This window comes from Halichoerus grypus, chromosome 3, assembly GCF_964656455.1.
Source record: "Halichoerus grypus chromosome 3, mHalGry1.hap1.1, whole genome shotgun sequence".
Taxonomy (NCBI): Eukaryota; Metazoa; Chordata; class Mammalia; order Carnivora; family Phocidae; genus Halichoerus; species Halichoerus grypus.
The window spans coordinates 175,480,893-175,552,981 of NC_135714.1; positions in this window are offsets into that span (position 1 = coordinate 175,480,893).

Genomic DNA, 72,089 nt, shown 5'->3' on the forward strand with positions numbered 1-72,089 from the left:
TCCCCACTGAGCAGGGAGCCCAATGCGGGACTCGATTCCAAGACCCTGAGATTATGACCCAAGCTGAAGGCAGACGCTTCACTGACTGAACCACCCTGGTGTCGCAACTGGATAGAGAATTTTAGAATCAAATTCTTTTTTTACTCCAAACTTTGAAGACTTTATTCCATTTATTTCCTCACATTGAGTGCTCTGAGGAAAAGTATAATGCAGTCCAATTCCCTTTCCTTTCTAAATAATTTCTTTTAAATGCATTTCCCCCTGGATAATTGGTATTTTCAAATAGTTTTAGTTGTGAATATTAATTTTTTAAATTAGTTTTGTGATATGGATTCACAAGCAAATCAGGAATCTTTTTTTTCCACATTGGTTAATTTTATATTGGATGATGAAAATCTGGGAAGGAGAATTTTTTTATGAGTTCAATATTCAGAAAATTTTGTAATTTTGTATTTAATTAGATGGTTATAATATTTTTTAAACAATTTCAGGATTATTCAGAAATTATTGCAAATATATTATAAAAGAATGCTTCCCTTATAATTTTTTTTTTAAAATCAGTTTCATTTAGTAATTCCTGTTTGACCAGAACTTGGATTCAAGTTTTCATTTCATGAAGTCATCTGCGTTATGAAACCCTGGAAACCCGGCTCAGCTCATGGTATGGGCTGAGAAGTGTCTGCTCACAGTGATGAGACCACGTACACTGGGGATCCTGACCCCAAGAGTCTACTTCATGCAGGATTATTATTCAGGAGAACATGGTACAATCCTTTGCGGAGGATACGATTTTTCTGATGTTGCTTCCAAGAGATTCAGTTTCTGAAAAAGAGCTGGCACCAGCTGCTGATAATAAGGTTGAACAATTCTGGTTAATTTATTGTAGTAACCAATAATATGGAAATAAGAGAGAAGGGACTCCCCTCCTAGAGTATAACAGCTATTTCAACATTATTTACTACAATGTGTTTATCCCAATAGTAAAAACATATCATGGACAGTAATGGCATCGATGAACTCCTAGTCCCTCCCATCGAACCTGATGTCCATCACCACCAGAAAACTGGTGTAGAATTCCTACAAAAAAAAAAAGGACATTCTTCATAACCATAGTGCAACCACCAAGATAGGCAGTTAGCATTAATACACTACTATCAACTAATCTTCAGAATGCATTCAAGTTTTGCCAAAAGAAAGGATTAAGTTTAAAATTGTATATCTGTCCTATTACTGATGATGTTAACTTTGAGTACGTGGTAAAGGCATTTTCTGCCAGACTTCTCCACTACATTTTTCAAATAATAGGTATTTTGGGAGGAGGTACTTTGAAAATATATAAATATTCTGCTCTTCATAAACTTTCATTTAAACAATTTATCATGAATTCATGCTTTCCTATTTTAATCAAGGTGTTATCTACTATGATTTTTATTTGTTTTGATGCTTCAACTGTTCTCACGTGACCAATGAGAGCCTCTTCAAGGTGATTTCTCTATCCTATTGGCATGTCCTAGTCATTTTTTTGTTTTTTTTTTGGAGCACTATTGTACTTTCTGGCACAAGATGTTTCAAGCTTATATGTTTCCTGTATAAACCCCAGAATCAGCCAATTTTCCAGGGAACACTAGTTCTATTCATTGGAGAATAGCACTTAAATAACACCACCTAGGTGCAAAGTGTGCTTATTGCTTTGTACAGTTATATGGATATGCATATATATTAGAAGTGTGCATATATGGTGTATACATACCTGTTTTCATCTATATTTATGACTTTACCTGTATATGCATTGATACCATGAATTCATACCCAACCTCTAATTTCTACTTAATATCACAGGTTTATTCCAGTTTTTTTTTTTTTTTTTTTAGCTTTCCAGACTAGTAACTCCTTTCTTCCAGTATATGAAACCTGGCTCTCATTATCCTTAATGTATTTGATGTACCTCCTTATGCATAAACACTCTCTGGTGGCCACAGCAACCTTCCCTGATTCCAAGATGACCTCTTCACTCCTCCTGAGCTCTGACACCTCTTGCAGGCCACTGTCCAGGTGGTACATCGTCCAGGAATCCTTCCCATGCTGTTTAGTCTCCAGCACCCTCCCTGTTTGGCACCACCCACTCCCCATGTGAGCTCGTTCCTACCTCTCTCATCTGACACACAGTCCCTCCAGATCACCTCCCATCCCATGACCCCACAGTCCACTCACCCTTCCTTGTAGAGCCGCCATCCCCCTTGGCCGTCACCTTCCTCACCTCCTCATTTTCCTTGGGCTCCAGACATCCCATACTCTCTGTCCCTTCTGGGGGGTTATTCTTACCCTGTTCAGGGTTCTACAACTTGTGCTTGGCTATCTTTTAAAACAGACACCCTCCACTCCACACACAGACTCTGACACCCCCTCTGGTCCATCACGGCTCCTGGCTCCCTGACTCAGAGTAAACAACTTGAAGAGGGAATTGTGTACAGAGAGGAGGCATGGTAGGCGGAATAATGGTCCCTCAAAGATGTCCACGTCCTAATCCCTGGAATGTGTGAGCTTGTTTCCACACCTCCCAAAAGAGACTTTACAGATGTGATTAAGATGAAGGGCCTTGAAATGAGAGAGTGGCTTGGATTATCTGTGGGTCCAATCTAATCACAGGAGTACTTAAAATCAGAGAACCTTTCTCAGCTGAGATCAGAGCCCCCAAAACTGTAACTACAGAAGAACAGGTAGAGAGATGCAACATTGCTGGTTTAGAAGCGGGAAGAAAGGACCACAAACCAAGGAATGTGGATAGCCTCTAGAAGGTAGAAAAGGCAAGGAAACAGATTCTGCTCTAAGTCTTCAAAAAGGAATGCAAAACACAGTCCTGCTAACACCTGCAAGAACAGTGTTGGACTTCTACCCTTCAGAACACGAAGATTATCAATTCAGGTTGTTTTATGCCACTAAGTTTTTGTTAATTCATTACGGTAGCAATCAGAAACTAATACAGAAGGGGAAGAGAAGATGAGGGGACAGAAAGAACTAAATCTACTTCTTTTATTGTGGTAATTACATAGAACGTAAAATTTACCATTTTAACTATTCTTTTTTTAAAGATTTATTTATTATTTATTTGAGAGCGAGAGATACAGAACATGTGAGCTAGGGGAGAGGCAGAGGGAGAAGGAGAGAGAGAATTCTCAAGCAGACTCCCTGCTGAGTGCGGAGCCTGATACAGGGCTTGATCTCATCACCCTGAGATCATGACCTGAGCCAAAATCAAGAATCGGTCCTCAACTGTCTGAGCCACCCAGGTGCCCCCCATTTTAACTATTCTTAAGTGTGTAGTTCAGTGGCATTAAGTACATTGATACTGTTGTGCAATCTTTTCTTTTTAATTTTATTATGTTATGTTAGTCACCATACATTACATCATTAGTTTTTGATGTAGTGTTCCATGATTCATTGTTGGCATATAACACCCAATGCTCCACTCAATACGTGCCCTCTTTAATACCCATCACCAGGCTAACCCATCCCCTCACCCCCCCTCCCCTCTAGAACCCTCAGTTTGTTTCTCAGAGTCCACAGTCTCTCATGGTTCGTCTCGCAATCTTCATTACTACTCCTCTCTAAGATGTTTTCATCATCTCAAACTGAAACTCTGTACCCATTAAACAAAAGCTCCCCATTCCTTCATCCCTCCAGCCCCTGGCAACTATTCTATTTTCTGTCTCTATGAATTGGATTACTTTAGGAAACTCACATTAGTGGAATCTTACAGTATCTGTCCTGTTGTGTGTAGCTTATTGTACTTTACATGATGTTTTCTAGGTCCATCCACATAATAGCATATAATGCAATTTTGTTCCTTTTTTGGCTGAATAGTATTCTATTGTATGCATAGACCACATTTTGTTTTTCCATTCATCTGTTAATGGACATTTCGGTTATTTTCACCTTTTATTCACATTATTGTGAACAGTACTGATATGGGCATGGTTTACAAATTATTCGAGTCTCTGCTTTCACTTATTTTGTGTATGTACCCACAAGTGAAATTACTGGATCATATGGTAATTCTATTTTTATTTTTTTGAGGAAACACCATCGTGTTTTCCACAGCAGCTGCACCATACATTTACTTTTTATTCTATCCAGTAAATTGTAGATGAGTAAATAAAGCAAAGCCTAGATGGTTTATAGTAAAAACTAGCCACCATCTGAGCCATGTTTTCATCACCTTTTGGTAAGTTTCTTCCTGGAATTTGATTATATATTCCTAAATACTATGCTTATGCTGCAATTTCTTGGTGTTTTAGGTTTATATATTATTCATTGAGTTCCTTGTATGGAAAATAGGAAATTTTGCTCTTACAGTTTCCCCAAACAGTACACATGCATAAACACAATGTTCTGATGCTTCCTGTATAGATTTATCACCAATTCCTGTTAACTCTAAATTCAGTATTTTTTTTTTTTAAAGATTTTATTTATTTATTTGACAGAGAGAGAGTTAGCGAGAGCCAGAACACAAGCAGGGGGAGTGGGAGAGGGAGAAGCAGGCTTCCCGCGGAGCAGGGAGCCCGATGCGGGGCTCGATCCCAGGACCCCGGGATCATGACCTGAGCCGAAGGCAGACGCTTAACGACTGAGCCACCCAGGCGCCCCTAAATTCAGTATTTTTATTAATATAGACTATATCAATATTATCCACAGCTAAGCTAAACAGTATTATATGATGATATTTCCCTTATTGTAGAACTTCCTCTCCTCCACCCCATTCAATCCTTCACTCATCCTTTGGCTTGCTTAGTTATGCACATACCTACCTCCAGTTCAATCCTTGAAAATTTGTAAACCTTTTGGAAATTTAGGCAAACACACCAAGAATGTCTACTATTTTCATTGCCCACCCCTACCCATCACCCCCTCATCCCTCATAGGGTTATCCCTGTTCATCTGATCCACCTGGACATGCATTCCACAGCGACTGGATAGCTAGTACCCTGGGATCCCCTTGTACCAGTTTTCCAGGAAATCCTTCTTTCTCCACTTGATTGGCATTTCTCTTTCCTTGATTTGCTTCATCTTTCTTGGTTTACTTTTCTGTTATAGCCTAGGAAAATCTCCAGTAGTTCCTATAAAATGATACATGAGAGGTTCATTTTTTTTTTTTGGACAACTTAAATATTTAAAAATGTCTTTATTTTCCCATCACATTTAAATTACCTTTTCTTTTCTTTTCTTTTTGGACTAGGTATCATTCCCCTGAGAATTTCAAAGACACTTCTTCACTGTCTTCCAGCTTGTAATGTTGCTTGTGGGAGGGCAAATGCTATTCAGATTCTGGCTTTTCTCTTTTTAAATAGGAACTGTTTATTCTCTGTGTGTGTGTGTGTGTGTGTGAATGTTCGTGTGCTTGTGTGTGTGTGTGTTTGTACTATTTTTTGTGGGCTTTTCAGTTCTGAGGTACATTCTTGGATTTTTTTCTTTGATAACTTCCCCTCTTCATTTCCTCTCTTCCCTGTATCTGAAGCTCTTACTATTTGATTGTAGACTTCCTGGATTAAAACTCTAATTTTCTTTACGTGTTCTATCTTGTACGGGAGATTTTAAGAGCTTCACTTTCCAGTGGTTCTAGTGCACTTGTCATGTCTGCTATTGTAATTTTAATTTCAAGAGTTTTTAAAAATTTTTTTAAAACACATGACAGTTTTTTTGTTTCATGAATGCATTTCCTCTCCAAAATTTTACAGGATATTAGTGGTTTTTGTTTGTATTTATTACTATGGCTACTAATAGCAGTGGTGGTAATATCACTTTCTCTTGTTCCCTGCAATACCCCCGCCATGACACGAAGTTTCCGCATTATCTTATATACCATGTCAGTCACTGCCCAGCTCACAGCTTCTCATATTTTTTCTTTGGCCCCTTCTCCCTGTGCTTTTCAACCTTTTACTGTCATTTTAGAGGGTTTTAGAAGGAAGTAGAGATCAGAATATGCTTTCAATTCTCCATTTTTAACTTGAAGACAGAAAAAATGGTACCTTGTAATTTTACTCCTGAAATGTATAGGGCTCTCTGTCCATCTTGTGGTTATGAGAATTCACTGGTATGTGTCTACTCATAAATGAGTTTCATTACATTTGGCGGGGGTGGGGGGGGCTGGCCAGGAAGGGACTCTATTCTGAATTTTGTTTCTTTCTTCAGTTCAGGAAAAAAGTTCCTGCATTCCTCCATTTTCATTATTTTTTCTTCTTTCCATTGTGTCTATTCTCTCCTAGATTTCTCGTTAGATGAATGATTAACATCATTTCTGTAATAATTTCTTTTTTTTCCTAACCCTGAAAGTTTCCCTGAATTTATCTTTCATATCATTAACTTGATCTTTAATTATGTCCATTTTATTATGGATAGATATTTGTATTTCTTATTTGAATTTTGGACTTACATTAAATTCCTGTTAACAAAAGAAACACATTCTCATTGTGAAGAAGTTGGAGAACGTACTGAAAAGAATTTTAATTAATGAAAGCACTCATGCATTTTATTTATTTTATACTTTTACAAAATGGAAATACACAAGCTAGTCTCTTTAACCTTATTTTTCACTTAGCTATGTAACATTGTCATTCTTCCTCATAAATAAACGCATTGTTACTTACATTGCAATTTTTAATAGCTATGTATCATATTTTTGCTTAAATGCACCCTAATGTATTTTTCCTTTCCTATTAATAAGCATTAAGATTGCTTTAATTTTGTCTTTATCGCTAATATGTGATAATGCATATACTCATAAATAACTTTTCAGCGCTTCCCAAATGCTTTCCTTAAAATCTTTTGATATATATTGCTAGATCACCCTCCAGAAAGGTTAGACCAATTTACATTCTTATCTACAGTGCCTTCTCCTCCATATCCTTTTTGATTTCTCCGATCACTTGAGGTGAGGGGCATGAGCAATTCATTCTTGTTTCAATTTGAATTTTTTAACTATGAGCATTAGCATTCTTTTCAAATATTTATAAGTCATTTATATTGCTTCTGTTGTGAATTACCTCTTCATGCTCTTCATGTTATTTGCTCCTTTTTCATCCAATTTTCTTAATTAAATTCTTCAATTACTAAACCTAGACATTTTCTTTGCCACTGATGAAACAATGCATATGCAAATATGTATAAATTATAGAGTTCTTCCTTTCTCCTTTCATCTACACATTCCTCTCCCAAACCAGGGTGTTACCTTCCACAGCCTCCTTCCTATGGTGTACCCAGCAAGTTTGCGGAGAGGTGTTTGTTCTCACCAAATGTGACTCTTCAACTTGCTTCATTTTCAGTTAGGAAAAAACAAGCAAACAGAGCAGTCTAAAGTAGTAAAATAATAGATACCATCTAAACATTACCTCCCATCATTTACAAATATTAACATTTGGTTTGTTTTCCTGTTTTAAAGAAACAATGTTGAAGATACAGCTAGTATCTGAGTTAGTCCCGTTACCCAGCTGCTGTCCTGGCTCTGGTGTGAATGCTTCCTGGGTAAGTTCTTACACTTTACGTATATGTCGAGAGCAAATAAAAAATACACATAAAACCTCTCCTACATATGTATGTATCTATAAAAGTATACTGGGTTGTTTGGGTTTTTTTTAAAAACACATTATTTGCCAGATTGTATTTTTATTCAACATTATTATTTTTGAGATCTGTACAGAGACACAGACAAACCCACACTCACACTCGTACTCACTTTAACTTGCCTTTATGGCTCCAGATAGTATTTGATTATGCAAATATAACAAAATGTATTTATTCAACTATTGATGGTAATTTAGAGTGCTAGATGCCACTATTATTAACAAACCAGTAGTGAGAATCTTTGTACGTCTTTCCATACATACATGAAAACACTTTATAGAGTATGTTCCTAGAGGTGAAATGCTGAGCCATAGATGTGGGTATCTATTATTTTACCAGATAATGCCAAATTAACCTCATAAGCAGGTCCTTTCTTTTTTCTAACTAGATCCAAATATTGTCAAATCTTGGCATTGTCATTGTTAATTTCTATTAGCTGAGCATAAAGTAATAATGATAATATTTATTTGCTTTGTCTAATTAAAACATTGAATAGTTTTCATGTTTGCTCCACCTTGCTTTTATCACTTAACATTATAAAACAATAATAACTAAGCACATGCTAATTTAAATAGCTATTATAAGATTTATTTAATAGAGTTTGGACTGATTGAAACCTCCATCCTCAAAGATAATTTCTTCTGCATCCTTGTCAAAACTGGGTATTAAATCTCCTCTTAATAATTGCCAATTTGATGACTGAAACTTCAGTGGGCATTTTTTAATATGCATATTAATAAGCTGAGCACATTTTCATAAATTTCCTAGCTATTTCAATTCTATCTTCTGTGAATTGCCTAAATTGTGTTATTTTTCTGACTTTCTATGGGCTGTTTGCCTCTCTGATAAAATTATAGGAGTTCCTTTTATTATTATTAATTCTTAGTCACTTAATGTAATGAAAATTGTTCATGTTATCTTCTGTTTATTCTGAATATGTATCCTTCCCATTCCAAAAACATGATGGACATTAAATATGTCCATATTTTTTTGTTTATAATGGCTGCATCTTCTATGTTGCATAGAAATGTGTTTTCCACCCGAGATTATTTATATAGAATTTTTCTTTAACAGATACACCTTATTTAAAATTAACAATAACTGATAGAGCTAGAATTTGTCTTATTATGATAGAAGGTAGAGGCTTAGATTTTTTTTCTTCTATATGGCTAGATGGTTATTACAATACTATTTATTAAATAGATACATAATTTAATTTCCATTATTTTCACATTTCATGGAAATGTCACTTTTAACACAAGTTAAGTTCCCACATATGTACACACACAAACACTTTATACATATATAATATATATAGTATGTATAATATAAACATAAATATAATATGTAATAATATATTGTATATATAATGGAATATTACTCAGTCATAAAAAAGAATCAGATCTTGCCATTTGCAACAACATGGATAGACCTAGAGGGTATAATGCTAAGTGAAATAAGTCAGACAGAGAAAGACAAATACCATATGACATGATTTCACTCATATGTGGAATTTAGGGCACAAAACAAACGAACAAGGAAAGAAAAAAAGAGACAAAGAAATGGACTCAAATATAGGGAGCAAACTGGTGGTTGCCAGAGGGGATTGGGAGGATGGGTGAAATAGGCGATGAGGATTAAATGAAACAAGATGAAACCAGAGAGGGAGACAAACCATTAGAGATTCTTAATGTCAGGAAACAAACTGAGGGTTGCTGGAGTGGAGGGGGTGGGAGGGATGAGGTGGCTGGATGATGGCATTAGGGAGGGTATGTGCTATGGTGAGTGTTGTGCATTGTGTAAGACTGATGAATCACAGACCTGTACCTCTGAAACAAATAATACATTATATGTTAATTTTAAAAAAAAAGTGCACTTACGGTGATGAGCCTGAGTAACGTACAGAATTGTTGAATCATTATAGTGTATACCTTAAACTAATATAACACTGTATGTTAATTATACTTCAATAAAATAACTACTAAATTAAGATAGTCCTTGCTCCAGAGGCAATAAGCACCCTGTACTACAAGGCTGGGCATAGCTATCGTGTCTTTTTCTGTCTCTACATTTCCAGTGTGAGATTTGGAATCAGCTCCACTTTCCTTCCAGGCTCATTGCCTTCACCAGGGGCCTGTCACAAGGATAGATGATGGTTTTTTTAGAAAGGAAGATAAAAGCAGCAACAAAGATGACTGGGGGAACAGAGGTGGTGGGGTCTCACCCTCCTAGAAGATTGAATATAGTTCTGTAGTGTATTTGTAACAGAACCTGGACTGGATCGCCCAATGGAAGAACCAAGAGGCACCTGGAGATCTTGGAGGTTAGGAGGTTTATTTAATGCCGGCAGGCTCAGAGGAGAGTGATCTCCAAAGGTCTGAGCCCCGAGCACAAACAAAGGGGGTAATTTATACACTTCTACTTCCGCATACTGGGCACTCTAGGCACGTGCGCGAAGCAGGGCAGGGAGAGGAACCCAGATTGGCGTGTGCAGGAAGCAGAGCAGAGAGAAGAACCCAGAAGAGGCCCAGGGCAAGGATTGGGATTCTCTCGCTGGCTCGGTCGGCCATCTTAGGACACAGATTTCCTTTATCATTCCCCCCTTTGATGCCCCTTTAAACACCTAGTTTAGAGGGCATCATTTTCATCTTCTAAGGGGCGATAGTGAGTAAGGAGCAACTAGAGTCTGATTTTAGCAATTTGAGTAGTGATAAACCTAGTAAGGGCATTAAGAATACAAGGACCAAATGCTACTATGAGGAGAAGCGATAGGAGGGGTCTGAGAAGGGGGGTGAACCAAGCGAACCATTGTGAGAGGGATCCCACCAAGTTGTTCACTGGAGTACTTCCCACCGGCGATGTACTTGTTCCTGTAATGGGGTCAGAGTTTCTTGGACCACCCCTGACTCATTAACATAGAAACCACATTCCTCCTGTAAGAAGAGGCAGAGCCCCCCTTGTGCGGCCATGAGCAAGTCGAGCCCACGCCTGTTTTGGAGGACCACTGAGGCCTGTGAATCAAGTTGGTGCTGCAGGGCCAGGGCCGACTGAGTGAGGGTGGAAAAACCTGCCGTGGGTTGTTGAGTTAACCCCTGGTACTGAACCTGAGACATCTGGATGCCAGTGGCGCCAAGGGCAACACTTGACATGGCCAATAGGCTCACGATAAGAGGGATGGCCATGGGGGAACATCGAGGGCGGCTAGGAGGTCTCCATATGAGTGGGGCATTGCTCCTGGGGAGGACTGAAAGATCAGGTAAGAGACTGACAAGTGTGCATGATCGATTGTGCGGGTGATGCAGATGTATACACCTTGATCCCAAGCCAGAAAAGTGTTGTTAGGCGCACAGACCCGACTGTGGCCCGTGATGGGAGAGGAAGAGTTGCCATACAGTGGTACCAGAGCCAGAAAGGGATAATCTGAGGTCCCCGGTGCCGAGGTGGGAGGTCACACGGTAGATTGGTTGAGGATGACACCTAGGTAATGAATGGGACCGGGATTTATACAGATCCAGCAGTCAGACACTAGGGGTGGGTTCGAGTGGTTAAGCGCTTGGTGGGAGGTATTAATCATACCTAACAGTTGCGCTATAGATGCTTGCTACGTGTGGATGTGGGCCTCAGGGATGCGCCAGGGCGAGTTATTTTCTGTCTGACTCTGGGGGTCGCCTGTAAGGCTTGGAGTGAACATGGACTTAATCATAAATTTGGCCATGGGGTCGGTCCCCATAGGGTAATATTGACCCAACAGGAGAATGATTCCTGTAGCCCATGGTGTGGCATTGGGTTCTAAGACTGAGAGGGTGAGCGGTATACTGTGATTGTTAGGGCAAGAGGGTGGGGTGGCATTGCATGACAAGGAAATCTGGGTGTCACTGCTCTGTTTGAGGCGCCACCTGGTGGACCATTGTTCCATTTCTGGCCAAGTTGCCACCCATGACTCCCATCCCCAGGCTTGCGAGCAGAACTGAGGGCAGGTGTTTGGCTATTGAGGGGTAGGGCCCCCACAGATGTAGACATCTACCAGCCAGTAACCTGAGTGAAGGCCATGGTAGGAACACCATCTATGAGGCTCCCAGGAGGTATTAAGAATGGAGGTTAACCTTTTGTATGTGCCCATCCCAGGTGGAAGAAGTCAGTGGGGGCACCAGTGTGGGATTGAGGGGGATAAGCTGTGAAGTCCATTTGCCAGTGATGGTGATATGAGAGTTTGCCCCCTTGCCGGGCGGGGCAAGCTAGAGGCATGAGGAGGAACAGCACACCAGTTAGCAGAAGACCAGGACTGATTGGGGCCAGGAAAACCATGGTGACATGCGCTCAGGAGTAGACAGCAGAGGGCCAGTAAAAGTGGGGTCTATGACCTTAGGTAGAAGGAGCCATCATGGCTAACCTGTCAGCAGATGAAACCTGTGGATAAGTAAGTGCAGTAATACACCCTAGGGACACCCAATAAGCAATGGCAATAGCAAGCCTCTAGGGGAAAGTCCAGTCAGGAGGGGCAACAGTGTAGAGCTGGTTTCCCAAGATGAGGGAAATCACGCCGATGAGAGCCAGGGACCACGGTGAGCAAGTGTCCATCAGTCGGTGGGGTCTCGTCGAAGGTGTAGCTGGAGTGGATTCGTGAAGTCTGGCTGGACTCTCCACTGGCACGGCTCCTCGTCCGAATGATGAGCTTTCTTCACTCTGGAGTGGTGGTCCCATGGGGTGACACCTGAGACCTTGAGGGCAGTAGGGGTGGTTAGAACAACAGTGGGCCCTGTCCACTGTGGTTTGAGGGGTTCTTTCTTCCAATCTTTGACCCAAACTGAGTCCCCTATCTGGAAGGAGTGTACCTGAGACCCTAAGGAGATCGGGGCCCTCTCAATGGTGTACTTTTGTAATTTATTTAGGGTGGCCCCCAGGGCCTGAAGCTGCTCCTTTATCCCTTTATCTTCAATCTGATGTAAGTTTCCTGGAAGGCTTCCCAAGCATGGGGGAGGCTGTCCATATATTAATTCAAATGGGGAGAAACCTGATGTCCCGGGTGTGCAGCAAGCACGCAGGAGAGCTGGGGTTAGCAGATCTGGCCATGGAAGGTTAGTCTCCTGACAAAACTTCGCTAAGGTTCCCTTGAGGGTGTGATTCATTGGCTCTACTTTCCCTGAACTTTGGGGCCGGTAAGCGGTGTGGAGTCTCCAGGTGATGTTGAGAGATCTGGTCAAGACCTGTACAATGTCTGTCACAAATGTGGGTCCATTGTCACTATGGATTGTTAATGGCAGGCCGAACTGGGGCACGATCTCCCGCAAGAGGACTTTAGCTACCTCCTGGCTTTTCTCCATCCTGGTCGGGAAGGCTTCGACCCACCTAGAGTATGTGCATTCTGTTACTAGGAGATATCTGAACCCCCTGCTTGGCGGCACATCTGTGAAGTCTACCTCTAGATCTCCAAAGGGGGTTGCTCCTGTCCTCTGGACACCTGGTGGGGGCCGTGGTGCAGACTGAGCATTATTTTTAGCACATGTCATGCATTGTTCACTCGTTGCTTGGCATGGTGCTGGCAGCTGACTGATGTAGTAGTGCTTCTTGAGAAGGACTCTAATGCAGTTTGTCCCAGGAGTGAGTTGGTGGTGTTCCTTGACTAGATGCCCTCCGGTTGCTGTTGGAACGAAGATGCACCCATCTGGCATCATCCACCATCCCTTTTCATTCAGGGTGGCTCCCTCAGCCATGGCCCATTCTTTTTCCTTTTTAGTGTAACTGGGCGGAGGGACTTCTTACAGGGGTGTTAGGGTCATGGTGAGGGAAGGGGCTCTGTCCATGTCCTCACTGGCTGTGGTCTTGGCTGCCTCATCTGCCAAACGATTCCCCTGTGCTATGGGGTCGTCTCCTTCCTGGTGTCCCTTACAGTGTAGGATTGCTACTTCCTTTGGAAGCCAGACAGCTTCAAGGAGTCTCAGTATCTCCTCCTTGTTCTTGATAGCTTTTCTTGCTGTGGTTAGGAGCCCCCTTTCCTTGTAGATGACTCTGTAGATATGTACAGTAGCAAAGGCGTACCGAGAGTCAGTATAGATGTTGACTCGCTTGCCTTCACCGAGGGTGAGGACTTGGACTAAGGCATATAATTCAGCCCGTTGAGCTGACCATCCAGTTGGTAATGCCTTAGCTTCTAGGACTTCAGTGGTTGTGGTTATTGCATAAGCTACTTTCCAGGCACCCTCTTGTAGGTAACTGCTGCCATCACTGAACAGCGTGAGCTCTGGATTCTTTATGGCTCGATCCCGCAGATCTGGACGGCTTGTGTAGACTTCATCAGTCACCTCGGAGCAGTCATGGTGTGGTTCCCCCTCTTCCGTGGGGAGAAAGGTTGCTGGATTTAATGTCCTTACTGTTTTGAGGGTGACCTGTGGGTTTTCGCAGAAGAGCCCTTGGTATTGTGCTAGCCGAGAGTTGGAAAGGAAGCGGTGCCCCTGTGCGTTCATGAGGGATACAACTGCATGAGGGACCTTGACGTTAAGTTCTTGCCCCAGGGTAAGTTTGTCCACCTCCTTGATGAGTAGGACTGTGGCTGCCAGCGTCCTGAGGCATGGTGGCCATCCTGCTGCCACGGGGTCCAGCTTCTTTGACAGATAAACAACTGGCCATTGCCAGGGTCCAACAGTCTGGGTGAGTACCCCGAGTGCTACTGTTTCCTTTTTATGCACAAAGAGATTGAAGGGTTTTTCTACATCTGGTAGGCCCAGGGCTGGAGCCTGCCCCAGGGTGGTCTTTATCTCTGTGAAAGCGGCTTCTGCTTCCTCAGTCCAGGTAGGGGGTTCTCGATCGGGTTCCCCTAAGAGATCATAGAGGGGTCTTGCTATTGCCGAGAACGCACGTATCCAGATGCGGCAGAATCCTGCAGCCCCCAGGAATTCTCTCAGAGGCCCCTTTTTGTCTGGGGCTGTGGCAGGGAGATGATGACTCTTTTCCTCTCCGGCCCTAGCTCTCTTTTCCCTTGGGTGAGGAGGAAACCAAGGTATCGAACCTGTTGTTGGCAGATTTGTGCCTTCTTCCATGAGGCTCAGTATCCCGAGTCTGACAGGAGCTGTAGGAGGGCCTCTGTGCCTTTTGTGCAGTTTTCTTGTGTGTCACTGGTGAGGAGGAGGTCATCCACATACTGGAGGAGGGTGCATCGTGTGGCCTCTCTTAGGAAACTGGTGAGGTCTGAAGCCAGCGCTTCCCCAAAGAGGGTTGGTGAGTTTTTAAACCCCGGTGGGAGGCGCGTCCAAGTCAGTGCATCTGGCGGCCTGTATCAGGTTCAGACCCCTCAAAGGCAAACTGTGGCTGGCTCTGGGGAGATAAGCGGAGGCAGAAGAAGGCATCCTTCAAATCTAGGCAAGTGAACCATCTTGCTGATCCTGGGATTTGGCCGAGGAGGGTGTATGGATTCGGGACCACTGGATGCAGAGAGATAGTCACCTTGCTGATGGCCTGCAAGTCCTGAACTGCTCGGTATCCCCCTCCTGGCTTCTTGACTGACAGGAGTGGGGTGTTCCAGGCCGACTAGCACTGGACTAGAATACCTGCTTCTTTGAGTTTGGCCAGATGTTCTTAGATGCCTATCTTAGCTTCTTGTGGAAGGGGGTATTGCCTTTGCCTCGGAGGTTGGGCTCCTGGGATCAGTTCGCCAATGATAGGGGCCTGATTCCGGGCTAGTCCAGGTGGGTTGTCTTCAGCCTATACTGAAGGGAAGGAGGGTCTGAACTCTGGTGGGCTGCTTGGTTGGACCTGGGCACAGAATAGCCTTCATTCTTCTTCCCTCAGCATGGTAATTGCTAGTACCAGAGACCCTGTCTCTTCTTGCATTGGGTTCAGTCAGAGGCTAGTGTGTCCGGTGGGCTCAAAGGTTATCTGAGCCCTAAGCTTGGAGAGTATATCTCGGCCCAGCAGAGGGATGGGGCAATCAGGCAGATAAAAGAATTCATGTCGGACCTGTGACCCCCGAGTTCACACTGGCGAGCCTGGCAAAAGGGCTGTTGTATCACCCATGTGCCAGTGGCCCCAAGGATGGTCGCAGTCCTTTTGCTGAAATGGGCCACTGGGGAGGTGGCAACAGAGTGCTCGGTCCCCAGTATCAACCATAAAAGTCACAGGTTGGTCCCCCACCTTCATTCTGACTGTGGGCTCATGGGGGCCAAGGAGGAAAGAGCCTGGTCCCCCTCAGTCTGAGTCCATTCCCACAAGGCCTATGAGGTCCTCCTCTCGGGGTTCTTCCTTGTAGTGGCTGGGCTTCTGAGCCTTTCCCCAGTTGGGACATTCATTTTTCCAATGCCCTTTCTCCTTACAGTAGGCACATTGATCCCTTGCCAAGGGGGTTCTGGGTGTCCGCCTTTCGGTGTTTGGGGTCTCCCCACCTTTGTGTTGTCCTTTTCTTTCAGGGCAGCGGCGAGGAGGCTGACTTTCTTTTTCATCTTTTTGTCGGCTTCCCATTTGGCTGCGACCTCCCTGTTCACGTAGACCTTATTGGCAATCTCTGTTAGTTCGGTAATGTTCATCCCGGCGAAAGCCTCCAGTTTCTGAAGTTTTTTTCTGATGTCTGGGGTGGCCTGAGCCATGGAGGAGGTGTTTACCATCTGTTGGCTTTCCTGAGCCTCGGGGTCAAATGGAGTGTATATCCTGTAGGCTTCACATATTCTTTCGTAGTAGTCCCCGGGGGACCTCCCTGGTTGTTGAGTGACTGAGGATACCTTAGTCATGTTCATGGGTTTCTTAGCTCCTGCCCAGATTCCCCAGAGGAGGGCCTCTTGGTACCAGCAGATGTGCGCTTGTCCCTCGGTTGTGGTGAAGTCCCATGCTGGGCGCTCTTCGGGTTCGGCTGTATTAGCCCAGGCAGCAGGGTTCATGACTCCCGCTGGTGCGTGCTCTTCTAGGTACTGCTGTGCAGCTTTTATTATTCTCCTCCTTTCCTCTGTGTTAAACAGGGTGTGGAGTAAACTGTTGGCAGTCTTCCCAGGTTGGCCGATGAGTCTGGAAGAGGGATTCTATGAAGCCTACCACAGCCTGCGGTTTCTCAGAGTAGAATGGGGTGTTATGTTTCCAGTTGAGGAAGTTGGTGGTGGAGAAGGGCTGATAATACATCATGAAATGGCCAGGTTGCACCGTCCCATCTTCATCATGCTTCTCGGGTTCCTGCGTCTCTTGTACGGGCATTTGGAGGGCACTTGCACCTGGCCTGGGGCACAGCCTGGCTGCTAGTCCTTGAGAAAGTGGATCCTTTGGGCCTGGGGGCGCCGGTGGATCCTCTGGGCCTGGGGGCGCTGGTGAAACCTTTGGCGGCGGAGTGTCTGGAGCTGAAGGGACAGGTGTAGGTGGTCTTGGGGGTATACACGGTGGGGGCAGGGTCAGTTCATCCTCGGGATCTCTGGCTAGGATTTGTGGAGACTGGGGCTTTTGCTGATTTTCTTTAGGTCGCTTGGATGAGGTGATTAAGACCCTGGCCTGTCCCTGCCTATTGCAAGCGAATCGCACCCAGGGGGGAAGGGTCTGAGCAATTTCTAGCCAGGAGTCAATGTACGGAAACTGGTCAGGGTGTCCTGGTTCTCCTGTTAAGACTCGCCATACTTGATGAATCATTGGGACATCCAATGTCCCTTCTGAAGGCCACCAGACATCAAAGGTGAGCCATTCCAATTCACATAGGGTTCTCAACTTGCCAGGGTTCATCCTGACTCCATAGTCTCCCGAAAACCCCTTCTTGAAATTTTTGATTATGGTCTCTAGAACCATAGGTTTACTCTGCCCTGACCCCATGGTGATGTCCCCATGTGCGGTGGTGCAGAGACAGACAAAGGGGGGGTGCCTCCTGAGATGAGGAGACCAATCAGATGCCCGTCTGGCTGTGTCACAGAGGAGCTTAGGTGAGGCTTAGCCATAGCGGTCTCAGCGTTGTGACTTATGATCAGAAACTATTCCAATGCCGCCATAGACTCTATGCCGTTTACCACGGAATTGCAGACGGGCCCACTCAGACTCCATAGGCTTCTGGGGACCTTAAGGGTGCCTGCCCGTGGAGTCACAGAATTAGTCCACTTGAACAAGCCAGGTCGGACTGCACATTCACTCACACATTCACATTCCAGAAGTTATTACATTTCCTCCCTGGGAATCCCTACCTGTGAGACCTCTGAGAGGTCTCTGGGAGGTGATCAGGCTCCCCTTCCACCCTGACGGGTGGGCCTATCTGGGTCCTGGGGCCCCAGGCCTTACTGTAATCTGACGTCGGGACCAGATCCTCACCTGCCAAGTCTCCTCGAGTCCGACGGAAACAGCGGAGCGGGGCCGGCCCGAGGCGACCAGGGTAGGAGACTGCTGAAAATTAGGCAGGGCACGCCTTCTCTGTTACGATCTCTCATTCCGTCACCGCCCCGCCATTGCCCCCAAACCGGTGGCAACAATGGGCCAGCGTGGTTGGGTTTCCCGGTCAGGGAACCAAATGTTATGAAACCTGGACTGGATCGCCCAAGGGAAGAACCAAGCAGCATTCTGAGATCTTGGAGGATAGGAGGTTTATTAACGCCAACAGGCTCAGAGGAGAGTGATCTCCAAAGGTCTGAGCTCTGAGCACAAACAAAGGGGGTAATCTATACACTTCTACTTCCGCATACTTGGCACTTTTGGCGCATGTGTGAAGAGGGGCAGGGAGAAGGACCCGGATTGGCACGTGCAGGAAGCAGAACAGAGAGAAGAACCCAGAAGAGCCCTGGGACAGGGGCTGGGACTCCCTTGCCGGCTCAGTTGGCCATCTTAGGATACAGATTTCCCATATCATATTCACCTTATTTTCTCTTTTACTTTGTATAGGATAACTCAAGATGTTGAAGATTTGAGTTTTCCCTGTCCTTTTTCCCCATCATTGATCTGATATTTTAGAATAAGATTTTTTAATTTTTTACCAAACCAGTCCAAGTCATTATATATAGCTATTTTTTCCCCCAAAATTCAAAGCCCAGTTATTTTACCCAGGTTAGAAACTACTGACTGGCTCTCCTCCATCATCTGCCTCCTCTTTGCTTATATATATATGTGTGTGTGTGTGTGTGTGTGTGTGTGTGTGTGTGTGTGTAAGATTATAATCTTAAGAGTTTTGTTACAAGGATTTGACCTTACATGAATTATGGGAGCCAATTAAGCAGTCTCTGTAAGGTTGCTGTCTTTGTGGCTGATGCTGGAGCTTGAAGTCCATGGGACAGTTGAATATAAAGATCAGGAGCAAGCTGGAAACCACAAGCATAAGCTGGAGCCTATAAGAAAGAACTGAAACCTGAGTCCGTTTCTGTTTCCTTTGTGGTGAATAGCCTGTGGAAGCCAGAGCCCTTCATCAGGGAGCTACAAATCTCTCAGGAATCTCTCCTGTGGCTCACTCTAACAAGAAACATATAGGGAAGGGGCGCCTGGGTGGCTCAGTCGTTAAGCGTCTGCCTTAGGCTCAGGTCATGATCCCAGAGTCCTGGGATCGAGCCCCGCATCAGGCTCCCTGCTCCGCGGGAAGTCTGCTTCTCCCTCTCCCACTCCCCCTGCTTGTGTTCCCTCTCTCGCTGTGCTTCTCTCTGTCAAATAAATAAATAAAATCTTTAAAAAAAAAAAAAGAAAAGAAACATATAGGGAAGAGAATTTGGGGAAGTGTAGTTCAGCCTAGCCAAGCTGACACATCACAAAGCCACCGCAAATCAAGACAGATGAAGTCACACTGCCATTTGAATCAGAAATCCTTTTCATTCCCTCTGCAAAGATCCAGGATATATGTTAGATTGGGGAAAAGATTTTAATCAAATATATATATATGTCTGTTTCTTAGGTGAGGTTCTCTCAAAAGCAGACCCTGAATGAATGAAGCAAAGATTCATTTGCAAGTAATTTATTAAAGAATTGCTGCGGGGTGCCTGGGTGGCTCAGTCATTAATCGTCTGCCTTCGGCTCAGGTCATGATCCCAGGGTCCGGGATGGAGCCCTGCATCGGGCTCCCTGCTCCGCGGGAAGCCTGTTTCTCCCTCTCCCACTCCCCCTGCTTGTGTTCCCTCTCTCGCTGTCTCTCTCTCTGTCAAATAAATAAAATAAAATCTTTAAAAAAAATCTTTAAAAAATGTTAAAGAATTGCTGCTAGGAGGAAAAAAAAAAAAAAAAAAAAACATGACTAGAGTGAGGAGAGGGTTCAGGAACTGAAGAGGGCAAGCCGGAGTGCAGTCTAATTGGTCGGCGGTGTGGGTGGCCTCTGAAGCGTAAGGTTACACCCCGGAATTATTTGTCCTGGCCAGAGGCAAAGGCTTTGGCCTTTCATACACACTATGGAACAAGGAAGGGACACATCCTCACAGCTTCTTCTTTATCTCCATTCATGTACAGCACCTAGGTATCTCATTGAGCAATCATCAGCACAGTAAACAGAACCTGGGAGATGGGGTCTACAGAGTCCGTAAAATGATCCAGGAGTATCTGGGCAGGACACTACGCTACAGATTCTATTTCATGTAAATTACCACTCTCTTATTTGACTTCAAAGCCAACATCCTGTTTACTCTCTACAGTTCCTGGCTAGAAGTTTAAGTTAATGAATGCAAGAAAATCTAAAACCTTTCACTTCAACAAGACCAGCACTTTATAAAAAAAGACAATTACCCACATAGTCACAGACACGTGTATAACAGACTTCCTTGAATACTTTAGCGTTTAATAAATACTCTGCTTGCTTTCCTATTTTTTTTTAAAAAAATATCAATTTCATGGAGGCATAAAAATACTTTGAGCAGTTTTTATTAATATTGTGTCATGATTCATGCCCTGTAGAGTGCTAGTCCCTTTAGTTGTCCATGGCAAATTAATTTATGGTGAAGTAGTGAGAAAATGCTCCTGCCGTAGATAATAGTCTATTTTAGATCACATAACCAGTGCTGAGTTATAAAAGATTCTTATGTAATGTTGCAGAAGACTAAACATACCTAAACTTTGACCAGGTTTTAAAATTTCCAATCACTAAGATGAGACAGGGGAGGAATCTAGAAAATACCTCAGGGTTGCAAAAGAAGCAACAAAGCACCTGTGGTATATTTTCCAGGAAACTAAAAAAGTCATAAGATCCTTGAAATTAGGTCCTAGAAAATGTACCAAGCTTAGCCCTCAGCAAAATTCATCCAAAAAAATGGTTTGCAAATGAAAAAAGAATTGGGTGTTTATCATATTGACTTCTAAGGAATAAGTTTTATGATACTAACACCATCTTTTCTACAAGAATGATCATCTAGCAGAGTTGGTCTCAAAGCCTGCAAATGTTTTACACTAAAAGCATTAAATCCATGGGGGTGCTGAGGGTTAGGGGATAGACATGGCTTCTGCAGGCAAAGCCATCCTTTGTGTAGGAAGGGTGGAAGTCTGGGAGAGGGATGAATTTTCACACCATGAGCTTGCTCAGCGTCTAAAATTCCCACCACTGAGGTTACCCACATGGGCTTACATTAAGCCTTAGCAGATAAATACTGTCTCTTATCAAAATACAAATGTGTGTATTTGGAAATTTCAACACATAGACATATTAAGCCTCTGAAGAAGGATGGAACCCATAGCAGAAAACACTTTGATGGAAGCAGGGGAATGAGAAAATCTAGAGGCTCAAGAACCAGCAGAAAAGAATGGACTCAGGCAGTGCTTTGAAGTTTGTGTGTCTAGACAGAAATGGATCTCATGAAGGTGTTAGGTGGTTGTTAGGTGGTTCGGCACCTAAACTGGAGAGAGGGAATCTGAGAGCAAAGGTGAGCGAAGTTCAGTAGAGCTCAGACATGAGGACTATAGGCTTACATCCTACCTCTTTCACCTACCTAATTTAGTCTCTTTTAGCCTCCATATTTTTATCTTAACACCAGTGTAATAATATATCCTCTCAAGATCGTTGTAAAAATTAAATAAGATAATATGCAAAATGTTTAACATAGTGTCATGTTGAGTGCATACTGTGCCCTAAAGAATAATATACAATTTCGTCTGTCATTGGTTCTCACCCGCCCCTTCACAAACATCACTGGCTTCTGCTGCCAAGGGTAGCAGCTTTTCCAGCGTTTCTAGGTTTCAGGTGGGCTCTCCAGACTGAGCTGGCCTGAGCTCATCTCTGGAGAATGAAGCATGTCATAGATAAGTGACATGATGTCTATCTAGACAGACCTGCGGATTAGAAATGGACAGTTGGAAAGACATTTTTAAGTACGAATTTCATTGGAGGGAGAGTGGGAAAGATGAAAGGAGAGAACTCCTTTTACAACATTTTACTATGTGTTGGGCACCACAGCTGGCACTTTACATGTCATTGGATTTGATATTCATCACAACCTTGCAGTATAGGTACTATTACCTTCCTCTTACAGGTCAAAAATTAAGGCTCTGAGTTTATAAACTTATAGGTGGCAGATCCAGAAAAATAACTATGAAAATGTACACCAGCAAAACCAATGCAAATACAAAGCACAGTTTTCCAAAGAAAGCACTCAGAGATGCCCAGCGAATGTTGCTGTGACTTTCTTTGTATAAGCAATTCTGTATCCTTTGGAGTTTACAGAAAAAGTAACATAACATTGTTGCCAGATTCCTGGGTTGCAGGAGTTTGACAGGACAGGATGGTAAATTCTGTGCTGCCATAAAGGGAGCTCTGCACTTGCTTGGAAAGTTGCATTTGTAACCTTCCCCCTGGTGATGCTGATAGGAGCACCATCTTGAGGAGAGTGTTTGTTACAGATACTCTACTGAGCATTGGGGTTGCAGCAAGCCACTGCAGATAACAACTAATTATATTGTTCATGATGGCTGGGGGGTGGGGAGGGGGAAAGCTAAACATCCGTTCCCTGGGACAGAGGATACTTCACTCTGAGCAAGTCTTATATTGGGCTGCAGCAAGAGGAAACATCAGGAAGAAAGTACAATTTCATATACTGAACCTTCTTTAATCCTATCCTAAGAAGGGTTGAATACATTTCCTAAGAAAGCTATGTAGCACTCGAAGGTCTGATGAGCTCTGCTTGAAAAGTCCATTGGAAATGATCCTGGGAGAATAAAATTGGGCTTCCCAACTGCTGAGGGACCTGATAATGTTTTCCTAGCTGTATGGAGTCTGATGCATGAGAAATGAAGTGACCGCAGGAGAACTACCCTGTAGGAATTTGGTGATGCTGGATGTCATTACTTCGGGGGAACAATCATCACTGCAGACAGAAAAGCTACTGCTTCTGTTGCCACTGGCTTTTCTGTACATCAGAAAATCCTCTGAGCAACCCACTCATGAACACATTAAACATAGTTCAGATTCACTTATTTATTCAATTATAATTGATCAAGCATTTTTTTTTTTTTTCTCATTGGCACTGTGCTACCTAGGAGCTGGACCTACCTTCAAACAGCTGGTAGTCAAAAGACGGTAAGATGACAAAGGTAAACTGTTATATAAACTTCTATAAATCTTATGATAAAATAAGCAGGGGCTATGAGAACAAATATCAATCTAGTGTTAAGAAAAATTATTTAAAACTTAGACATAAGACAAAAAGATGAGTGGTTTGCTCCCCTGGGATGTTTCAGTGCCTCTCTGGAATGCAGTTGAACAAGGATTATATGTGATTTTCTTTGGAGATGTACCTTTGTTTGACTTTTCTATTTCCTCCTGGGGGCTCAAACTCTATGAAGTTACATGTGAACTTGTAGGTTTCCGTGTGGAAGAGATGGTAACCCTGAAGTTTGATGGCTCCGTGGGACCCTAACCAAGTTTGTCTCTAGCTCAGCAAAGTTATTTCAAAATGAGCTTTTCTTGATGGACTACAAATACTTTCTTGAAATGCTCTTCGAACTACCTTTGCTACTTCCCAGTTTCCTCATTAGTGAAGAAATTGAATAAAATCTTTAATGCATGCTCAGTCTATATTGGTATGAAAGTCATGTTTTTTAACATTTGAAAACTATTCGACAGCAATAGGAAACACTTCTGGGAGGATGGGAGTATTAGTCAACTCAGGCTGCTCTAACAAAACACCAGACTGGGGCTTAAACGGTAAGCATTCTGTTTATCACAGTTCTGCGGACTAGGAATTCCCAGATCAAGGTGCCAGCATATTTGGTTTCTAGTGATGGCTCCCTTCCGGGCTTGCCAATGGTCATCTTCTCATGGTCTGGTATCCTCACAGTGCAGAGACAGAGAGCTCTGATTTGTCTTCGTATAAAGGCACTAGTCCCATCATAGGGACCCTACCCTCATGACTTCATGTAAACCCAATTGCCTCCCGAAGGCCATACCTCCAAATATCATCACCATCAAATATCATCATGGGGTTAAGGCTCCAACATGTAAATTTGGGGAGGCTCACAAACATTTGGCGCATAACAATGGGATTGGGATTGATCAGACAAGGTTTACAGGAGGATGGAGCAGCTGATAAAAATGACCTGGTATAGGGGTGGCATAATGCAGTTGAAAGAGCTTTGGAGTCAGGCAGATGTGAATTTGAATCCTGTGTTCAGTACTTACTAGCTGTTAATTCAGCTGCTCAGTGCTTTAATTTCCTCATTAGTTACATAGAGCTGATACTAGTGACAATATCAGGGGGGATTTGTGATTATTATAAAATAACATTGAAACACCTAGCACAGTACCTGGTGCTCAATGCTTAGTGCTTACTTCCCTTCCTGGTCATTAATTGCTACTACTTTGGGAATTCCCAAAGAAAATCAAATCTGGAAGCTTAATTCCACACTCTCAGTTCCTAGATCTCTCATCCCTCACATTCTAGATGGTAAGATTTAATAATCTCTTCTTTACAAATTATATACAATTTTCCATCAAAACACTTAATGGTACAAAACACTTAAGAGGTATAGCAGCCCAGGAACTTGGAGCTTAAGGCAGCTATAGAGATCCTGAACTTCATCTCCTGTTTCTATGTTCAGGAAATGGTGAGGCCTCAGGAAAAGGAGTACATGAATAGATTTCTATCTCATTAACTCAAGCTTGATTCAGTATTTGTGACAATTCTGATAAAGATCAGCATCGTGTTTACCTTTGCTCAGCAAAACCTACTTCAAAGATTAACAATGAGGTGGAAATTTGAGGAAGAATTTTTAATATATTTGAGAAATTAAACACTATTTATGCACCTACCTTAATTGAATTTAAAATATACACCAAATTATATGTAAAAACAAAATGTTCTGATCTAGTCTTTAAAGCTGGTCCCCAAGGGCTATTTACTAAGCAATACTTCATCACTTTCAAGTACATGAAGTCAGATAAGTAAACTCAGTGTAAATGAATGTTGCTAAAAGTAGTCTATAGTTTAGATTTTTTTACTAATTTAAATCAAATTCCCCTATTAGTCCAAATTGGCTTTCGGAGTAAGTACAGTTTTACGCCATCTTACAACACACATTAACACCCACTCCATGGCACAGTCTGAGGATAAATATGTAATTTATTTACAATTACAATATGCAGAACTGATGTTTTGAGAGTCTTTAAGGGAATGTGGTAGGGACACAAGATTATTACAGGTGGCTTTAATAAATTTGCTTTTGAAAATCCAGTTCTCTTGAGCTCCTTTTACTTTCTCCTTCCCCCGCACATCTTTACATCTCCTCCTAGAGGCAATAATTGCCCCACTCATTATCACCCCTAATTGCTCAGCCTTATTCCCTCCTAAAATATGCTTCCAGGTGCCACCATTAGTGATGCTGCCTTGGTGGAGGGAGATTTCTTGTTCTCTAGTTTTTGGCATAAATACTAAAAATAACTAAAATTTATGAAGATTGAGAACATGGTAGGCACTGTTTTGAGACTGATGTCAATTAACTAATTTAATCCTCTCAACCCCACGCAGTTATCATTATTATTATGTAAGCTTTACAGTTACAGCAAAAGAGCATTTACAGAAGTCACTAAGGGTCACGCTGATGGTAAAGATGGAATCAGGGTTTGTACTCATGACGTCTAGCTTAAGAGGCTGCGTATTTACCTACCTATACCCTCATTTTTCTTCCTCACCTTGAACACCTGTTTCCCCAATAGTACTCTGTGGTAACCAGCTATAACTATGATACTTTTCTTTAGAAAAGGGACTCTGATGATTAATTTTATGTGTCAACCTGACTAGGCCACAAGGTACCCAGATATTTGGTTAACCACTATTCCGGGTGTGCCTATGAGGGTGTTTCTGGACAAATTAAAATTTGGATTGGTAGACTGAGTAAAGCAGATTGCTCTCTCCAGTGTGGGTTGGCTTTGTCCTATCCGTTGAAGGTCTGAATAGAGCAAAAGGCTGAGTAAGAGAGAATCTTCTGTCTCTGCCTGATGGTCTTTGAGCTGGGACATTGGTCTTTTTCTGCCTTTGGACTCGAACTTGAACTTTCACCACTGGCCTTCCTGGTCATCAGGCCTTCAAACTGCAGATCTTGGTGGACATTTCAGCCTCTATAATCACATGGGCCATGAGCCAATTCCTTCCTTCTCTCTCTCTCTTTCTGTCTCTCATCTATTTCCTTAATCTACATCTATACCTTTATATATCTCTGTATCTATCCTATCGGTTCTCTTTCTTGGTGAACCCTCACTAATATAGGGACACAGGACACATGAGATTTCCCCTAACCAGTTACATATTTTCCCCAGTATTCTGCATTAGCATATGAAATACTTTACCAAGATATTGGGTATGTTCATAAGTATAAAAAACTTGTGAATTACTCCTATTTATTTTTATTACAAAATGACTACAAGATGCAATATCTCTCTAAGTATCTGTGGCAATTTTGTATATTTACTCATTTTATTAAATGTATAATAGTGAAGAGAATGGAACTGAGATCTTAGAATTAGAAAACTGGGGGCACCTGGGTGGCTCAGTCGTTAAGTGTGTGCCTTCGGCCCAGGTCATGATCCCAGCGTTCTGGGATCGAGCCCCGCATCGGGCTCCCTGCTCCACAGGAAGCCTGCTTCTCCCTCTCCCACTTCCCCTGCTTGTGTTCCCTCTCTCGCTGTGTCTCTCTCTGTCAAATAAATAAATAAAATCTTTAAAAAAAAAAAAATAGAATTAGAAAACTGTTTCTGTGACAGACGTATCAGCTAAGTCTACCAACTGAGTTAAGGATATAACTACAGTATAAATACCCATTACATATGGCCCTACTATTAATAGAGTAACTGGCCACATTTCACTTCCCCCCAACTGCTGTGAGATCATTTTTAGGTCTTATATAAAATCAACTCATATTTTTGTTTGTCTCTTATCCCCAACTTTTCATGTGTACATATATGAGTATGAATGTATGAGTGTATGTGAATGTTTATTACACAAGGCTTAGTATCTTTTAAAAAAGTTTTCCAGGCTTAAGCATGTCTTGTTATATGGTATTAAGCTGCATAATAGATAATATAGTAAAGTAGAAAAAACATGGACATTAGAACCTGCCAGAGATGGGTTTGAGCCTTAGTTCTGCTACTGATCAGCTATGGGATCTCAGCTTGGCTATTTAAACTTTATTAATAATCAGGGAAATGAAAATGTCATAATAAGAAACCATGTTTTATTTACCAGACTGACAAGAAATTTTGAATTTAGCAACACCTGTTATTGGCAAAGTTGTAAAACAATAAAAAATAAAACAAAACTGTAGACTGTTTGTAAGACAACAATTTGAGCCAAAAATTTTACTGCTAGATATATTGCTGCAATAGTATCCTGCACTTGTAGACCAAAAGACGTCTTAGCAGCCTTATTTGTAACAGCAAAAAATTAGAGACAGACCAAATGTTCATTAGCAAGAAGATGGACTAGTAAATTGTTCCATATCCATATACTAAGATATTAGCCAGTACACATGTAGAGAGCTAGAGACACACACATAAGCACGTATATAGTTAAATCCCGAGAATAAAAAGATGAGTGAAAAAAGCAAGTCCCAGAATAATACATGCATTTTAGTATTATTTATATAAAGTTTAAACACTTGGCAAAACTAAAAGATGTACCATTTGAGGATGTGTTCATGCATAGTTTGTATACTTATATATAATATATTTGATATATAATTCTATACATTATACATGGTAATTATATATTTTATGCATAATATATATTTTCTGTATATAAAATTTGTATGTTATAAATGGTGAAAAATGTAGGGTTAAGTAGTTACATCTGGGAGTGGGAAGTGAAAGGCTTTGGTGTTGTTGGAAAGACTTAATTTTTAGTCTAGGTGTTACATTGGTTTTCATTATTTATATCTTAATATGTTTACATTTTTTTATGTACATGAACATTTATTATTTTTTTGTGAAAATGGGGTTGATAAAATAAAAATTATACCTTTAAGTTAATCAATTTCTTATTACAAGTTTACTTTCAGCTCCAGCATTGCATGGTGCCATGAACTCAATTTTCAAGACCTTTTGGAGAATCTCTATTCTTCATTTCTCAGCAATATATATATATTTTTTTTTGTGAAAGCATTTCAAGTGTTAGGGGAGTTTGTGAGAACTGACATCCAACTTGGAAGGATATCCCAACAACAAAATTTGTATTTCTTTCTGTTCTGTAATCTGTGAAACATTAGTTAGGCTCAGTGATCATGAAAGAGATTTTTTTAGCAAGGATAGAATTCTAGATAAGTTCTCTTATATTGTAGAGGTAGGAAACTATTTTATGTAGGGCCACTGATAAAGAATAAAAGGCAATATGAACGAACCGCTCAATTTCTACCACGTACATTGACTATTATTATGAAATATTAATTTAATTTAATTAATTTAAAAATGCAAAATAAAGGTTTATTAAATAAATGCCTTAAAATATACTTCTAGACTGTGGCTGGTAAAGTATGAGAGACAAAAGAGAAGGAAAGAAGGGGTAATTGGGAAAAAATGAATTGGGAAAGAGAAGAAAATAGTCTGCACAGGAAGATGTTAAATGTGAAAACAGTGTTGGAAAGACAAAGGAAGATGCAGGATATGTACCGAGGACACATTCACAAACACAGATACAATATATAATCATGAAATAATTTACCCATCTCCTAGTTTATTCAGGTCTACTTTGAACATTCTGAAAAGTTGTTACAATGCAACCAAAAAAAAAAAAATTTCCTTGGAAATATCAAGTACCACCCCAGCTAACACCTCTGGCCCCCCCATCCCCCTCACCGTTATGCACCACTCGGCTTGCTCCGGCTTCCTTTTAAAGGTGATAGAAGTAACCGAGGTTCACATTCCTAATAGTATTTATTCATGCTCATGGAATGCTCTTGAAAGTTCGTCTTTTTTTGTTTGTTTGTTTCTATATTTAAATAAAAAGATCCCCCACCCCTCCCCGTGTGATCTGTAGGGTTTCATGAATATTAATCTTGGATTGGCTGTTGTTGCCGTATTCAGCCTTTTGTAGACTTGTAAAGAGAAGTAAAAATGCAATTAATCTCTTCGTCGATCTCAAGATTTGAAACTAAGCAAGTAAACCAAACCAGCTGGCCTTTGAGGAGCAGCCAACTGTCGTGCAGAGAACACTTGGGGGTGGGGGCCGGCTTCTGTTCTTAAGAACCCTTAGCATGTGACAAATATGCTTCTTTTAGCACATTGGAAATGGATCTGCAAATGAGTAAAATGCGAACAAATCAGTCTCCTTTTTCCATAGAGTTTGCAGCCGGTGAGTTGGTGTCAGCCGCTGATTATTCCAGAGGAGGGGAGAGAGAGAGATTCTAGTGCGCAACTGTGGTGTTCTATCATGACGCTATCATCAAGCCCAGCAGGACTTGTATTGTTTGGATAAAGCTCAGTGCTACACTGTAACCTAATAAAACCTAGGGTCCAACTCAATGACTTTTACTCCCAGTTGCTCTTTGTTTAATATAAAAACTCAGCCACCAAAATATGGTTTTGCAGTTTGTGACTTTTCTGGACCTTTAAATTAATCACATTTTACAAACTCCATGCATGTAGCAAAGAACGTGAGGCCAGGCACCAGGCTTAGAGACAGTCCCTTTCTCTCTCCTAAAAGGAGGCAGCAGTGGGTCTGGAGGGGTAGAGGGAGGGCTCCAGGGCCTGTTTGAGGGCAGAGCTGGACTGGAGACCCACGTAACCCAGTTCCAGTCCAGTAGCCACACTACAGGATCCGCTGGGAACTATTTCTCCTCTTTTGTCTGTAAAGTGCCCTTGTTTCAAATTCAACAGCTGAAAAAGGCACAGTGGACTCAAACTGGGGCTGAGAGGGAAAAGCAGGGAAGCTGTGCTTTTGGCTCCATTAGAATAGATTCTGGAAGGCCCCCCCCAGCACCTCTAAAGGCAAAGAACATTCAGCTGGGGTCCCAGGGGGGCATCTTTACTAATTAGCATGCTGCTTCCTCCTCAAAGTAAATGTTAAGTGTTTGAACTTCATATATCACTTCTAAGCCAAACCCATTATGCCGCACTTCAGGGAGAAAGGAGGTACACCCTCCGATTCAGGAGGTGGAAAGGGAGCAAACCATCCGACTTTCAAAAATAAGTTAACAAGAGAATAACGTAAGGTGTCTTTCAGGGAGCTAGTCACCCGAATTGGGGATGGGTGGAACTGAATGTCACCCACACAGGTAAACACATTTTGAGCACATGTTTTATGTTTGGTCCTTGTTTATCTGCCAGAAACATCAAGGCAGAAAAAGCTACAACCTCCACTTTGAAGGGACTTCTAGTCCAACGGGAATAAAAGAGTCCTACGATTACCTCACTATATAATAAGGTGAGTAAAGTGATAGAGGTGTGAGGCGAGCACAAAGCAGATGCACATAGTGGCTTAGGGTTTAGGAAAGGTCTCTTGAAGGAAATCTTGTCTAAGCTGGGTCTTGCAAGACAATAGCCAGGTAAAGAGAGGTCACAAAGGCATTCCACAGGGAGGGGAGAGCATAAGCAACGACACAGAGTGGTGAACTATGATGGAGAGTCAGAACTTTGAGGAATTTTGCAAGACTCACTTGTCAAGTATGAGGCCTGTGGTTCTAAAGAACAGGGCTGGGCTGAGAAACCTCCCGGGGGCCAAGCCCGGGGTCTAGATGTTATGGTGAAGGAGGCAGGGTGGCATCCTTGGGATCCAAATAGAAAAAGGGCCAGCTTAATTTAGAGAGCACATAGAACATTCTGCCACATGAAACAGAGCTCTTATCTAAGAGAGGACAAAAAGGCAGGGAGGAGCACTTGAATCTTATTGCAACCACCTGTGTCAAAGCTGATGCCCACCCCCAGAGCGAGGGCCATAGAGGTCAAGGTGGATGCGAGGTGGGGAGGGCAAAATGGTGAGATTTGGGGACGACCTGGAACAGAGGGGTAAAAGGCCAAGAAGAAGTTGAGATGATTTTAATTATTTCAGGACAGATTCTCTGTTTGCCATTTTTGGGAAGAGGGTGAACATGCCTCCATTTTACAAAAGGGGCTGCATTCAATTAAGCAAAATCACAGATGTATGGTTGCTATTATAGGGAAGTTCAAGGTGTAGGAAGCGAGTGTGCACAAACAAGTGCGTGGTATCAGCTCAAGCCATTGTGCTCTGTGCTCTACTTCACGGAGCCGGGCTGCTCCCCCCCAACCCACCCCGCACTTCTCCTTTGTCATCTGGATCCCTCTAGGGAGGACCAGAGAGAAATAAAAGGCAGGCAGAGAGAGGAACCAGAGCCTGGCCCCTTCCTGATTTGCTTGCTGTCTCTGTCCGCAAGAATAGGCTCACTTCAGCACGGGCCCTTCACTCTAGCCGTGGTGTCGGCTCCCATCTCCAGCTTTTTTCTTGGCACATCCAAAAGCTTGATTGTAGCTCCTGAAAGGCGTAAGCACCGACCAGACAGCACTTTCTCCTCAGAGGGCTGAGTCCCAGCTCTGCCTGGAGGCTGCAGCATTTTAACAAGCCCGCAGAGGCCCCTCCTCAGTGGCTGGACTCCTGCTCTGCAGGTCTCCTCCGAGCTTGTAAGTTCCAGAACCCCTAGCTTGTCTCTGTGACCCAGCCCCGAGGTGTACTTGCCTCTTGCAGGTGCTCTCTCTGTTTTTACTCACTGTTCGCTTTTTTGTTTCCAGTCCAGTTTAGCCAATTCCTTATATTAAATTCTCTTTACTGTGATACTTAGTGTACTTTCTACTTTCCTGACTGGACCCTTACTCATTCAGGCTTGAGTTGAAGGGTTTCTTATTTTTTGTCAAGTTGTGTTTGAGATGCCTCTGCAGATAAAGCTAGGTAAATCCAGCAAGTTACTCATTTTATGTCTGAAACTCAAGGAAAAGAACATAGGAGAGTCTATGGTATTAATTCAAAATTCTCATTTCATTCGTCGTAGTTAAAATGTTAGAGAATATATAAGATTACTCAAAATTCCAAGAAAGGAAATACTCTCCCTCCTGGATATTATGGTACCACTAAGCATTCCCCAGAATCAAATACTTCTGAGGATCATGACTTTGTGTGTGTGTGTGTGTGTGTGTGTGTGTGTGTGTTCCATTCATGCCTTGCACTATGTTTGGCACAAAGTAAGAGCTTAATATTTGTTGAGTGAATGGAGGAAAGAAAAGAGAAAAAAAGAAGAAAGCTGAACGAGAAAATCTTCAGGCTGAAGGGTATGGTAGAGGCTACAGTATCTATTCTCCCTATATTATTAAGTAGAGGAATCATGATTTTATCTGAGTTATTAATGAGTCTATTTCCCAGATCCCTGCAGCTAATATGGTCACGTGACTAAATTATGACAAATGACAGAAATTTTCATTATGACCTCCAGGACCAATTCCTAAAGGAAACTGATCCCACTAGGGCTACACTTTCTTTTTTCCTTTTCTCCTTCCTGATTTCTGCTGTCTGGATGTTGCAAGGACAAGAGATCCAGCAATCATAATGCACCAGGAGGTGACTTTGAAGATCAGAAAGGGAGGACTCTGTGTTTCTCTCGGCTGAAGCTTGCTGGCTACTTGTCTCTGGACTTCTTTAAATGAAAGAAATAAACTTCTCTCTTGTTTCACCAATGCTTTTATTGTATATAGTTCAATATAATACAAAGTGATACAAATGGGTCTTTAAAGACCTGTAAGACGTATTTGTGGTTCCTGTTTGACCTTTCCTCCCATTGGTCACCTCATATATGCTGACAGGAATTCTTCCTGAGGAACTTTCTCTGGTTTGGGATAGTTCTGACTATTATGATTTCATTGAATGAGAGAAGAGATTTCTGCTTGTTGCACCTGGAACTACTTTATTGAGTGTCATCAAAAATATCCAATTATGGGGCGCTTGGGTGACTCAGTCAGTTAAGTGTCCAACTCTTGGTTTCAGCTCAGGTCATGGTCTCATGGGTCCGTCGTGGGATGGAGCCCTGAGCTGAGCCTCGCATTGGGCTCCATGCTCTGTGGGGAGTCTGCTTGAGATTGTCTCCCTCTGCCCCTCACCCACCTCTCTCTCAAATAAATAAGTAAATAAAAATATCCATTTCTTCTTCACTAGAAAAGTATTTGGATTTCCAAGGACAGTTATAATGCCCTCCCTGGTTCTTCCTTCTGTTTTGCAATTAGATGTGGTATAAAATTCCCATCTTTACTTAGTTTCTAGGTGATAGCCAAATGTAGATACCCCTACATATTGTTTCCCAATCGTTTTTATTATTGTTTTGTTTTGCTTTATAAGACTCTTACTACTATGGATCCTGTGACTATAGAAGTGTTAGTAAAATCTTACAAATAGCGTTATTGCCAGCAAGTGCCCTTCTGCTCCAATGGAGAGCCTTGGGGGGACAGTGCAAGGGAGAAAGAAGGAACCCCCTGGACACTGCATTTTTCCTGGTAACCATTCTCAGTAAGGATGTCTACAGGTATCAATGAAAGGTTTAAAATGTTTCAAGCCATGTTGTGTATTGCTATAAGTCAGCATCTTCATCTGTAAGGAGAAACCTTAATAGCATCACTTTCCCAGAGTAACTGTGAGGGTGAAATGTAAATTCCATGTACATACCTCTGTAAAGGCTTAGAAGTGCTGAGACTCGGTCTCATCAAAGTTTCAGCAAGACAGTCTAGTAGTTACTCCAAAAATGTGTTCTATTTTTATTCCTACTTGCTGGTGGAATTTGATACATTGGCTACGATCATGTCCTATGCAGTTCTGGGAATCTTGACAGACTGTCAGATTTGCTGCCTCAATTTGAGAATAGAAAATGTTTCTCTCTTCCTGGGATGGTTTTCTCCTTTCCTTCTCAGTAAAGTCCTACTAATACATTAAGACTCAGCCTAAGCGTCACACATTTCTTGTTGACTGTCCCTTCCCCTGAAATAGCAAACTCCTCAAGGGAAAGGGCCTTTCTATTCATTTTTAACCACCTTAAGTGGTTAATATCATATCATTAATATCATAGCTGGCATTCTATGGGTGACGGCCACAGGTTTGTTGAATGATAGTGAATCACTGAAAATATGAAAATAATAGATGTTGAAAAATAGCTACTTTATATCTTTTCCTTCTTCTTCTTCTTTTTTTTTTAAGGACCAGACTACTTGTATATTTGATTTCAGACAGGATAACTCTCTTTTCAAAATAATTAATGTTTTTTTTATCTCTTATTATGTACCAAACTCTGTGCTAAGTGTTTGAGATATATTATTTCATTTAAATCTTCACAAAAATCCAGTGCAGTGGATTTGAGCCTCATTTGACAAAAGGGGAACCTAACTTCTTTAAGTTTACATGGCTACTGAGTCATGGAATGAGTTCTCTCTCTTCCCAAATCTATACTTTAAATCAGGATGCCACACAAGTGCTTTTCGAAACTTAATTTTGAGTTAGACAAGTCACTTGGAGATGTTGTTAAATGCAGGTCCTGATTCAGTGGCTCTGAGATGGGCCTGAGAGTCTGAATTTCTGACATGCTCCCAGGCACTACTGACTCTGTGCACAGACACAATAGAGTAGCCTGGATCTACTCACTGCCTTCCCTCCAGATGTGTCTCAGCTGCTCTGGTTTATAGTCCTGACGCACTCCATCCGTGGGTTGCTGTCCAGCTCAGCAGGAGGCACATGGGAGATTCCCTTTTCTGCAGTCCCCACATCACTCGTTTCAAGCCTGATATCCATCTCATCTTCTCCATCACCTTCTGTCTTTCATCTGCCTTATCTGTGCGTGTTCTGACTCTTGACCCCACTGTCCAATTTGTCAGTCATCATCCTCTTCAACATCCAGTGTTCACCCTGCCTGTGATTCACAGATCACTTTTGAACATTAGCCAAGAGACCTTCTTTAGCTCATGGCCTTTTTGAAATTAGAGTTGCTAGGACATATCTTCAGCAACATGGAAGATTTAAGCTCACATAGACCCCCTTCGAGCTCCAAACACGTAGTAATCCTGGATGAAAGAAAATCAGAAATATATATAGCCAGGTTTGAAAGATGGTAAAATGACTTTCTCAGTAATAGAGAATTCGTAACCAATGCAGTTATTGTACAAGCTACTCAGTGGTAGTCCAGAAGGTAATAGATCTAGATATAGGTGTGTGCACTTCAGGGGGGTTATGGTTCAACGTCCATCCAGGCACAGAAGCTGTAACCTTGAAGACTGCATGGGACAGACAGAACTAAGAACAATGTACCCAGAGAAATCTCTGGAAGACTTCTCTTCCAGGAACAGGGAATAAAAAAACACCCACTACCATGGACAGCAGCAAGAAAACATCCTCCTCCAGGGTCTTTCAGAGGTAAGAAAAATTACAATGAGAGAAAGGACACCATGAAAAATAGATAAGAAGACTTTTAAAAGATGCAAATCAAACTAATGATGAAAAGTACAATCATTAAAAGTAGTACGTTGATGGATGAAAAAGGAGATTTGATGGAGAATTAGTTAACCCAAAAGGAAAAAAAGTAAGGAATTACTGATAACTCAGCCCAGAGAAAGAAATTAATGAAAAAATAAAAACAAGGCTAAGAGACATTAAAGATAGTATGGAAATTTTAACACATGCATCTTTAAATTTCAGAATTTTTTTAAAAAGGAAAAATGATGGAAGGGCAATATTGAAAAGATTATTGAAATTTTTTGAGAATGGAAGGCACACATGGGTTCTGAGATTGAAGAAGCCTGCCATATTCTGAGTTTCTAACCAAAACTGTCTGTAGAACAACAAAGAATGATGATGGCTGTAAAAGCAACCATAAGGAGAAGGCTGATTATGTACAAGAGAAAAGTAAATTTGAATGGCAGCCAACCTCTTTGCTATGTTGAAAGGAATAATCATCTATCTAGAGTTCTATATCCAGCTGAACTACCATTTAATAAAGGCAAATTGCAAATTGCTTTTTTCTAATAAAGCAAAGATTTTCAGTAAAACAAAGAATTTCAATAAAACAAAGAGTTTTCTTCTATAGACTTCTACTGAATGATCTTTTAAAGGCTGTGCTCAATAAGAAGAAAATTATACATTATATGTTAAAAACAAAAGAAGATAGTAGGAAGGGAAAAATGAAGGGGTGGAAATCAGAGGGGGAGATGAACCATGAGAAACTATGGACTCTGAGAAACAAACTGAGGGTTCTGGGGGGGGGTGAGGGGATGGGTTAGCCTGGTGATGGGTATTAAAGAGGGCATGTACTGAATGGAGCACTGGGTGTTATACGCAAACAATGAATCATGGAACACTACATCAAAAACTAATGATGTAATGTATGGTGATTAACACAACATAATAAAATTAAAAAAAAGATAAAAAAAAAGAAGTCAATGAGAAAAAAAAAAAGAAGAAGAAGAAAATTAAACCCAGAAGTAAAGATTAGCTCTCACCAATAGAAGCAGGCAAACTGATAAACTTGCTAAACATGAGGAAGTAGGTAAATACTCATTAATTGTAAAGAAAAATTAAAATAATAATATAATTTTAAGAATGATTTTGGGATTTGATTGTAAGGAAAATTAAAACACTAGGTAATAGCATGGAATTTGAAATGGCATCATTGGAATTAAGGTGTATTTATTTCCCTTTGTGGTTCAGGTGGAATACAGAGACCATAGCTAAATGTATACGCTCCCAAGTCAAATGTGCATTTTAGGGTTAGGAGAAGAGAGAATAATTTCCAATCCAGAGAAAGGAGGTGTAGGTATATTACTTTTCTATGGATGCCGTAATCAATGACCAAAAAGGACAGCTTAAAACAATGGAAATATTCTCTCACAGTTCTGGAGGCCAGATGTTTAACATGTTTCACTGGGTTAAATTAGTTTCCCAGGCCCAAAGGCTTCTGGAGGTTCCAGGCGAGAATCTGTTGCTTGCCTTTTCTTATTTCTGGTGACTGCTGCCATTCCTTAGCTTATGGTTACATCACTCCAATTTCTGCCTCTCTCTCCACATCATCTTCTCCTGTGTGTGTCTGTCTAATCTCCCTTGGCTTCTCTCTTTTAAGGCTACTTGTGATAGAATTTAGGACCTACGCAGATCATCCAAGATGATCTCCTCACCTCAAGATCCTTCACTTCACTTCATCACATCCACAAAGACCCTTTTTCCAAAGGAGATGATATTTACAGGTTCCAGGGATTAGTATATGGATATATCTTTGGAGCCACTGTTCATCCCACTAAAACAAGAATCACAAAAACACAGTCTATCCGAACACAACAGAGACAGAAATAATGAGAATAATATGGCCAATAATATGACCATTTTCTATCCACTTTGGCTGTTATTGACTGTTTCATTTCCTCAACTTACCCTTTTACTCTGAACCTAAATTGGAGTAATGGAAAGCATTAGGAGAAGAGTCATCAAACTGTGGCCCATGGACCAGATCCAGCTCCCCATCCATTTTTGTAAATAAAGTTTTATTGTGGGGCACCTGGGTGGCCCAGTCAGTTAAGTGTCTGCCTTAGGCTCAGGTCATGATCCAAGGGTCCTGGGATCGAGCCCCATGTCTGGCTCCATGCTCAGCAGGGAGTCTGCCTTTCCCTCTGCCTGCCGCTCCCCCTGCTTATGTCTCTCTCTCTCTCTCAAATAAATAAATAAATTAAATCTTTTAAAAAATAAAGTTTTATTGAAACACACTCATGTAAATTCTTTACTTATTATCTCTGGCTGCCTTTGTGCTATAATAGCAGGGTTGAGGAATTGTAACAGAGACCATAAGGCCTGCAAAGCCAAAAGTATATACTCTCTGGCCCTTTCCAGATAAGTATGCCACATCTTGAATTAAATGATCCACTCAAAGTGGAAATAGGAAGGAAGAGAATTAGATGAATTAATTGACTGTGTGTGTGTATGTGTGTGCATATGAGATGCATATTTTGAGTTAAGATTGTCATTATTAGTCTGACACCTTCAATGGAATTAAAGTTCTCTCAGAGAACTGACAAGTAAAGGAAAAAAGTTTCGCTTCCTTGGATTTGGAAATTTGGATTCAGGATTTTCTTCAACTCTGCAGAATATTCTTAGAAGGAAGATTTGCAATTAGATGCTAAGCACATTGGACTAGAGGGATAAGGAGCTGTAAATACTGCCAAAAATTTTATGAAAAGTGTATGCAGCCTGTATTTTACTCCTAATGGGATGCACATTTTGGCCTCATTTTTACTTCTATTGTAAGCTGCCTGAAATCATTTTGGTGGAAGTAGATGTGGTATAAATAAATAACCATACATGGACAGCATGAAAGAAAGAAAAAATGTAGAGCAGAAAAAATAAATCTCGTAAGTAGCTGTATTTTAAGTGGAAGGTCAGGCTTTGCATTAGGTAGTATTTATAAGATATTTTGTGGAGTGCCTTAAAATGCCATGGAAATGTCAATGATGGTCACAGCTCTTGAAAACAATAGTGTCAGAATAGCTAGCTTCGTTATTGCACTGCTTGGCTTTCACTTCTTCATAAGAAACAGAATACCTGTTCCCCAAGGCTCTATGTCAAGTTCAGAGATCACATGCTCGCCCACCCAGGGTGCCACTGACAGCTTTCACTGACACGCTCCCCTAACAGGAGGAGTGAGTTCACTTGGACTCTGAATCTACAATGAGCATGGCTAAATATTTAGGGATCTGATGTTTTAGGTTTCTTTTTTCTCTTTCTGCCAATTTTAGAAAAGGAACGATAGATATTTCTGTTTTATGAAAAAGCCTCCACATTATTTACACTGATACTGTCTGAGCTGCCTAGAAAGTAAGCTGGAAGAATTACCACTCTCTATGGTTTGAGACAGACTTCTTCTTAAAGAGAACTGACAAGAATAACAGGATCACTCCTCACTCCATCCTTCGTTCATTATGCTTAGCCTTGCATCTCTTCTCTGCCTATCTTGCAAGATTTTCAGCAGAGGAGAGAAGTGTCCCAAGATGTGGATGGAGGAACAGGGGAGAGTCCACTCTGGACTCCCCAAAGAACATCAGGAAGCATACTGATGAAGCAAACCTAAGTTTATTTGGCCCACTGCAGGTAGGGGGGATACGACCCTGGTAGGAACTTTCTGGTGTCTCAAAAGCAGGAGTTAGGGGAGGATATTTAAAGGGTTTTGTTATTTGGGCAGATCTTTCAAGGCAGAGAGCTGATTAGGTTCAAATAAGGTTTTTTGGCCTGATATTTTAAGATTGGTGGACTCCATGAGGTGATGGTCTTAAAGTCTTGATAAGGTCTAAAATCTTGATAAGGAAATTTTTTGTTTGCCAAGTGAGCTATTTGCCCAAGGGAACAATGTGTTTATCCTGATAGGAGAACTATTTACCCAGATGAGCAAACTGTTTGTTCCCATAAATTGATTTGCAGAAATTCCCTGAAGCAAACAGTGAAATTTTTTATGGCTTTACAGCCTTATCTTTCTGGGCGAGAGTTAAGTCAGGTTGACAAAAGTGGCTTGCTGAGTTCTGCAGTTATCTGGATTCAGGACAGCCTCCATTCTTAAAGGTTTTACCCTAAAACATGATACAGATTTACAGGCTAAGGTCATTCTCATTTCTCCACTCTTGGGAGTTGAAACTTGCTTCTTATATATCTCCAAATATATTCTCCTGAACAAAAGTGTCTAAAACTTACCATTGTTTGGGGAACGTTGTTAGCCTCTGCTCATCTGGTCACATTCAGGTATCTGGCTGCTAGCTTACTGTCTACCCTTGCTCAGCCTTCAGTGGAACTGAGGTTCTCATAAAGAATTGATAATAGAAGGAAAAATATTTGGCCTCCTTGGAATGGGAAATATGGACTCAGGATTTCTTTCGACTCTGCATTCAGCTTTCTTAAATGCAAGAATCGGTCAGATGCCAAGCACAGTGGACTAGAGAGAGAAGCGGTAGTAAAAGTTGACAAAGGCATGCCTACCAAGCTGTATCCTTTACCCATCTCCTACACCAGGTGCCCCATTTCAAGGAATGGGAGAACAAAACAGAAACTTGGACAGATGACTATGATTGTTTGTTGGTTTGTTAGAAAGAGAGTGCATACGTGTGAGCGGGGGAAAGGGAGAGGAGCAGAAGGAGAGGGAGAAAGAGAATCTTAAACAGGCTCCATGCTCAGCACAGAGCCCAAAGTGGGGCTCAATCTCACTACCCTGAGATCATGACCTGATCAGAAGTCAAGAGTCAAACGCTTAACTGACTGAACCACTCAGGCACCCCCAGATGACCATGTTTTTAGAACCTGATTCTGTACGTGGAAGCCTGATATTTTGTGTGGCTTTATTGTGGCCCCTCTGTAAGCACAGGATCATCTATGTAATGCAAGAGCTGGTCCTAAAATATTATCAAATCCATCAGAAACAAAGCCCTTTACCGGACCAGAATTTTCATGCAACCACTGCCCAGAGACTTCAAACCGTAAGATCAGACTCTTTGCTATCAATGACAGTCAAAATTAGGCCTAAGTTTGCCAGGGTTATTTGTTCTGTGATTAAAAATGATGGTGCCCTTTCTTACCTCCCTCATTCTCCTGGAGACCATTGATTTCTTTGTTCTTTATGTGTTGCTATAGATCCTGAATTTTTTCTTTATCATCCTTCACTAAAGTCTTAACATGGCTCTTGGGCCTGGGTCCATAATAACTCTCAGCAGCTAGCTACAGGGAAGACTGCCATGTCCTGTGTATATTCCATGGAGACTGTCTTAATGTTTGAGGTCAAATTAGTCCATCTGAACTAAAAGAAAAGTTGACCAGAAAGCTGCCCTTCTGCTTCCCATTCCACCAGTCTGCTTTGAACCTTATTTTCCATCTAATTAAGCTTCTTTTCTTGACTCCTCTCTTTCCTGAGTCTGGTTAGGACTGGGTTTTATTTTTTTATGTTTTGTATTTTTGTGATTTCAGAATGTGAGCACAGACTCTGACCTGGCACATAATCAGAGGCCACTTCTAGCAATTGTCACCAAGATCTACGTCCTATGGTCATGCAAAGAAGACTGCACCCAGCACCTCCTAGAGACCCCCCGGGTATTAAATACTGGTGCTTGCCCTCCCATTGTAAAAACTGTTCTTGAAGCCTTCTTGCCCAAATGCTCCCTCTTCATGTCCTTTCACCCAAGATGTGGCTCATCAGACTTTCATTTGGGACTCACATTTCTCAGGGGAAGGTGGGAGCCCCAGAGCTTGTTCAGACTGCTGGGAGCTTACGGGGCTGTTCCTGCTGCTAGCCCCACCTGGAGGTGCCTTGCTCTCTTGCAAGCTTGATTCTGGCACCCCCTCCTTCCACCCTCATTGTCTTCCCTCTACCTTTCCTATGGATTCTCCTTTTCAAAAAAAGTTAGCCGGAGCCTGGTCCTCTTGCCTGCAAGGAAAGTACCTTCCCAACTTTTGTTGCCTTCAAAAATTGAGGTCAACCTCTTGATTGTAGCCTGGAATGCCATGTCCTGCACTGGCTAATTGCAACAGAACACGCCCATCCTCCATCAGTTACAGCAAGTTCCCTACATAAAGCTCTATGAAAACAGGCACACTTAGAGGAAAAAATATTTTCTCCTAAATTGAATACTATATCTGGCTATATCAGGGACAAATTACTTCCTCCTCTCATATGATAAAGCCAAGTCGACAAAGAGACCATTTCAAAAAGCAATGAGTCACTATCAATTTTGGCTCAAAGTTAGCCATTCAGAAACCTAGCTCTGTGTTTTATGTTCCTAGCTCTGTGTGTGTGTGTGAGAGAGAGAGAGAGAGAGAGAAAGACAGACAGAGAGAGAGAGAGACAGAGAGAGAGAGAGAGTGCTCGCGCACACACACGGACAGACAGACAGATATCCGAAATGGAAACACAGAGCTCCGTTGAACAAACCAGCAGTGTTTGATTCATCACATTCTTTTCCCAAGGGAGTGCTGCTTCCTTGTACTTTCATTTGCATCTAAACTGGTCTTAAAATTTCCTGTCTTCCTTATCTAGTCATTCTTTGGTAGTAACAATCATATGACAATCCAAATGACACTGAGGTTAAGATTTCCTGAAGGCCTCATATCTTGCAATTTTCCACGTACAGGGTAATGGTCTTTGTGTCCAGGGCAAGTCTATTTGTGTCCAGAGACCTTATCTACACTCACCTTCCTCCTAGATTTTTAATCAAACGAAATCCTGTTAATGTGATTAGCAGAGACTATTTTAAAGAGAGAGAAATCCTGGAAGATTAACCATGGATGGGGTTCTCATTTGCCCATTGTCATAATGATGGTTTTGATAAAGATTAGACGTGGACTAGTGATTAATGAATACTGTTTATATGCAGCATTACGATATATGTGATATACACACACACATATAAGTACACTAAACATCTAGCTCTCATTTTGTGGCTCCCAGCATCCTTGAGATGGGTGTTCATATTGTTGACATTAGTAACCCCAATTTAGAAGTAAATAAACCCGGTGTCCCCAGACTTCAAGTGACTTGCTTCAGTCACAAGTTAGCACATGAATCTCACAACTGAAGGATGTCTGTGTACCAGCAACATCAGCATAGCCTGGGAGAATGTTAGAAGTGCAGACTCCCGGGCACCACCCAGAGCTGCTGACCCGAAGTCTATATTTTCTCAAGGCCCCGGATGATTCTTTTGCACACCAGAGTTTAAGGAGCACTGCTCTGGATCAGATCTCTCATGGAAGCTTTAGTGCTTTTATCACTGGCTACCACCTTCTTCCTCAAAGCTTTTCTCCAGGATCATGTCCTAGGAGTCTGGCAATTAAGGTAAGGGGTCCCAAAGTCTGGGACCTCCGCGTCTCCTCGGCTTTTTCTTAGTCTGAGAAGTTGTTCATTGTCACTGTTGGAAAACAATAGTAAGCAGAGCTACAAGAGGACAGAAAGCAGGAGAGAAAAACAAAGTGTGCTCAGTAGATTATTTCCTGTTCCATCTGATTTAAAGAGCTGCTCCACAAAGCACAAACCATTAGGACTAAATTTTGAGGAGACTGGGGAGAGCCACAAATGGAGTCATTTTGCTGTCTGTTGTTAATGTAATCTACCAGGTAGACAGACATGATTTTGTTTCATTTGTCTCAGGGCTGTAGTACACTCTTTCTGTTGTGGCATTTTCACAATGAAAAATGGCATGGTTTAAGAATGTGCAAAATTATATCTCTCACCGGGAGATCTAGGTTGGCAGGACCATATATTTAGGCCAGGCCTGTACGAAGATGTAAAGCAGCCAAGACCACTGCCCCAGAGCCCCAGAGGCTGAATTCTGTCCTGCCAGCCCTGCTCAGCCACCTGTTCCCACTGAACATTAGAAGGTTTACCTGTTATCCCAAAGCCAAGGAAAACACAAACCAAGATGCTGTGTCAGTTTCTCTGGTTCTGATCATGCTTAGGATTTGAAATTAACCAATGTCTGATCCATGATTTGATTGGTGAAACTCAGAGGGCTGCAATCATTTTAAGGTTTGAAAATCTACCTGCCCCTCTCTGGAAAACAGTATGGAGATTCCTCAAAAAGTTGAAAATAGAGCTACCCTATGACCCAGCAATTGCACTACTGGGTATTTACCCCAAAGTTACAAATGTAGTGATCCAAAGGGGTATGTGCACCCCAATGTTTATAGCAGCAATGTCCATAATAGCCAAACTGTGGAAAGAGCCAAGATGTCCATGGACAGATGAATGAATAAAGAAGAGGTGATATATATATACAATGGAATATTATGCAGTCATCAAAAAAACCTGAAATCTTTCCATTTGTGATGACGTGGATGGAACTATATGGTATTATGCTGAGCGAAATAAGTCAATCAGAGAAAGACATGTATCATATGACCTCACTGATATGAGGAATTCTTAATCTCAGGAAACAAACTGAGGGTTGCTGGAGTGGTGGGGGGTGGGAGGGATGGGGTGGCTGGGTGATAGACATTGGGGAGGGTATGTGCTATGGTGAGCTCTGTGAAGTGTGCAAGACTGTTGAATCATAGATCTATACATCTGAAGCAAATAATACATTATATGTTAAAAAAAAATAATAATAAGAAGAAGATAGCAGGAGGGGAAGAATAAAGTGGGGGAAATCGGAGGGGGAGACGAACCATGAGAGACTATGGACTCTGAAAAACAAACTGAGGGTTTTAGAGGGGAGGGGGGTGGGAGGATGGGTTAGCCTGGTGATGGGTATTAAGGAAGGCATGTATTGAATGGAGCACTGGGTGTTATACGCAAACAATGAATCATGGAATACTACATCAAAAACTAATGATGTAATGTATGGTGACTAACATAACATAATAAAATAAAATAAAATAAAGTAAAATAAAATAAAAGAAAAGAAAAGAAAAGAAAGAAAATCTACCTCCCCCTACTCAAATCCAGCAGTATTTGTGCACTAAGTCCTCCGGGTTTCCCAAATTTTACTCTATTTCCAGACATTTCATTCTTCCAATAGCTTTTCCTTGCCTGGTGCATATTTTTTTATTTCAAACTAAAAGATGCTTTTGTGTGTGGCTGTTTTTGTTTTATTCTGAAAAGTTAAAAGGCACAGTGCTCAAAGAGGATATGAAGAAGCTGAATGGCTGGAAACTGGGTCAAGGCATCTGTTTCCTCAGGAGAAAGCCTCAAACCTATTTCCCAAATGGAAAGAAAATCTGGTTAACAAATACAGAGATTTCCAAAATTCTTCCTATAGGTTTTTCTATAAGCTTTACCTTATTGGACATATAAAAATGATGTTGGGGAGGGCACATATGGTCTGACCATAATATCCAGTGAAAATATAGATCCAGCAAGCTAGAGGCCAGAAGAGGAAGACTTCACCACTGGACGGGATCATTAAGTCAAACACCTTCAAACTGGGGGGAAGATCTTTTTATTTTATTTTTGTTTTAGCTTTTAATTTGAATACAGTTGATGTGCAATGTTACATTAGTTTTAGGTGTGCAACATGGTGATTCGACAAGTCTATACATTGTACTCTGCTCACCACAACATAGTCACCATCTGTCACCATACAACAGTATTCCAGTACCAGTGACTACATTCCCCATACTGGTCTTTTTGTCCCTGTGACCTACTCATTGCAAAACTGGAAGCCTGTACCTCCCACTCCCCTTCACCCATTTTGCTCATCCCCCCACCCCCTTCCCTCTGGCAACTACCCATTTATTCTCTGTATTTTAATTGGTCTGATTCTGCTTTTTGTTTGCTTGTTTATTCATTTGTTTTGATTTTTTAGATCCATTTTTGCCGGCTTGTTCTCCCGTGTCCATTTGTAGAGTGTCACATTGTTGACTGTGGGGTCCTCTGTCAGCCAACCTATATACCCTGAGCAGCTCCAATGCGCTAGAGACTCTGCTGGCCACTAGGTGAAGAGAAAGCAAGGCAGACAAGGCTCCTGCTCTCTCGACTCTTGCATTCCAGTGTTGTTAGTTATCACGATGGCAGAGGAGGTGAGTGACCCGGAAGAACAATACCAGTGATGTTTTCATACAGAGAGGGATGCGAGTTACGCGAATTTCTGTGAATATACTTACGGAAGCTGGTTGAGCAGTGGGTCTCCCTGATTGCAAGGTGCCAGCATGTATCATAATGTCAAAGAGTGTCAAGCTGGATAGCCTTGGTCTTCATTTTTCCCTTAGGGATCACGTGGATGTCACAACTACTGAAGGAACCTCAGTCCCAGACACAGATTTCATCAGGTTATTAAAGCTGAGGTTCTTAGAAACAAAACATGAGGGAGTGCTGAATGACCCGTCCCTGGAGCTCATGTTTTGCCCACCAAATTGATTCTCCCCAGGTGTCCACTTTAAGCGGAATGGATTCTCACATTTACTCTGCCTTCCATGGAATAAGCTGTACTAGCAGGCAACCTCAATGGCTGTCATCTGTCAGCAGTTACTACGTACCATTAAAGCTAAAGGGAATGTTAATGAAAAATATTACAGCATGCTTTGTAAAATTCACAAGTCGTTTTAATATTACCCCCTGCCAAGCCGAATGTAGTGGTTTGCCTAACCACAAAATTTCACCTCTCACATCTTCTCCCCTACTCTCCTTTCCCGATACCCAGCATCCAGCCAACTGGCAATAAGAAAGGCCATATTTAATTACTTAATGCAGAATTCAGTCACATTTTACCAGAGGTTATTCTGCAAGAGTCTTTTGTGTTTAGTCTTTCCGTGTGCTGAAAAGAGTGTGTTTTGAAGGTTGCAGACCATTCTCCCTGAGTCGATAGCTTTATGCAGACTCAGAAGCCTCATTGCACTGTCTCACGAAGCTGTAGGAAAGCCGAAACAATGCTCTTCAATAAATAGGCTTTGTCTGCTGTGCTGGCAGCAACTGCTTCAGAAAGAGCGCACAGGCAATGTGCTAGTGTATTCCCCATAGGCACGCAGCACTCCTGTGCACAGCTTCCAAATCTGTCATCTTTCTATTCTGCTCTGGCCAAATTCCTATTCTCCTTGGCTGGGGACATAAGACATAAGCTTCTTTTCCAGTCTCTGGGGCCCATGATCATTCTAGCCCTGAGAATATTCACTTTCGAGAGGAGGGATACTGTGGGACTATTTCCCCGTGGTATAAGAAGTGAATTGCATCTCAGTGCCCATAAGGCATGTGCTAGTCAGCAGTTCTAAATGCAAAAAATAAAGGATCCTGGCTCAACCTGTAATCAATAAAGTAGATTCGGATTTTTCTGAGCTCTTTGTCATCTTAGTGTCTCCCCACTGTGACTGTCTTCAGAAGGATCTGAACCATCACGATACTGAGGAGAGCTAGAGACCCACTGGGGTTCATTGGCCTTCGTGGGTACACACAGTTAGTGTCCAAGCTGGGAGCAGAGCGCATGCTTCCTGTTCTCCATTTGACCAACCTCACTTGAGTTGTTTGGAAGGCTTTGGAGAGGAGGAAACCTTTGAGCTAGGTCCTGAGGATAAATATCTGTATGTTAGGGAAAAAAATCTGAGAAAAAATACAACCATGCACACGAAGGCAGACATGTGCTAAACGATGGCTTTCCGAGAACCTCAAGGAACCTAGGAGGGTAAATAAAACATGGAATGCCTGAAAGGGGGTGTCCATTACAGAGCCTGCCGAAATCCTTGGCACCAGAGATGGAGGGACCGATAGTCAGGCACCACTAAGGAGTCTCTATCTCATGAGTAATAGGGAGTTGCTAACTGACATGATTAGATTTCAGTTTAGATAGATCATTACACAGTTTTGCTCACACAAAAACAATTGTCCTGGATATTGGAAACAAAAAATATCAAATGCAGAGAGCAGTTCTAGCCATACACTAAGGTGGTAAGAGAAGAATTTGCTGAAGAAATTCAGAAACAGCACTTACCAGGCTAGATGGAAAGATAAGAGATACAAGAGCAATTCTTTAGAAATGTGGATTCAGACGGTGCCATAGTATTGGGCATTTATAATAAGCATTGAAATAATGTCTAGGAGGGCGCAAGTTTGAAGAACAGTTGAACAGATTTTTCTGGAGAAGAGGAATTCGTTTGGGTTTTGATGGATGAGAGGTAAGAATTGAAGGGGAAAATAAGTATTAAAAACAACTAATTGTGGGATATATAGAACTAAATTATTTGGTGAAAAGGACAAGCGATGCAGATGTTAGTGAGAAATGACTATGGGGAAAACTCTGGGTGGGGAGAAATAATTGACCAGGACCCTGGATGCCAGATTGATGGCATCACAGCTTTAGGGAGTTACCCCCGTCAATGTTCAAGGTCAAGGCTCAAGGAGCCCAGCTAGTATCATCAGATGGTTTGAGCAAAGATATTTTGTCACAGCCAGTTATATGTCACAAGCAACTGAAACTGATATTGGCTGATTTGATCAAGAAAGGATTATTTTGAAAGCCTATCAGGTATCTCACAGATTTGCTCGGAATTCTGAAACAATAGGTACTGAAAATGAATAGGAATAAAGTGAGAATATTTGGCTGTACCATAGCCAAGGTAACTGCAGACACAGTCCCCTGGGGAGATGCCCCCTCCATTGCTGAGCACAAGCTGCGGCTCATGCCCCCAGGGTTGTGGTCACCAGAGCCTGATGACATCACTGTGGCTGCTGCCAGGAAGGATACATCCAGCCCCGGATCCTGTTTCAAAACCAGACCTGGTGAGACCACTATGCCGAGCCAAGGTCACAGACTCAAACATGGAAAGGGATTCATACATGAGGCAACATCAAAAGAAGTTATATCCGCCACAATTTTTTGTTGTGATTTGTGTTGTTGTTGGGGCACACCTTCTTGCATTTTTCCTATTGATTTCTCGGGAACTACTGATAAGGTCTCTGGAAATGTTCTAAGTTCCTTTTAAGTCATCTCCAAGAAAACTTTACCCCAGTCTCTATAGCAATGTTGAAACACCACCTGAACCCCCCGAGATTCTCATTTCTCCTTGACTGGAACACCTACAGATGGGAGGAGTCCAGAGTTCTTCTTTCAAGTGTTTGTTTTTAACTGAGATGATAAAATTCATGCAACATAAGAATCACCTTTTTATTTTAGTCATTTTTGCTCTGTAATTCAGTGGTTTTTAATATATTCACAGTGTTATAGAACCATCACCACCATCTTATTCCAGAATATTTTCAGGATGCCAAAAAGAAACTATACATGTTATCCAGTTACTCTATTCTCCTTCTGTCAGAGCCCTGACAACCACTAACCTAATTCGTCTCTATGGATTGCCTATTCTGGATATTTCGTATGAATGGTATTATTAGGTATTTGTTAGTCAAGGGCCGGTCCTGAAGACAGGCTTGGAAATGTACAGTGTTTGAACCATAAGCAGGTAAATTAACCCTTTCTTCCATGCCCGGTCACCCTCCAAGCCCTTGGCATAGGCTGTCTTACAGCAAAACTGTCATATCTTTCTGGGCATCTGTATTTGATATAGTATTTATATATCAGATACAGCAATAGTAGCAGCGTGAATATGCCTTATATTTGGAGGAGTCATCATGGAGTAGTGATAGACTTAAGAAGACAACTAATCCATCCTCTAAAGCCATTACATACATTTTCGTATCTTTATACTATTGATTACTCATTTTTTCCTTAATTTATCTTTATTTGTACCTTGTGGTAAACTCTGCAGAACTATTCAGAATAGCAGTTGGTTGGTGGTTAGCTAAATCCCAGTCTTCCCCAGGCCATCCATTTTCCATTAGCATTATATCCTGTGGAGGTTTTACCTCAAACTCTCAATATACTTGATCATCATTATCAGTGTCATCACATGACTTATATACACAGGTCATGCATCTTACCAAAAATGCCAATGTGACATCATATCACAATATGGTTATGATACAATTCTGTTTTAATACAGAACAAATCGTTAGGAATTACGAAGGTATTTGACATCTCTTCCCAACAGAATCAGCCTTTGCCCAATGTACCAGATATTACTGCGGATAAACATTGTTACAATTGGCACATAATTCAGTTATTTCTGGGTGCCAAGTCAGTTGGGGACAAAGCCATTCACCCTGTCTGGATTCCCAGGCTTGTGCTATTATATAACAGGGCTCAGTTCCTTCCTAGGGGCAGGACACAAGTGTTACTTCGAGCTGTAATTGTACCACAGTGTATGTCTTATTCTGAGGTATGGTTGGCATGAGTGTAGTCATAGTACATCAGTGTAAATTGCAAATGCCCTCAGAGATTTTCCATAAGTATGAAGGTCCCCTTCCACAGTTTGGCTATTGTGGACATTGCTGCTATAAACATCGGGGTGCACATACCCCTTCAGATCCCTACATTTGTATCTTTGGGGTAAATACCCAGTAGTGCAATTGCTGGATTGTATGGTAGCTCTATTTTCAACTTTTTGAGGAACCTCCATACTGTTTTCCAGAGTGGCTGCACCAGCTTACATTCCCACCAACAGTGTAAGAGGGTTCTCCTTTCTCCCCATCCTCGCCAACATCTGTTGTTTCCTGATTTGTTAATTTTAGCCATTCTGACTGGTGTGAGGTGGTATCTCATTGAGGTTTTGATTTGGATTTCCCTGATGCCGAGCGATGTTGAGCATTTTTTCATGTGTCTGTTGGCCATTTGGATGTCTTCTTTGGAAAAATGTCTGTTCATGTCTTCTGCCCATTTCTTGATTGGATCATTTGTTCTTTGGGTGTTGAGTTTGAGAAGTTCTTTATAGATTTTGGATACTAGCTCTTTATCTGATATGTCATTTGCAAATATCTTCTCCCATTCTGTCGGTTGTCTTTTGGTTTTGAGCCAAGATGTCCAATGACAGATGAATGGATAAAGAAGATGTGGTATATATATACAATGGAATATTATGCAGCCATCAAAAGGAATGACATCTTGCTATTTGCAACGATGTGGATGGAACTGGAGGGTGTTATGCTGAGCGAAATAAGTCAATCAGAGAAAGACATGTATCATATGACCTCACTGATATGAGGAATTCTTAATCTCAGGAAACAAAGTGAGAGTTGCTGGAGTGGTGGGGGGTGGGAGGGTTGGGGTGGCTGGGTGATAGACATTGGGGAGGGTATGTGCTGTGGTGAGCACTGTGAATCGTGCAAGACTGTTGAATCACAGATCTGTACTTCTGAAACAAATAATACAATATATGTTAAAAAAAAAAAGAAGAAGAAGATAGCAGGAGGGGAAGAATGAAGGGAGGGAAATCGGAGGGGGAGACGAACCATGAGAGATGATGGACTCTGAAAAACAAACTGAGGGTTCTAGAGGGGAGGGGGGTGGGAGGATGGGTTAACCTGGTGATGGGTATTAAAGAGGTCACATTCTGCATGGAGCACTGGGTGTTATACACAAACAATGAATCATGGAACACTACATCAAAAACTAATGATGTAATGTATGGTGATTAACATAACAATAAAAAATTAAACAAACAAACAAACAAACATGGGGGAAAAAAAAAAGTATGAAGATCCCCAAGAGTCCTATAGTCAGGCCCCCTGGGTCTTAGCAGCCAAGTAGAGGAGGCATGGCCTCATGGCTCCCTCACTTTCCATCTTTATTAACATAGTCAAGAGGTGCTATTGAGTTGGAATACAATCCCTTTCCCAACACTGGGGCCTAAGAGTATGTAACATTAGTCCTTGAATCTGTCAGACCCACTTCACTAAAGCCACATGGGATTTCCAGACTTATTCCCATCCTTTGCCTCCTCCTAGAAAAGAATTTCCTCTAATCAGTCAATAAATCTTTGTCTCTGAACTCCACTCCTCATTAAAAGCAAATTTAGCTTGTCTCATGATGCTTAGATTGGCACCTAAATCTCTTAAGCTCTTCTCTGTCTTGTGGTCCAATGTCATTTAATCTGTCACTGCTGCTGTTGCCATTATGTACTAATAGAGCACAGTTAGGATACATGTTCTATACCCCTAAATGCTGAGTTTCCCACCCTAGGTTTACATGGGAGGTAGTCACACCTCAATGAAATTTAGTCTGAGTATGCCATGAGGCCCCCTAGAGCCTTTCTCATCCCAGTTCAGGGAGGCTTACCTCGGGAATTCATACCTACCAGGTGAAGCCTGCTGCTTTATTTCCATCAGGAACCCATTATTCCTTTCTCTTCTGGCTAATAGCTTTTCATTTACAGAAACAAATGTGCTATATATTTGTTAACAGCATGGCCATACATGCAGCTGCTATATTGTTTTTCATTATAAGCGGGGACCTTTCTAAGTATTTGATCATCAAGGCTTATACTTAACAATTATCAGTCTGACAGGAGTTGTATACCGCACAGTCTGATGGCCAGTGGGGAGTAGTTCCTGGAAATTCCTTCCCAAATGATGCCCTTTGTAATATATGTAACCTGAAAAATGAGTCCAAAGATACTGGCACTTTGCCAGCATTCTATGCAGTCATTAACAATAGGTCCAATGCATCATCATGTCAAATAACCCAGGTATCTCCCAAAGCGATGCCACACAGGTTTGCAGGGTTCCGTTCAACCTTGTCAGTTCCCAGAAGCAGGAATATCCTGGAAAATGTATGGCTTCAACCTTTTTGGCTTCTTAAATGTGCTAAGAGACAGTATCATTCCCTTATTCTGAGCCTCTCTTTAGGCACCGAGGTAATATGGCATTTCCCTCTTTGTGTAAGCCATCTATTCATTCCTCTACCCTCTGCTATTATTTCTCCTTCTCTTTCTCCATTTATCATTGTTTTTAATCTAAACTTCCCCACTTTTTTGAAAGGAATACATGTTCACTTGCTGTGTTGGTCCACATTGCTGGCAGTGATGGGAGACTAGCAGCCTCCTCCTCACCCACTCCCAGTACATAAGGCAGGGTTACATATGTCCAGAATGAGTGAGCACTCTCAGCCATTAGAATAAATTTGCATTCATCATCAATGCCAATGTTGCCAGATGGCACAATTAATACCAACAGGCCCCTTGGGAATTTTGGCATAAAGGTTTAAAAGTATGCTTACAGTTTCTTGCTTAGGAATCATCCCTGTTTTGGGCACCTGTGGTTGTAGCCCTGATCCTAGGACCACCATAACAGGTAGGTAAAAAGAAATTTGAGGTGATTTGGGGAAAAACTATACAGCTGCACTGCATCTTCTCCCAATCTTCTTCTCCACATTAACCAGAAAAGTAGGGGAATCAGTTGAGTAGAAAACTTTTCTCCTCACGCTCATGTTGAGAGTGAGCCCACACTCATGAAAGCATGTAAGCCAGAACCTCGTTCTTTTATCGCCTCTCATTTTTAGCAAAAATGTTTCAATTACCCATTACAATTCTCTATAAAACCACTTACTCTGAGGATGACATGCAACATAATGTGTAAATATGATACGTTATCCTATTTGGCCATTTTTGAACACCATGGGCTATAAAACTTGTGTTTCTTGGTTTGAAGAAATGTAACTTGGCAGTCTAAATTGGTACAGTACCTTCAGTTCCAGGTTTTTTGGTTTTTTTTTTAGCATTTTGAGCATTTGTGTTATGGACTGAATTATATCCCCACCCAAGTTCATATGTTGAATTCCTAATCCCCCAACTATATTTCGAGAAAGGACCTTTGAGGGGATAATTAAAGCTAAATGAGGTTATATGGGGTTCTAATCTGATGGGACTGGTGTCCTTATAAGAAAAGAAACAAAAGATCTCTCTCTCTCTCTCTCTGCATGCACAAAGAGAAAAAGCCATGTGAGGACACAACAAGAAGGCAGGTTTCTGCAAGCCAGAAAGAAAACTTTCAGCAGAAACCAACCCTGCTGGCACCTTGAACTTATACTTCCAGCTTCCAGAATGGTGACAAAACTGGATGTTGTTAAAGCTACCCAGTCTGAGGTATTTTGTTATGTCAGCCCCAGCTGACTAATACAATTTGCATCTATCACTGGGTATGCAAATTCTAGTCCAGAACAAATGTCTATTTACTGTCGGGATCCATTTCTAGACTCCTAGTGTTGTCCGTATTGGTCCAGTGACATCTACGTGCCAGCCATGTGTAGGGCCTCTGCCCTGGGGAATCTGCCCCACAGTCGCCTTCAATTTCTGTCTTTCTTGTTAGTATTTGGGCCTTACTTAGAAGGTGCAGGAGGCGTATATCAATGATCAGCCCATCTCAATATTGCTGAAGCTCCTCCATTTCCACTCATTCCATGGATCCATGTGACCACCTTAAGTGAGCACAGCAGGATATCCATTTACTGGTTCCAATATCTTTCCAATCCTGGAAGGGGATCCTTCTGATGGGCATCCACAGGTTCTACTCTAATGTGTCTCTCAAATTCCCAAAGTGGTTCACATCAGGCATGTGACCATATAGGCATGCCCATCTGCCTGACCATATGGCCAGATCATTGGCCATCACTAGTAAGTCTGTATGCACCCAAACATTAGGACTTTTATTGTTCAATTCTCCCATCACTGCAAGGAAAACAACATGCCATCCAGACCATTGAGTTGGTTTGTTCTTGCCTTCTTCAATCAGAATTTTTCCATCATCCAGTTGTAGTGTGGTGGCCTTTTGAATAGGATGCCGTCCATAACCAAGTAGTTTTTTATTGGTCAATTAAGAGTTATTAATAGGGCACAGCCCATGTGATAATAGGATCTGGAAGCTCCTCAGGTGATTCCAAAGTCAATCCTAGAGGAAAAAAAGCTGCCTACTCATGAATACTCCTGGGTACCACCTCGCATTCTTTCAGTAGCATATTCCTATATAAACCATTTACATTTTATTATGCAACTCTTCTTGGCACTGCTTTCCTTACTAGAGCATTTTTTGGACATTACCCAAAACATTATGGGTATTTTAGATTTCAAGATTATTTTATGGACTTCAGTCATATGGGCAGTTTCAATTAAGGCCCGATAACGAACCACTGTCTCTCAAACGGCATGTACCCTACTGTCACATGTGAAAATTTCCTTGTCCAAAATCCTAGTGGTCACTGCTGGGCAGCACTCATAGACTTTTGCCATAAGCTCTGGTCAGCATAAGTGCAAGTCGAAGATTCTTCCAAACTAATTTGAGTGTGGATAATAAGGGCCCAAAGGAATTCATTGAACCACCACTCTTTGCAGTTCTGATATAGCCTGCTGTTATTCCATTCCCCATTCAAATCATGGTCTCCTTTCACGTAGTTTTATGGATAGGAGGCTGCAAATTCCCACATGTCCTCTCCAGTCCAAACAACCCAACCAGGACTGTGCTTCTTGCTTAGTTCCGGGGTAGACAATGACAGCAGTTTATTTCTGGTTGCCTGTGGAATTCCTGTCATGGATGTCTTCTGCCCAGGTTATTCTAATAATTACACCATTTAAGCAGGCCCTTGCTTCTTTGCTAAGTTTTTCAACTGGCCTCTGTTAGTCATGTGTGCCATCACTTGATTCAAGTCAGTTTTCACTTGTTCTTCTGTTTCTGATAGTATGATATCATCAAAATATAGTGTTCTCTCACAGTGGGGACCTGGAGTAAATTCCTTCTAAATCAAATTTTTTACATTCATTCTAAACCAAATGATGATAGAAGTTGGTGAATTCAAATAGTCCTCTAGTAATATAACAAACTGTAAATCAAGAGCCTTTCCCCATGAAGGCAAACTATAGTTGGCTCTTTTCCAGGATCAGGATTGAGAAAATAGCATTTGTAAGAGTGAGTACAGTCTCTTAGATTTTGGTGGGGTTTGTGCTGTTGAAATCATCTCATGGGCTGCCGATGCTCTAGGCAGTATGACTTTATTCAAGCCTTGGTAAGTCTCCATGAGCCACCTGCCTTTTCCATGGGCCACACAGTGCAGTTGTACTGAAGATGTGCTGGTACTGGCACTCCAATATCTAACATGTCATTAATTAAAGTGGTAATCCCTTTTGCCCACAAGTTATGCAATACTGTTTCAAATTAACAACCAAGTGGACTCAGGCAATTCTATGGCTTCCCATTTAGTATGTCAAATTAATACTGGCCAAAGTATTACAATACCAAGTAGCGGAGGTGTTCACCACTCAGATATAATATCCATCCAATAATATATTCAGATAAATGAGACACATCTACTTCATATAAATTCTGTTCAAATATTCCAGTTTTCATCCAAACTTTTACCTAAATCCCATCAACCTTTGTCTCCCTATAACCTCTCAATCTAATTGTAGTCCACATTAAGACTTCGCCAATGGTTTTGGAATTACATTACCTGGAGTTTTGTCAAGGAGACCCAGAAAGCTTTCTTCTCTACCCCGTTGGCCACTTTATCTGTACATGTGCATATGACTTTGGGTCCCCAGCGAGGAGTTGCACCAGTAGACTTCAGTTCCTTCATCAGTCTCTGTCCTGATTAATTTGCCAGACCATTGACATAGAGGTTAGGTTTGTCATTGTCATTTTGTCATCCAACTTTGTACCTTCCCCCCATATAGGATAAATAGAGTAGATTTAATTAGGGATCTTCAGTTTTAGGAGACCATCAGGGGCTCCCATCAGCCCACCCAACCTCTGACAGTGTTACATTAAGACCTTTTCACTGACTACACTGATATCTACATTATGTATACCATTCCTTAATTACAATTTAAAGTCTTTTCATTGCACTGCCCAAGTCCTTTGATACCACTTTGTTTTTCCCCATTCTCTTGTGAACTACTCTAATTTTTATAGCCTCTGTAATACCCATAAGGCGAAGCTGAGAGAAAACTGATATGGCTACTGGGATCATTGATTGATTTTTCAGCATAAAGGTACAATGAGATACCCATGCAAAAGGGGTCCCTTAATGACAGCATTTACAATAACCTTCGTAAGAGGCATATTAGGTGGATGAACATTCCAATCCAGCACGACTTGTATATGCCAAATATCAGCCACTTCATTTGGGAAGTTCCTCCTGACATTAAAAGAACAAAGGACAAGTGCCCTTCTCAGGGTAAACAAACTGCATCAGCTTTGATCCAGTCCACCAAGCTAGCTGTCACTTAAGGAACATCGGTTGTATGTTTGGATCACAATGATCCGTAGTAAGCTGCAGTACTTGCATTAATTAATCCAAAAATACTTCTCCATTCTGCTGCATTGAAAACCATGAAGACTCCTCCTAAGTGAGTCACTCTTATAATCCATTTGCACAATCCTCAGAAGCTGGTAATAGCAATCCACAAAATAAGACAACTCCATCACACTATACCCCTTGGTTTGAGTGTTCTTGTGGTCCCACCACCGAGACTACATTTTGGTGTTCAGATTATAGAAGTGCTGTCTGTTGTTCCAGCCTAATTTTTCTCTTTGGTAGTAGCCCTGAGGCTAGTGGTCACAGCTTAGACTGGCTACAGTCTGAGGCTGACACTGTGCCAGGATCTGCCCCAACACTCTTCCTTACTTTAATTTTAACTATTACAGATAAAAATAAGACATTGTATATTGAGCATGATTTTCATTATTTTGCATTCCCTTATATATCTAGTGTACAATTTCTTGGGGTTGTGTCTATTGTTTTAAATCTCATTGGTAATTTTTACTAATGTAGCTGATTGCCGTGTAGCTGCTGTCTCTTACCATGGGTAACTCAGTGGCCATCAGACATAAAAGTGGGTCGTCTCTCATCCCATCATTTTTTCATTTTTCCAAACAGTACTTTTCCCATGTTTTAGTAAGTCAGAGTCATGCTACTGAATCCCACTTGTGATACCAACTGTGCTCTAGAAACTAAGACCACCCTCATGTTCAGTAATTTGCTAGAAGGACTCACAAGACTCAGAGCTGTTATACTCACTGTTTGAGTTTATTATAAGAGAAAAGTCTAGGAGAAACCTGGCAAAAGATTCCAGGTGTCTTCTTGCAGTGGTCACACAGACATGCTTAATCTTCCCAGCAATGATGTGAAGTGTTACCAACATGTGAGAAGTGTTGTCAACCAGTAAACTTCACTTGAGCAGTGATGCCCAGTGTATATGCTGGGGGTCAGTTAGGTTGGCATACATCCACCTTCCATGACTGAACTTAGCTATTCAGATTCCAGACCTCTAAGCCAAAATAGGCATTCATCAGAAATCACATTTGGCAGCATGAACTATCTGATCACATGGATACCATGTATCCCAAGGCCTCAGGCATACAAAAAACAAGCATTCACCATAAATCACATTTGTTAGTATAAACTATCTCACCAAACTGGTACAACATGGCCCAAAGCCTCAGACATTCAAACACATTCTTATCAGGCAGAATATTCCAAGGGCTAAAGCTTGTCTCCTAGGAGTCAACTAAGGTTTAGTCCTAAAGACAGACTTTTTTTGGGGAATGTGCAGGGTATGGCCCATGTTGATAGCCTTTTACTACGCACCTTCAATTCCTAGTTTTTGGACAATTTTTTTTTTTTTATAATGAAAGGGTGTTGGGTTTTGTGAAATGTTTTTCTGCACCAATGAAAGGATAATGTGCTTCCCCTCCCCATTATATTAATATGATGGATTATAGTCATTGATTTTCATATGTTGAGATATCTTATATCCCTGAGATAAATCCCATTTGTCATGGTGTATTTATTTTAATATGATGCTGGACTTGGTTTTCTAGTATTTTGTTGAAGTTTTTGGATGTATATTTATCAGGCATATAGGTCTGTAGTTTTCTTATGATGTTAGTGTATGGCTTTAGTATCAGGTTCATACTGGTCTCATAGAAAGAGTTAGGAAGTATTCCCTCCTCTTCTATTTTTTGGAAGAATTTGAGAAATACTGGTGTTAATTCTTTTTAAAGATTTGGTAGAATTTACCAGTAAGCCATCTGGCCCTAGGATTTTCTTTGTTTGACATTTTTTGATCATCGAATCAATCTTTTTCCTTGTTATAAGTTTATTCATGTTTTCTGTTTCTTCTTGAGTCAATTTTGGTTGTTTGTGTTTTTCTAGGACTTCACTTTTTTCTTTTTTGGATACAATTGTTCAAGTATTCTCTTAAAATTATTTTTATTTATGTAAGGTCATTTGTAATATCCCTACTTTTATTCCTGATTTTAGTAATTTGAGTCTTCTTTTTTCCTTGGTCATTGTACTTAGAGTTTTGTCAATTTTGTTGATCTCAAAAAAACCCCACAACTTTTATTTTATTTATTCTTCTTAGTTTTTCTGCTCTCTATTTCAGTTACTTCCATTCTAATCTTTATTATTCTTTTCTTTCTCTTTGCTTTGGTAAATAAATTTCTTCTTTTTCTAATTTCAGAAGGTGAAACTTTAGATTCTTAATCTGTAGCCTTTTTCTTTTTAAATGTAGGTGTTTATAGCTATAAATTTCCCCCTGAGAACTGATTTTTCTACATTCCCTAAGTTTTGGTATGTGATATTTTTGTTTTCATTTATTTCAGAGTATTTTCTAATTTATCTTGTCATTTCTTCTTTGATTCACTGGTTATTTAAAATTGAATTACTTAATTTCCATATACTCATGAATTTTCCAGATTTCTTTTGGCTATGGATTTCTAATTTCATCCTACTGGGATCAGAGAGGATACTTTGCATGATTTAATCTTTTCAAATTTATTGAGACTTGTTTTATGATGTAGTCTATAGTTTATTCTGGGAAATGCTCTATATGTACTCAAGAAGAATATGTATCTTCTATTGTTGAGGGAAGTATTCTACATCTACATCTATTAGATCTAGCTGGTTTATAGTGTTATTCTAGTCTTCACTTTCCTTGCTTATCTTCTGTCTAGTTGTTCTGTTCATTATTGAAAGTGGGGTATTGAAATTTCCGCCTGTTGTTGTTAAATTACTTATTTCTCCCCTCAATTGTGTCATTATTTGATTCACATATTTTTGGGCTTTGTTGTTAGGTACATATACATTTAAAATTGTTATATCTTCATATAACTTCTTTATTAATATCTTCTTTTTTGGCCTTTTAATCATTATATATATAAAGCCATCAATATAGATTTATACTTGTTGTTTCATGCAGTCGTCTTTTAAATCATACACATAAAAGGAATTATATCCCCAAAACATATTAATTCTAACTTTTGTTTTTACCTATGTTGTTACTTTCCTGTTGTTCTTTCTTTCTTTGTATGAATTAAAGTTACTGTCTAGTGTTCTTTCATTTCAGCTTGAAGTATTTCCTTTTGTATCTCTTGTAGAACAAGTCTACTAGAAATAAATTGTTAGTTTGTTTTTATCTGCAAGTATTTTAATTTTCCTTCTTGTTTGCAGAATATCTTTGCTAGATATAGAGTGCTGGGAGATGAGCTCAGGGTAAAATAAAATGCCACAAAGCTCTCTTACAGAGATTCAGCTATTTTTTCTTGATTAAGGATTCCGCTGGTTGTTTCAAAATTTTGGCTAGTTTCCATAGTCCAAAAAAAGTTGATTATGGCAGCTTTGCCAATATATTTGTTGCTTTTGTGGAGGGAGAGACTTTTAGAGTTTCTTATTCTACCATTTTTGCTGATATCATTCTTTTTTTCTGCTCTGAGAGACATTTCTCCAAAGGGTGAATGATTCTTTTAATTTCATTTGAAAACTCACCTTCCACCTGGGTTATGGAAGATAATCAGGACTGAGCTAAGTGGAGTTTGGCCAACTCAGGGCTTGTAGGATATAGAAGGGTGCTAAAACATAATACGCAGCTGGCAAATCTGATCTGTTGACAGAGCCCAAGCCAGGTAAAGGCAGTGAGTTCAGCAGCCCACACAGAATAGTGTCAGAGGTCATACTGAACTTGGATATGGTTCATCTAAACATGGGGTCCAGTAATTGCAATATAAAGGGCATGCCAAGGCAGTGGAAAATTCCAGACGGTGGATAATAAGATTGATCTGGGTTACTTGGAAGTCATATGCAGGCAACTAAATAATGATATCAGAAGCTGACAGGATATGAGGCAAACTAAGATTTAGAGTGAGAAATAGGTCTACTTAAAAGTTTAAGATGAGGCCATGAAAAAAAGAAGAGTAGTAATGATTTAGTTAATTCATCTACTTTTCAATCATTTTATTAATCAATTATCAATTAATTGAATAAAATCTATTTACCAAGCCTATGCTATATCCTGCTCTAGGTATTATGGATATTATACTAAACACAGTAACCATAACCATATATTAATGATGCTTTCTGTCTGGTGGGGAAAGCATGTTTTAAACAAAGAAACATAAAATATAAAATTATAAATTGTAATAAATATAAAAGAATAAGTTACTATGAGAAAGAACCATAGGTGGGCCAAATTTGGCTTAGGAGTGGAAAATGCTTAAGGAAGAAGAAACTAATACTTAAAAAATGAAGAAAGTTTCACCTGGCAAAAAAGCAGAACATTCCAATCAGAAGGAATAGTATGCACTATTCTTATGTAGTTGCTGCTGCTTGGTGTGGGGGTATGCTTGATGGTTTATAAGACTGGGAGGAAAATGTAGCTGAGTTCTTGTCTTAGCTAAGTAAATCCTGTTAGCAAGTAATTATTTCAGCTAAGTAAATCATGTCAGTAAATAAATAGGAGCCAAATTTGGGGAAATAATTAATATCGGGTGTTAGGAAAGATATGTCATGACCCAAAGGCTTACGAATATTTAGGGATGAGTCTTAATACCTACAATTTGAAATCTCCTCAATGGCAAAGCCAATGCCAGTTTTAGTGTCCTTACCCTCATTTAAAAACCCTTTGGTTCATTCCTGCCAATTCCATCAACCGTTCTTCTTAGGGACCATTCAAAGCCATTTTCACTCATCCCATTGTCTCTATTGACTCTTCCTTCATGACTCTTAACAAATGTGTCATGTATTTTCATCAAGAAAAAAAAAAAGAAGAAAACTTGATCCACCTGGCATGAACCATCTCAAACACATACAAACTCCTTTTACAAACTAATATCACATTTCTTAACATTTTTCCTCTTTCTTCAAGATTCAAAGTATAAAGTAGGTCTCTTTCAATTCAGGACTACCTCTTCCACCATACTTTTAATGACATCCCCTCTCCTTATCTACAGTATGATAAAATCAGTTAGCCCCTCATCTTTCACATGTAATACTCTCTTTTTTAACTCTAAATCTTTCCTTTCAACCTGAGGAGTTATCATCAAACTTTTATATTTAAAAAGAGTTCTGTCTCATCCTACCAACTGCCCTGTCTTTTTTCTTTCCTTCCTAGTCAAATTTCAGTGACGTATTCTGATTATAAAAATATATAAATCTATGTTTAGTGTACACTACATAAAAAGACAAAAAAGATCACAAAGAAAAAAACTAAAATTACCCACAAGTTCTTTCTCCATTTATACTTTTATTCAAGGTTTTCTGAAATAGTAGACACTTGCTGTCATATCTGTGTTTCCAAAACAATATCTTAGTTATCATTTGGTGAATATCTACTAGGTGTCCAGTCTATGTAGAATCAGGGTGAAATATTTTTCTTGTTTTCTAATCTTCTTCTGGTCTTTCTGCATCTTGAAATTGACTTCTATGGCTAAACTCACCTCAGTGTCCATTCTAAGGGGCCCAGCATGGTTCAAGGGAAAAAGAATAACTTTGAGGAGATCTAGTTAGTGGTATAGGCAGCAATAAAGTTCTAATGACTACCCATGGAAGGCTTTGACCTAAATTGTGACATTTACAGGGGTTGACCTTGATCACCTTCCTTCACCTTTTGATGTGTCTCCACCATTGCAGCCCCAGCCCCTCCCCAGAATCTGGATTTTCAGGCAGTGCAGATTCCATCTCCCCCAGCTGAGAGTATGACCCTGCTAACTGTGGTATAGGATTTTCTTTACCTCCTGAGTTCAGTCAACATATGCCTGTCCTCTGATTCAGTTCCTCAGCACTCTAAATGAACTTAGGAACATTTACCAAAAATAAAGAGAAAATACAGTGAATGTTTCTTACAGTATTTAATTTGATGCCTTCATCAGCTACCATAATAATCTAGCTCAATAATTTGTTCATGTCTTTGGAAGTTCACCTCTCCCCACACACACACACACAAATTCTAATGAAGGAAAATTTTATCTGGAAATTTCTTATCAATGACATTCTTATAAGATGGGTTTCTGTCATAGGTCTTGAGGCAACTAATTAATAATTAAGAAGAAATGAAACATTTTAAAATCTGCTCTTAACTATCACTCTATTGCCAAGAACAGCATTTCATGTGGACTGAGATTGTTTGGACAGGCTCAGCAAGGGTTTGCGAGTGGGTACAATCAATCCCAGATCCATCCCATCACCTGAATGTAGCTCTGATTGCCATATCTACGAAACTTCTGCTGTCTCCTCACTTAATTAGGGCAGCAGTGGGTGGACAGGAATGTAGGCACTGCAGGAATGCCCATCCTTCTAAAGATAGTTCATCCTACTCCCTTTCCAGGAGTCAGTGGATAAGCCATTTCTGTCAACAAAATAAGCCAAGTCCAGGTAGCCAATCCAAAGAAAGGGATGTCTTTCAGATGAATGATGGATCCGTAAGTTGAAAAAAAAAAAAAATCCAGGGCAAGTGACTCTTAGAGTAGGGATTACTGCCAGCAAATTCTGTACCAGGCAGCAGAAACTCAGCCACTATATTGTGGTCTGGACCAGATTCTAGGTGTAAAAGGGTGACTGATAAGGATATTGTAGGTCCTCAGCCTAAAGGCAGCTGAGGCGGTAAGAAAATCAGAAGTGTGTGCCATGGAGAGATAGATGTGTTCAAAATGCCCCATATGATCAAACCCAATTAAATCAGAAATATTTACTGGGCCTATAGGGTAGGAGAAATAGACTGGGGGTAAAAGAAGGATATTATGGAGTCTTTATCCTTTAGATGATATTAGTCAATTTAGAAGGGCAAGATATAAAGAGCCAAAAATGTTAAATAACAATGTGAAAATCTCATTCATTAAGGCAGAGTGCTAAGATATGTTAAAAACTAGGACATGGTTAAATGGTTTGGTTTTGAATCAAAATGAATTTTCAGACTGAACCTTTAATTTCTTTGTAAAAATTATTACTAATATTAACTAGGAGAAATGATAAATTGATTATGAAAGTGGTTTTGGTTCATGCTACTGGGTAACATGCCATGCATTTAAAATCAGATCTTGGAATGCCTGCAACAACCCTTCCTAATTCCTCCTTCTTCTTGGAATTACTTTTATTCAGAGTTTTTCTGAAATAGGTCACAGTGAGAACTTCTTATCTATTTGACCATTTCCCAGGGCTGGCTGCAGACAGGTGGCACCTGGGCTTTGACAGCCTGGCTTAGCAAGGATGTTTCCTGCCAAGCTTACTGCAAGGCTCACTTTGGTTGTGTCTCCATGACAACACCCCAGTCTGGGGGATACTCCAACAATTATCCAGTTGCTATATTTCCATAATGCTCAGTGACTTATGTGAATAGCTTCCGCACTTGTTTGATTGCAATGACCTTATATAAGCTTACACATAGTCCTTATTTTTGTGGTAAATGGGTTTGTACCATATCATGCCCATAGAATAGTTTTGTTCACCAGTGAACTAGTTCTATTAGCTGTGAACATACCACTTCTGTGGGAATTAAATAGCCACTGTTCTTTTTTTTTTTAGAGAGAGAGAGAACATGTGTGTGTGCACATGGGCAGGAGTTGGCGGAGGGTAGGGGAGGAGGCAGAGAGAGAGGAAGAGAGAATCCCAAGCAGGCTCCGCACTCAGCACGGAGCCTGATCTCCCCCCAAACCTGAGATCATGACGTGAGCCAAAATCAAGTCTTAACGCTTAACCTACTGAGCCACACAGGAGCCCCAAATGGCCACTGTTCTGATGGACAGCTTAGCAAGTAGGGTTTTTCTTCTTCTTTACTTTCATTCTTCCTTCCTTTTCTCAAGTTTCTAAAAAGAAATTGAGCTAATGGCCATGTAACTACTTATTAACGTGTCAAGTTCTCAGCTATACAACTAAACTGTAGTAAACACACATGGGCAATGCATATGGAGGAAGCACCTAATTTCCTTCCCATTTTCTTCTCCATATATACTTATGATAAAATATCCTGTTTTGTGAATATTGCATTTTAATGAATTTTAATACGTAGAATCCTTTTTGAGTTTTTTAAATCATTCTTTTAATTACTGAGATCAGCTTGAAGCAAAGGACTTGAAAAGCTTTGCCAAAGAGGAAAAAATAGTGTTCTAGAAAAAGTCAAAGTAAAGTGTTTTGACTTTATTTTTCTTCTGTTAAACTCACGGCAGTATTATGCTAGCAATTACCATTTTTCAAGTCAAAACTTTAAGAATCACTAAATATCAGCTAATCAACAGCATTGTGCAATTCATTAAGAAAGATTTAAAACCCAAGTGCAAGAGGAAAAAAATTTCAACTGGTTCTGATAAGCTCCCAAAGATCAGTTCTTATTTGAAAAATCTGATGGAATCAGAGTAGAATGGAATGTCATCATTAACCAGTGCCATTTCTTTACCTAAATCATTTTTCCAATATTGAACTTGAATAAAACTAATTCAGTTTGAAGAGGTCACTTTCTGATCTCTCCAATAAGATATTTTACAGGTCTGCATGAAACTCTCTTTGTTAGAATAAAAAATAGGGAGGTTTAAATTCCCAAATACTAAATTTAGGGTCAGAAAACACATTTTTTTAAACAACACTTATTGGGGCACCTGGGTGGTGCAGTTGGTTAAGTGCCCGACTCTTGATTTAGGCTCAAGTCATGATCTCATGAGATTGAGCCCTACTTCGAGCCCCTTGTTGGGCTCCATGTTGGGTGTGGAGAGTCTCTCTCCCTCTCCCTCTGCCCTTCCCCTCACTCCCTCTCTAAAATAAAAATAAATAAAAACAAAATAAGATAATAAAATAAACATTTGTCATCACGTTAGAATGGACAGGCAATGGGACTCTTGCTTCATTAGAGTGCTGTCTTCATTGACATGCATGCCTTTATGTAAGAACATGTTTAAAATGGGACCAGTTAACTCACCAGGAAATTTTTGTCAATCAATCCTAATAGAGAACATTTCCCTGAAGATGTACTATTCACTTTGTCCTTGAAGCAAGAAAACAAATGAGAATCCAGAGATGCATAATTGATTGTTTTATTATTAAGTTTGAGGAAAAAAACTGTGAGTCATGCTCTCACAATGTTTATGTAATTTTCTGACTTCATGATAGTTTCCCTGAAAGGCAAATGCTCAGGATAATAGATCATCAGCCCTCTCTTGTTTTATATGATTGTGACTAACTAACTTCTACCCCCTTCTCCTCCACTGCCCTAAGTTGTGAATTTGGAAGTTATTTTGAGTATTGCTTCAATCAAAGTGATCAGTATGTGCTGTCTTTAAGTGGTTTTCATAATTTAACAATTATCTCTTTTTTTAATTAAGTTAACAATTAGCATTAAGAGACTTATCCAAACTCTGCCATACACTAGCCATGTGACCTTATAAAATCACCCATCTTCCCTGGGCTTCATTAATGCTCATCTACAATATTAAGTGGGTGACAATGACAATAATGCAGGAGCAATGTATCTCACAGAAATGACTCCCAAAAGGCAATTTGGAAATACAAATGGTGGTAACAGAGGGCAGAGTTGTGGGAAAATCTGAGATTAGGTGGGAAAAGATCAACACTGGGATAAGGGGAAATCCAGAGGCTTTTGGAACAGACAAAAGTGTTAGGACTTTGCAGATCCCTTTGTGTGTAATTTCAAACCCTGTGAGTTCCAAGTATGGAGATCCAAGTGTGTGGTAGCTCTGTGAACAAAATCCTAAACAAGCACTGAGTCAGGATCCAAGTAACTATGAAAAGTCCAGGAAAGGTCAGGGACTAAGAGGTGATTTATACAGCAAGGACATTGCTGCTTTAGATATCACTCTGGCCTTTGCTTACAGGATAGAAAGGAGGGGGGAATTTGGAAAGAGAATGGGAAACCACTCTAGAACTGATCTGGGGGCCACCCTGAGGCACCGAACTCAGTTCTATGCCTCAGTGCACAAAACATCACAGGGAGGGGGCTGTGGTTTATGTTCACCAAGAACCCTGATATAGAAAGCACTGGGGTTGGTGGCAGTGGGTGGGAATCAGAATTTAGGAGATCAGGAAGCAGAAACTGGGCTCTTGGGTGAGATTTAATAAATGGGAGAGGTCCCTGTGAGTGACTGGGCAGGCATTTAGTCATCCAGATGAGGATGGCCTAGAAACGGAAATTAAAGACAAACATCAAAGTTTGGATGTCCAGTATAGTGAGGCAGTCATCTCAGTTTTGCAAACATTTGCTGCCTGAAGATCTGTTTAGTGCCAGGCACTGTGAACACAGAAATAAAGACAGGGACAGTATTTTTAGGCTCAAAATCCAGTCCGATTGAGAATTCGCCAACATGTACAGAGCAGAATTAGGGCTGAGAGTGCCTGGCTATGCAGCCCTCTCTACCTGATGCTGAACCCCAAGTGTGGAATAATATACCATTTTATCCAGGACTGAATGCAAGCAGGAGAAAAAAATAGAGAGAGAAACTGTTATTATGGTCACCAAAGTTTGCATTTCCGTAACTCAAGAAGTATATGAATCAATTGTACCATGAAGCAATTTCTTGTTGCTTCCCTGGCATTCATTCCTACTTCCAACTTTCCCAAAGCTCTTCCTTTTTTTTTTTTTTTTGTGCTGTTGTTGTTGTTGTTGTTGGTCCACATGATCACAAGGAATCCAGCTCTCCTGCCAGTTCCATGGGTAAGGGTAAAACCCATAACCTAGGCTAAGCCATTCATGAACTCTACCCACTTGGTCATAGTGACTGGTTCAGGTGGGCAAGTGATCTAAGCTGGTCTAGTTAGTGTGAACTGGAGGATTTCACTGAGAATGCTGAGATGAAAACATTCTTTTCCTCCTGAATGTCAACGAGAAGGCAAGCAACTGCAGAGGTGCTGGCAGCCACCTTGGGAGCACAAGGAGAGTGCCAATGTGAAAACAGAACTGACTCCCAGGGAGAAAAGTTGAAAACTGGAAAGAGGAAAACCATGTGGTGTCCAGACCATCCCTGGGAAGGCCAGCTAGTGAGCCTTTGCTGGCTCCACCCCCACACTTTTTTTTTCTTTTTCCGTAAGCAAATTTGGATTGAACTTTCTTTTATTTGAAACCAATCACATTTTTTTAAAATGTTTTATTTATTTATTCATGAGAGAGAGACAGAGAGGCAGAGGCAGAGGGAGAAGCAGGCTTCCCACATAGCAGGGAGCCCGATCCGGAACTCGATCCCAGGACCCTGGCATCATGACCTGAGCCAAAGGCAGGCGCTTAACCATCTGAGCCACCCAGGCGCCCCCAATGACATTTTTTTTTAAAGATTTTATTTATTTACTTATTTGAGAGAGAGCATGAGAGGATATAGAGTCAGAGGGAAAAGCAGAGTCCCCACTGAGCAGGGAGCCTGATGCGGGACTCAATCCTAGGATTCCAGCATCATGACCTGAGTTGAAAGCAGTCGCTTAACTGACTGAGCCACCCAGGCACCCGAAACCAAAGACATTTTTAATGATGAAACATCTATTCTCTTTAACCTGAGCACCAGGCTCCCTGGTCTGCCATTAACTTGCTGCAACACTTGTGATTTCTCTGTGGGACATGGTTTCCTTATATCTAATACAAGGGGATTGGACTAATATCTATTTATCATCATTTTCATATCTAAAGATCAATGGTATTCATCAACATGGTCCCAGACTCATATCAAAATCTAACTAGTTCTAGATCCTACTCTGAGAGTAAGATTGGGTGGGAGAGAGAAGTGACCCCTAAAAGCCAAGGGAAAGTGACATGGAATGAAGAGTGTCCAGGATACGCTTTACGGGCTTTATTTAGCGTTTCAGCCAAGTTGTGACCCCTGGGTGCTTCTTACCTTCTGCTTAGGAAATACCTCAATAATGAATAAAAATATGTCCATGGTGATGTGGAATTGATTATCTAAAGGTATGAGCACAGCATTCATGGAGACAATCTGACTGAGCTATAGAACAAAGAGAAAATCTCTGGTAGAAGAGTTAAAGCAAATTTGGACATTAAGGAGCACCAAAATAAAGGCAGACCTCTTCAAAAATTGGGATGGTTTCTTCTACTTCTCCATGGTGTCCTATAGAACTAGCCTAGCATTGTGCCCATGCATGTTAAGATCTATTCCTGTCTTGTCTCCTTTCCCTAACTACTCCATCCAGCAGCATTCCTGGAAATATTGAAAATCCAGGACTGATAATCTAGTTGCATTGTTATCTCAATGGGAATTTGTAACATAACAAAAAGGCATGTAATTAAAATTACATTTGCATTTTACATAATGCCAAAATGTGCCATTATCTAAAATTACATCTTTGGATGGCACCTCCTCCACATGAATAAAGTTTTCATACTTGTTCTGGGGTCATCAGCTCCCATAATCTGAGTGAACCCTAATAACTGCAGCCCTTCCCCAAACTGCAAGGGAGTGTCATCTATGCCACCATCTTTCCTGTTCCCTGAGTTATCTTTGTCTTCTGCATTGCACTCCTATACTGCTCTATAGGGGGGAAACTATAATTGCTTCTCCTCTGCATTGTCACCTTCTGCCCATAGTCATCATAGTTTGCTCTTCCTGCAACTCTCCCTGGACTTGCCAGAGAATTACTATTAATTCCCATTGGGCATCTTTTCCTCAGTGGTCCTTTAGTTCCTATAGACCTAAATCAGTTCCTTATATTTAACCAGCCCCCCCCCCATGGTTAAATGACTGTTATTCTTTGATGTCAATTTAAAAGACACTTGTTTGTTATATAATCAGATTTTTACTCCAAGAACTAACAATCTCAATGTGTTGGTGTTACAATGATAACTAAAATCATAATCATAAGTTGCTTTGTATTTAATTTGTATAAGCCTGATAAATTTGATTTAAGTTCATCATGGCCTTTGTCCCTTAATCTATTTTTGGAATATAAATACCTTGATAACATGGCAAGTATTTAGACACATAGCTTTATGAACGATAGTGGAAGCTTGGTAGATGACCAATTCCATTACAATGATGAATAACTAAACTTCGAACTTCAAATAGCAATCATCATTCATTCACTTGGACACACATTTTTTGAGCACCTGGTATGTGCTAAGTACAGGGCCGAGTCCTATGCCCAGAACAGTGACAAAAAAGCTTTGGTCCTTCTCTTCCAGAAGTTTATACAACAGATCTGACAGTCTTCTAGCAACTTACAATATGAAAAAAAACTAACAAGTTTCTGGCTGAATAGAATAAAGACCATGACAGAGATATAAGCAGTGTGCTTTGGGTACACAGAGAAAGGGGTGGTTAATTCTTTGGGGAGAAATTGGTGCAGCTTCCCAGGGGTATTAGAGAATAATTTGTAGAAAGGACAGAGCAGGCCAAGCAACCAAATGAACACAAGCTGTCCCCTAGAAATCCTTACTTGCACATTGTTGTTTGTGTCTATGCTAATGGTAATAACAACCTGTCAGAACAATGAACTCTAAGTACACACAATTTTGTTTCATCTTAGGACCTACCCCATCATTGAGATGGCACAGATCATGGCAAGAGAATGAAACTGCACATAAAAATTTATGGCATCTCATCAGTGTTTAAGCTTCAACATGTCAGGTAAATTGTTTTTAATGCATATGAATGGGAATTTCTTGGAGCTATGAATTGGATTGCATACCGCCACCCTCAAGTCAAGTCAATAACATGCGTTTATAGAGCTTCACATGGTACGCAGCCTGCCTACCTCAACAAACTCACCTTCAGCCACTTCCCCCATACAAATGTTATTTTCAGATTTATAAGCCTCCATGTTCTTCACCTTCATGCTCTGGTTTTTCCTGACTCAGTCTTTGTCTGTGCTGTTCCCTCTTGCAGGAATACACGCTTCTCTTCCTCTACCCTCTGCAGGGCTAACTGCTATTCGTCAGAGCTCAAGAATCATCCCTTTGGGAAACTTACAATGATACCCCCTTCTGGAATAAGCACACTAAGAGACATCTGCCCAGGGTATTAGGGTACTAGAGGGTAGAGTAGCTTTTGTAACACTTAATTTATTGGTATTTATCTCCCACTAGGCCATGCAATTCTTGGAGATTAGACATGTCTGTTATTTTTATTTATTTGTATTTGTCTATTAGTATTCACCAATAGCAAGCACATGGCATATTTTGCCCTCCTTCTCTCTTTCCTCACACACAACAAACAGCAAAAGCCCACCACCACATAATTTCCTTTTATGCTTTTTCTCAAAAGCATTCTCATCCCAATTCTCCAGGCAGATCCTGCCAGTCACTCAGAGTTGGCACACAAACCCATGCAGTATTCTTGCCTTTACTAGGCTTGAAATCCTCATATGAATAATTAATCTATCAAAGATTGCCTCCTATTTTCCTAATATCATACCTGGAGCTCGTGTAAAAGGTGCTTACTTTGTTCAAGCCACCCTGCTTGGCTATTTATATATATTACCTGCTGTAATTCTCACTACAATGTATTTGTGCTCATAATTAATTATTTTCCACATATGAGAAAACAGACACACAGGATTTCAGACACTGGTCTAAGACCATGCTAGTAAGCCTAGATTATAAACCACAGCTACAAAGTTTCTGTTATGCAAGAGGAATTGATCCTAGAGAGCTCTTGTACTGCGTAGCACCTCTAGATGATACTACTGTCTTGTACACTTAAAATTTGCTAAGAGGGCAGATCTTATGTTAAGTGTTCTTCTCACACATACACAAATAATAATAAAACAATAAATAAATAAAGAGGGCAGGAGAAAACTTTTGAAGGTGAAGAATATATTATTATGACATAGACTGTGGCAGTGGTTTCAAGGACATACTTATTTCCAAAGCATCAAGCTGCATACATCGAACTGTTACGGCTTCTTGTGTATCAAGCATACCTCAATAAAGTGCATTAAAAAATAAATAAACCACAGCTGTTTGACTTCCAAGTCTAGGTTTTTTCCACTGCCTGCAGGAAACGTGGATTTGTTTTGCTGTTTGCTGCAAAGCCATCGCTTTAGCTACACATACTCAAAGAGCTCGGATGCAGGCATCTACAATTGCTGCCTTCTCTCTCTTCACTGGCTGATCCTCTGCCCCCATGCTACACTAAAGAGACAGGTAGATCTGTTCGGTGTCAGTAAGGTGAGGAGGATGGCGGAGCTGGCCACAAAGAGAACGTGGATGCAAGTTGACCGAATACAAATTCTCGGATCTTCATAACTCTTTGTGGAATTGTTTTCCTCACTTTTCCCAATCATGTTTTCTGCCCTGTTCCTTCTAATTACCCCGTGGAAGTCTGAAATGGCAGCTGCTTTTCTCACCACATACTCTCTCTTCCTCGGCCACACACACAGACCTATTTGTTATTTCTGGGTTGCTCTTGAGTTCTGGACTCATGTTGATGGTTGATTTTTTTTCCATCTTGGAAAAAGGAGTTGCAAGGCATTGCCTTTCAAAGACAAAAAAAAAAAAAAAAAAAATTGGTGCTAGGGAGAGGGGAAAACCACACACATCTGAAGGATTCCATGGACTTTGTAAATAGATCTGTTTCCAAAAGCTTTCATTTAATCCAATCAAATTTGGACTCGACTTAATCCAATCCAATCCAAATTAATCCAAACCAGCTTGAAAGGTACCTCT